We start from the raw sequence: 60,948 nt of genomic DNA on the forward strand, positions 1-60,948 counted from the left end.
CTGGCGCCACAACACATCATACTCCAGAGTAGGGAATAGCTCCGTAACATATCATATCATATCAGAATGTGCACATATCATAACATATCAGATGGCCATATCATATCATATCATCACATATCAAATATATGTACATGGCACAACATACTCCACAACCCATGTACGTGTATACCTGCCCCCTCACATCGAGGCACGGCGAACAATGCAGTGGAATACATGTGATAACATATCCTGGGTCGGGCTCAATGAAGGAAACATTGAGGCATCCACGAGTGGAGTAGTGAGAAACTAATGCAATATAAAATATAACACATTTACGGAGACTCGATAGCATAACTCAGATAACAACACATATAACAGAAATTGAGCGGTAATCATAGTGTATGTCTTTCGGATGTCATGATGATTTATGTCAAAATAAATTTTCTGAAATCGTTTTCATGTTTCAAAATACATTATGGGACTAACGAAATAATTCAAAAAACTATCGTATAGTAGTTAGAAGAGTAGCCAAGAGTTTCCTTTGGATTCTACTCCAAAATAAGTCAAACGGAACAATAAAGAAAAATCCGGGAACATCGGGCCCACCTCGAGTCAAATGAGGTGGCGTACACAATTTACGTACGTTACATTTCATGACGTCACTTGTGAGAGTTTTAAGGTAGTCGGATCCTATTTGTGCAAGTTCTAGATGTTTAGGCAATTTTTCCAACTATTCATAACATATTCAACTCAATTCTACTGAATGAAAAAGGGGCAAATTTAGGCGCGGATTCCTAAGAGTAGAGTCGTCCCCAAGGCTCGTATCCAAGCCTATCACATCTAAGACATGCCAAGAGAAGGAAAGGTAAAGCTTTACATACCTTATTCGCTCCTTGCGCCTCTCCAAACTCAATTCCCGTTTCCTCCAATATCTACAATCGGTCGCAATTACCAAATGTTAACTACAAGACTTTAGGACTTGAATCTTAAATTAACACTTTTCTACAGAAATTTGGGCAGCATCTCCCCTATAAATTCAACATCCCCGAGATTTTAACTCGGCCAAAATAACCAACAACAACACCCACAACATCAACAATCACTACAAAACACATTCTAGCATGAATAGTCTTCTTTCCAACATAGTGCGACAACTCCCAATCTAACTTCGCACTTCCAAACTAATATCAATGTTTTCATATCCATTTACTAATCAAGATCATTCCAATACAATTCGGAAGCATTTCATATCATTCTACAAAATATTTACAAAATACACAAAAATTCCACCAAAACCATAATTCATCCGAAACTTCTAATTTTCGACATAAATTTTCATAACACATTTTCATCTTCCAATTTCATTAACAATAATCATAATTTGCACCTTAAAAATTTCATTTTCATAATTACATAAATCTACATTAAAATCACATAATTTCCTATAATCATTTTCAACAATTTTCCATACCAACTTGAACCATTTCCTTCCATTTCCATTACAAGGCTTCAACAACACAATTAACATAACAAATAAAATTGGTTCATCCTTCTACACACATACATACCCACGACTATATTCCATATTTCCAACCTCAACCAAATTCATTCAACTTTCATTTCCGATATGAAGTCCACCATAACCACAACTAGACTAATACATAAAATTCAACTCATCTTATTTATACAACATTACACACACACGGCCACATGCACACATGCACACCCACTTTGCAAACTTCCATATTTCCATAAATTCTACTCATTTCTACATACTACAACATAAACAAACCTTCATAACATAATAAAAAGGAATTAATTCTTACCTTTTTCTTCAATCTTCTTCACTTGACTAAAGTGTTAAATTGACGAAACAAGCTCCCTATCTTCCAAAATAACTACACCAAGTTGTAGAGGGCCCTTGAATTAGTAGGGATACCACAAGAAAATAATTTTTTTAACAAGATTTTAAGGGGCTAAAATTTGAAGGGCATGGCCGAATGACCTCTTTTGTTTGCTCTTCTTCTTCTTGTTTTCTCTCTTTCTCAATTTGTCTTGAAACTTCTATGTGTTTCATGACAATTAAATGGTCTCTTTTATTTAATTATCACATGGATAATTAAAACTCATGGGCTTGGGCCATGTATGACCAGCCACCCTTCTCTCTTTGGGCCTCATTTTCTCTTTTTTTTTTTGGGCCTAACCCGGTTGGTCCCGAGTTGGGCCTAGCCCACTGACCTTTCGACCTTAAAACGTCTATATCTCCTTGTACCGACGTCACCTGGGAACCCACGACCTATGGTTGGAAAGATAATTCAATTATCTACAACTTCTATTTCTTGGTATTTTTCCAAATTCCAAACTTATAATACCGTTTTTGCCCCTCGAAGTCAGGTCACCCGAAAATGTCTTTTTTAAAATATTCGTTTGGAGGGCTTCCACTTTGATTTGGCCCAAGGGTCCTTCGTGAGTTGTGTTTAACTTTACATGTGTGATTCATATAACTTGTCACATGTTCCAAAAAAAATCTTGACGTGTGGGCCCCACCTCAGCTTACAAATAATTCGACGTTCAAAAATACGGGATACAACACTGTCAACGTGAGTTTAAATTATGTAGCAACAACATGATTGTCAATTTTTTTGAGGAAGCACGTGTCATGCTCATGCTCTGAAAATGCGGGATATAACACAAACCCTACTTATGCCGATAGATTGAATCAAACAAAATCAACCGTTAACTTTTCTCAAACTAGTTTGATACCTATTGAAGTTGTACATGGAATTCCTATATTAAAATTTAGGTTGGATGAACGACAAGCTTTCGCTAGGGTGGAGGGACTTCATCAATCCATGGTGGCTATCCATCGGATCACTGGATTTGCCAACTTTAAGATCGATTTTGCGTAAGTTTCTCGGCGTTAAGGGACATTGTCTCGTCGGGTTGCATGCTTAAAGACAACTTCTTATTCGTACGAATCAATATGATGATTGTGTGGCTGCAATATCAAAAGGCGTGAATTATTTAATGTACAACGGAAAACACCATCAAATTAGGATTTTCCCATGGACTATTGAATTCAACCCTAAGGAGGAGACTTCACGTGCGACAGTATGGATTTCGTTTCCAAACCTATCGACTGTTTTGTTTGCTAAGAGTTATTTGCTTTCCATTGCTTTAGCAGTCGAGAAACCTATTGCTGTGGATAAGGCCATTCAAGTGAGATCAAGACCTAGCATGGCTAGGGTTAGGGTGATCCTCGACTCATTGGACAAACATCCGGATCGTATTCAACTTCAAAGTGAGGACAAAGTTACGGGCTAAATTATTGACGAGTTTCAGGAGGTCATATATGATAATTTGCCTCAATATTGCACCCATTGTAAGCACCAAGTTCATGATGACAAAAAGTGCCGATTGTTAATTGGAAAAATATAGTGGTACAAAAAGAAGATGTTACGACAATAGAGATTAAGGGAGCTTTGGTTGAGAAATTGCAAAGAGATGCGCGTGATTATATAAATACTAGGAAGCAAAAACAAAAAGGATCTAGCATGGGAGATATTTGATAACGTCCAAATCCACTCCTCAAAGAGAAAGTGTACACGGTCGTATGTAATATAATTTACCCAACTATGAGTCGGGGTCGATCCCACAGGGAACAATATGCTAGGCGATTAAGAAAGTAAAGAACTTTCGCCAACTAAGCTAAAGCCAAACGATAGATAATATTTTGGGTTTTTGGAGAATATTATAACTAATGCGGAAATGTAAATTAACCTAAAAAGCAAGTAAAATGATCAATGGCCACAAGTTTGGATACAAAGGAAATTACACTCAAGTAACGATCCAATGTATTTCACGATTTTACAACTAAGATCGGGTTTATGTTAATAGACAATGATGTCTAAAATCTCATTGAAAGTCTTCCAACCAAATCAATGAATTTCACTCTAAGATTTTCCAAGCCTTAGAGTGTGATATTAGGCACAATTAATTTAACCTCAAGTAACTATCCTCTTCCGAGCTCAAGTTATTAGATAGGTTTAATGACCCAAATTCTTGTTAACTAATCTTTTCCAACCTAGATTTCCTCTTCCGAGCTCAATCTAAGTAAATGGGTGAGTCCTAGGGTTAGCTAATCCCTTTGGAAACATTCAAGAACGAGATTAATTAAAGAAACAATAACCCACTTCGTTTGGAATAAAAATCATTCAATACATAAGCATAACAAGAGTTTCATTCCAAACTTTAATCAAGAATATTTTCAGAAACAAGATTCAAGTCATGGAATAGAAAGGTACACACTTAGATAATCAATACAAAACAAGGAATTGAAGAAATGAATTAAAGGTTTAAGAAATGCTCAACCAAATCTTCAAATTTTCAACCCCAAAGTGTGGTGTAGAAACCTAGTCTCCAAACTTGATGAAAAACTGCCAAAGATGTCTATTACAAACCTTATATCATTCCAAAAACGGGAACAAAATCTGGACAACAATACCCTCGTACACAACATGCTAATCGCATATTGTGTCGCAGGTGCAACATGCTAGTCGCATGTTGTGCCAAAACCGTAGCATGTTGTGCCAATTTCTCTGTCACCATGTGCTGCACCAAGTGCTACTCGCGGGTTGTGTCGCAGGTTCAACATGCTAATCGCAGGTTGTGCCAAAACCGTAGCAAGTTGTGCCAATTTCTCTGTCACCAAGTGCTGCACCAAGTGCTACTCGCTGGTTCAACATGCTGCAGCATGTGCTATTAGCAGATGCTGCCAAAAAGTGTAGATTGTTCTATTTTTGCTCTATTTTGGTCCGTTTTGCTCCGTTATGTTCTCCGGGCATCTAATCCTACAAAACAACATAAATACACAAAAAAGTAACAACAAAAGTGCTTAAAGAGTCACAAAAGCTTAAGGAATTAGCATCGAATATCCCGTAATTTCACGACTCATCAACACCCCCAACTTAAAGCCTTTGCTTGTCCTCAAGCAAATCAAAACAAAAATCTCAATGAGGATCCACTTTAAGCACAAAAACATGACTTTGGTTGGTACCAACAATTAGGCTACAAGCATGTGAAGCTTCAACAAAATAACTCCCTCATTTCAAAATACAATTTCACGAATGCAATAGAGATTTAAAACCATCAAGCAACAATACTCAAGCCTCAATAAGTGACTCAAAACCACTAGCTTACTAGATATGCTCAGTTGACTCAACTTTGAATTTTTCAACATCACCAATCTATCGTAATCCATATGCCCTCACAAGAAAGAAAGTCCCAAAATCACTATATTCACAACAACGACGCAAGGGACAAATACACAAAAGTCGCTCGCACTCAACAAAGAAGTTCTAGTGCTAACAAATATCACACCATGAGCTTCCCTTTATTTTCGTTCATCACTAACTCAAAAACATTCTGTTGGAGATCACATAGGGACTTTTTAAGCTTGTAATGTAGGCTTAGGGAAGGGTAGGATAAGTATGTGGGATACAAGTGACTACGCCCTCCTTGAACACTACACGTACCTTTTGTCCACTTTCCTCTTCATTTCAAAACATCACTCCTTCCTTTGCATACTAGTTTTCCCCAATTATTGCAACTTCTTTTTGTGCAACCATTTTCTTGATTTCTAATTTTGTTTTTACAAAGATACATTTTTTTTTGCACAAAAAGTTTGCAACCTTTTTGTATTTTTCAAATTTTCTTCCTTTCTTTTGACTTTTCCACAACACCAACCTTCACCACTCTCAAGCAACACTAACACCCCCAACTTAGGCTTTTGGCCTCAAATTCACAAGTTCATGTTCAAGGAGGGAAAGGTTCAAAAGAGAGACTTTTCATCGAACAGGGTCAAGGCTTGTAATGTGATAATCAAAGAAAAGGTCATAAGCTCAAATGAGTTACTAGTGATATTATTTATGCAATGGTAGGATAAAAAGGCTAAAGAGGGTTTTTCAAAAATCACAAAGATAACCCAAGGTCATCTCTCCAACCAATATAATCAAAATTAACATTGAAAGACTAACCGGGCAAGTTCTAGATGATAAAAGTAAACACAAGAATTATTCAACAAACACTCACACACATGGCATATGAACTAGTCAAGATGGATCAATTTCACTTCCTAAGCAAGAACAACTAGTGCAATATCTCATAATCCCAAGTAAAACTCATCTAGTAGGTAAAGAGTCATAAAATGAGCGAAAACGTTGTTACAAAATCATTCCTTCTATGCATCTTGGTTCTCTTTTCACTTAAAATTCCACTTGGAGAGGTATGCTCAATTAAACGCTTCACATGCAAGAGACTAATTCTATTAGTACCAAACAAGCCAAGAGTTTCCACAATTTTTCCTCAAAGGAGCACCTACACCTAAACTACAAGACTAATGAAAGAAGCTAAGAAAGAAAATAAAATAATAAAAGTGACTAATCCACAAGACGCCAACAAAACAAAATCTTCAAAAGTTTGAGCAAGTTCCATTTGCAACAACGTCTATCCACAGCCACACCAACAGTCACAAAACAAACCCGACAAGGGCACACAAAATACATATATAAGACAAAAGCCCGGCAAGGGCACAATTTATGCATAACCAAAATATAATGTGCTACCATATGCCACCCCCAACTACAAACATTGCAGTGTCCTCACTGGACATAATCAAAACAAAACATAAAATAGTTTGAGGGCAATTAATTTTTTTTTTTTAGCAATTGCGACTTGCAGGCATAACCTGCGACTCGCAGACATGACCTGCGGTTCGCATGTGATGTCACATGAATTTTTCTTTTTTTTTTTTATTATCAGTACTTGCGACTCGCAAGCATGACCTGCAATTCGCAGGTGATGTCACCTGAAACCATCTGTGGCTGCTTTGAAAACTCAACCTGCTCAAAACAACTCCAAAAATTCTAAAACTTTGTGGATTAGTCAAAAATAATCTACTAAGTTATTCTAAAAACGAAAATTTCAAAAAAGATATAATATTTTAAAAACGATGGGTTTCCTCCCACCAAGCACTTAAGTTAATGTCGCGGCACGACAGTTACCAACTTTACCGCTTTTCTTGCCATTTGGAGCTTATGAATTGGGCACCCAACTTGGACTCAAGTTTGTGACCACGAGCGGTGGGGGTGGTAAGTAGATGAACAAGCCAAACGTTAATTTCTTCATTTTGCACTTCTTGGCTTTCAAATGAGGAATGTCATTTTGCCTTCTTACTCTTTCGAATTTCAAGATGTAAGACACTTGTCTTTCTTCTTCACTATCCAACATGGATGTATGTGGCTCAATCCCATATCACCATACAAATCCAATGTTGAAAAATGCTTGGAGTGAGACTAACCTCCCAATTTGCAAATCTTTCCGGATTTTGACATTCTCATTTTCCCCCAAACTAGAGTCAACTTCCGCTATTTTTCTCAAGACAACTGTTGACTCTAATTTCTTTTCTTATTTGGCATCTCTAATGAAAATGGATGCATTTGGAGGATTTTCAATTCTTGATTCATCCTTTTCATGATTGGCCTCCAACATGGGCATTCTCTCCTCATATTGAGCATTTGAGAATTCTTCTTGATTTTGTTCAATTGCCCACGGAAGATTTTTGTATTCATTCATCAAGCCATTTTGGAGACTAGTTTCCAAGTACTCCTCCAAGGCTTTTTGCTTTTCATTTCCTGCTTCAAGTAGGCATTCCATCATGAGCTTGAACTCTCCATTTTGTCCATTCTCAACTTCTTCCACGTCCATTTCCCTATCATTGTCACAACAAAAAGTAGAATCGTCATAGTGGGGTTTCGGGGAAGGGAAGGACACATAAGCACAATTAGCCCAATGGCCATTTTGACCACCACATCTATCACATATGCTCCACTCATGGGTTCGAGATTGTGCGCACAATCCTCTCCCGGGAGACTTTAAACAATTTTGCCAAGAGTGGGGTCCTCCACAATAGGGACAAGGGTCATCAAAGTATGAACAACTTCCATCCGACCCATTTTCATGGAATGATGCCATTTTTTTTATTTTATATATATATATATATATATATATAAGAATCAAATAAAACAATGAAACAACAACACAAATATTCACAAGTTTGGACCAAAGCAAGCAAGCTTAAGATCCCAAACTAACCTAAATACGCCAAATTGTTCCCCGGCAACGGCGCAATTTTTGATAACATCCAAATCCACTCCTCAAAGAGAAAGTGTACACGGTCGTATGCAATATAATTTACCCAACTATGAGTCGGGGTCAATCCCACAGGGAACAATATGCTAGGCGATTAAGAAAGTAAAGAACTTTCACCAACTAAGCTAAAGCCAAACGATAGATAATATTTTGGGTTTTTGTAGAATATTATAACTAATGCGGAAATGTAAACTAACCTAAAAAGCAAGTAAAATGATCAATGTCCACAATTTTGGATACAAAGGAAATTACACTCAAGTAACGATCCAATGTATTTCACGATTTTACAACTAAGATCGGGTTTATGTTAATAGATAATGAAGTCTAAAATCTCATTGAAAGTCTTCCAACCAAATCAATGAATTTCACTCTAAGCTTTTCTAAGCCTTAGAGTGTGAAATTAGGCACAATCAATTTAACCTCAAGTAACTATCCTCTTCCGAGCTCAAGTTATTAGATGGGTTTAATGACCCTAATTTTTATTAACTAATCTTTTCCAACCTATATTTCCTCTTCCGAGCTCAATCTAAGTAAATGGGTGAGTCCTACGGTTAGCTAATCCCTTTGGAAACATTCAAGAACGAGATCAATTAAAGAAACAATAACCCACTTCGTTTGGAATAAAAATCATTCAATACATAAGCATAACAAGAGTTTCATTCCAAACTTTAATCAAGAATATTTTCATAAACAATATTCAAGTCATGGAATAGAAAGGTACACACTTAGATAATCAATACAAAACAAGGTATTTAATAAATGAATTAAAGGTTTAAGAAATGCTCAACCAAATCTTCAAATCTTCAACCCCAAAGTGTGGTGTAGAAACCTAGTCTCCAAACTTGATGAAAAACTGCCAAAGATGTCTATTACAAACCTTATATCATTCCAAAAACGGGAACAAAATCTGGATAACAATACCCTCGTGCACAACATGCTAATCGCATGTTGTGTCGTAGGTGCAACACGTTAGTCGCATGTTGTGCCAAAACCGTAGCATGTTGTGCCAATTTCTCTGTCACCATGTGCTGCACCAAGTACTACTCGCGGGTTGTGTCGCAGGTTGTGCCAAAACCGTAGCAGGTTGTGCCAATTTCTCTGTCACCATGTGCTGCACCAAGTGCTACTCGCGGGTTCAACATGCTGCAGCATGTGCTATTAGCAGATGCTGCCAGAAAGTGTAGATTGTTCTATTTTTGCTCTATTTTGGTCCGTTTTGCTCCGGTATGTTCTCCGGGTATCTAATCCTACAAAACAACATAAATACACAAAAAAAGTAACAACAAAAGTGCTTAAAGAGTCACAAAAGCTTAAGGAATTAGCATCGAATATCCTGTAATTTCACGACTCATCAATAGTCCAAAAGGTCGAGCATTGTCTAGGGTGTCCGAAAACCTCGCTGAATGCTCATAGGTTAGAAAGGAAGCTGCTCCAGATTTGCGTCCTAATCCGAAAAGGAACGAGGGTAGTACATCGGGTAATAGTAAATCTGAGGCAGTACATTCTCTTAATAACAATGAAAATCAGGAGGTTTTGGTTGGAAAGGTGCAAGAGGTGGTAAAACCGGTCAAATCAACGAGTTGCCTAGATTTGGTAATACGGGTGTCACAGTTGGAAATTCAGCAATTTTCGAGGAGGCTATGGATTTTAACAATGATAGAGATGATTTAGAAATGAAGGCTGGATAGTGGTCTCGTGCAAACAATCTGTTAGTCCTCAAATTGTCAAAGAACTTAATGTGACAAAGGAGCAAGGCATTGCAACAAAAGACATTGTGTGTCCTAACACTTTTGAGGCTCTTTCAGGTAGAGATTACTAATCTAGTTCAGGATGTGCTAAATGTCATATTGCATATCCGAAATTAGCAAACATGCCAATGCAGCAATACGTTGTATGTTTGGTTTGTTCAGTCCCCATCTTAAAGCAGTTGATGGTCACATTGGACACTTCGGCATTTGAGATCCCTACTCAGTCTATGGAGATATTTGGTAAGAAATATAATGACTCTGGGAAGAAATTAATGCCCATAGGGAATGGCCAAGATGTGGATAAGATTGTGGTCTCCGCTCCAGAACATTTAAGCAATAACGTTGAAACGAAGAGTGACCAAAAAAGTGGTACAATTGTGAAGCGTTGAGCGGACATAGTTGAGGAGCATGAGCAGTTTTCATCGGCTTTAATGCGCAGTAAGTTGTGTCCAGTCGCCCTGGCATTTGTGCCAAGCCATGCAATGGTTCTTCCGTCTTTAGCCGCGGGTCAGCTTGTGGCTCAAATGAGTGCACCTTTGAATGTAAGTGTTTTGAATATTCAATTGTTACACCTCGTAGTCTTGTACATGAAATCTATTAGGCATTAGTTATTTAAATGTAGACGTGGAGAATTTCCTAGGATATGGGAGATTGTATTCATCTATCTCATGGTTACGAGGGTTTAAGTTCATATAATAAGTTAGGGAAGACTCTGGGACCAAGCAAATCAAGGAAAATAAGTTTGTTGAAAATTGGAAATAGAATTTTGAGTCAACTTTGGAGGGGTATATCTCCATGTATATTAGGAATTTTAAGGTGTTTCAAAATCCTAAAGTGAAGTTCGTCGAGTCTAATTTCCAATGCAATAAACCATGCGTCGATAGGCCATCGGAGTAGAGAATTATGGACGTTACAAATTCAACTAACAAAGTTGCTACTGTGCTGCTACACCACTGCTACAGTATTGCCGACTTTTAGCCACTATAAAAGGGTTAAAAACACCATTTTTCTCCATCATAAACTTCCAAAAATTTCCAGAAAATTAAGCAAGCCAAGAGAGCTCTTATATCACATAAAAGTGAGGATTTTGAGTAAATTTCAAGCTACGGAATATTAATCGAGGTCCGGATAACGTGTAGTCTCGATTATAATTTCATTCTGTTTTGGAGTTGACTTGGAAACAAAGTAATTATTGAAGCTCTTGCTACTCTAGTAAAGATAAGGTATGAATCATTGAATATCTCTCTTTATTAACTTTGATTTAGAAATTTTTACGGGAATTAAAGTTATAGTTTGTTGTGTTGATGTTGTTGGCTTATGGATTGAGGTTTGAGGTTTGAAGAGAGTTTTGGATGAAAATATACATATTTATCTTGTAGAATATAAAGGATGTTGTTGTTGGTATTGTTTTGGTATTGGGAGGAAGTCGATGATACAGGAGAGATGCTGCCCAAATTTTCGTAACACAAATTAGTCTTCCATAATTAGTGCTTATAAGTTGATGGAAATATGATGAAAGTGTGATTAAAGATATATTTCTCGAAATATAGGCTCAGGTGAAAGGCAAGCATCGGTGTAAGGAATTCTTTAAGTGGTGGCTTGACGGATAAGGTATGTAAGGTATTTGTTTCCCTCTTTCTTTGGCACGAATCCAACTAGAATATAAAAACAAGCGTTCCATAACAAATCCACTCTAATCCCATGCTTTGTATTTCAAATCTTTATGTCTAGTTATTTTGTTGATTCTTGAAATATTATTTTACTTATCATCATCGATTACTCCTTTGGACTCTATACGAATTCCATAAGCTATTCGGAAGCTACCGACCTTATATCACTCCGAAAGGCCAAGGTCATATCATTGACTTCTCATACATGGTATATATATAAAAATAAATGTATTGCACTATTTTACTACACGATGTCGTGCTATAGTCGGTCGGGCATGGCGCGTAAATGTGAACACCACTGTCGTGGGCATGTTATGATATTCCCCTGGACGCGGGAGGCCCGGATGCGGGCTAATGATGATAACACCGAGCCTTAATGGTCGGGCATGATTTTACATATATAACACTGAGCCTTATGGTCGAGCATGGATACTATCTGTCACGTGTATATATATATATATATATATATATATATATATATATATAAGCATAACAATGATTTTATCATGCATTGTATTTTGTGCCACTTCCAGATGTTCGGTTTTCTTTTGCCTTTATTAATGTTACATTTTATATTATTCATGTTGTTACCCTCCTGTCTTGCATACTCAGTACTTTTATCCTTACTGATGTCCCATTGCACGGGACGCTACATGTCGTGCTGAAGGCTCTGACAGAGTTATCGACGAGCAACCGCAGTAGGATTTTCAAACTTCAGCGGTGTTAGCAAGTACAACTATTCTGGGCTTGCTATGTTTTGGTACTTTTCTGTTAGTATAATACATGTTCATATGTATACTCTTAGAGGCTCATGGACTTAGTGGAATATGTAAATATTATGTATAGCCTTGTCGGCCTTGTTTTGGGTTTTTGATATTTTTTTGATAGCCTTGTCGGCTTTATGATATACTCTATGTTGTGGCGACGTTGTCGGTCCGCATATGTACATATGTGTTAAATTATCGAATATTTCTATGTTGGACCTTTTCTGCGTGCAGATGTTCTTTGAGTTATGGTATGTGATGTCCAAGTAACTGTTAAGTCAGGTGAATTTCAGCCTACGGGTCGGTGCCTGTCATACTCCTCGTTGGGGGTGTGACAAATTAGTATCAGAGCAGTTCAGTCCTAGGGATGTCCATGAGTCGTGTCCAGTAGAGTTCTGGTTATCGATATGTCGTGCACCATATCTATAGCTAGGAGGATACAGGACATTTAGGAATATACTTTTCTTCATGATCTAGATCGTGCGATAGAGCCACGTTAAGAATACAACTATCTAATCTTTTCGTGTTTAATTTTCAGCAATGTCTCCGAGGAAGAAGAAAGTCAGCAGAATACTGGGCACTACTGGGGAAGGCTTAAGCAGAGTACAGCCAGCTGAGTTAGGGCATAGAGAGGCTCAGAGTGCTACCCCCTTGCATGCTACCTCTAATCCATCACGTGCAGAAAAGCAAGATAGGGCTCCAGTCCCTCCGGCTCCTCCCCCCGTTACTACATAATAGGACATGCGAGATGCAGTCCAGTTATTGACTAGATTGGTGGCTACTCAAACTCAGCGGCAGGCTGTCCTTCCGGATAGGGCTGTTAGTTCTTACGTACGTGACTTTTATACCTTGGACCCTCCGGTGTTCACGGGGACAAACCCGAAGGATGTCCCTCAGAATTTTATAGATCGAGTGGGCAGCGCTTTGAGGGTAATACATGCTTCTGATACAGAATCAGTAGAGCTAGCTTCTTATAGAATGTGGGATGTGGCCACAATATGGTATGATTCTTGGCAGCAATTGAGAGGGCCGAACATATCTCCAGCAATATGGTCGGAATTCACCAGAGCCTTCTGGATCATTATCTGCCCGCTGAGGTTCGCAGAGCTAGAGCTGATGAATTTCTATTGCTTCTCCAGAATAATATGAGCATTCCGGGATGTAGTTTGAAGTTTAACTCCTTGTCTAGATACGCCCCGGCGATGGTAGCTGAAATAGAAGATAGGGTACATCATTTTGTGACGAGACTTAGGCCTCACTTGATTAAAGATTGTATGACGGCCTCATTGCAGAGCGGCATGGATATTGCTCGTATTCAGGCATATGCTCAGAATTTGGAGGACCTTGAACGTCAGCAGCGGATCGAGCAAGACCCGAATAGGGGCCGTAATAAGCGGGCCAGATCCACAGGTTATTCAGATGCTTATCAGGAAGGTTATAGGCCCTGTTCTTTTAAAAGATCAGCTCCTTTAGTAATGAGTACACCTTCCTGATTTCACAGGCAGTGTTATGATCAGCCTATTTATTCAAGACTGGGTCAGAGTTCGAGAGTACCAGCTCCTTCTTATAGGGGAGAGTCTAGCCAGAAAAGGCGTCCCTTGCCCCGTTGTGACCAGTGTGGTAAAGGCCACTCTGGCTAATGCCGCCAAGGTATGAGGGTGTGTTATTAATGTGGACAGCCTGGTCATGTTATAAGAAATTATCCATCCTGTGGTAGAGGAGGCCCGGCTCAGCCGACAGGTTCCTCATCTTATGTTCACCCTCCTGGACAAGGTTCTTCTCCAGCCCCAGCAGGTAGAGGTAGGGGAAGAGGTCAGGTGTCTGCTTCCGGCAGCAGCCAGAATCGTATTTATGCACTTGCAGGACGACATTATCTTGAGTTGTCTCCAGATGTTGTGACAGGTATTTTATCCATTTGTTCTTATGATGTCTATGCATTGATCGATCCGGGTTCCATGCTATCTCATATCACACCTTATATTGCTGATAAGTTCGGTATAAAGCCCAAATCTTTGTCCAAGCCTTTCTTGGTTTCTACTCCGGTCGGGGAATCTGTTATTGCAAGATGAATTTATCATAGGTGTGTGGTTAGGATATGTGGTCGTGAAACAGTTGCTGATCTAGTGGAGTTAGAAATGGTGGACTTTGACGCTATCGTAGGAATGGATTGGCTAGCCTCTTGCTATGGCAATGTAGAGTGTCAGTCCAGAACTGTGAAATTTCAGTTTTCGAGTGAACCAGTTCTTAAATGGATGGGCAATACCCCAACACTAAAAGGTAGATTTATGTCCTACCTTAAGGCGTGAAAAATGATTTCCAAAGGTTATATTTATCATTTGGTTCGAGTTAGGAGCACTGAAGCTGAACTACCAACTTTTTTGCAATCCGTTCCTGTTGTTAATGAATTTCAGGATGTATTCCTCGATGAATTACTAGGCCTCCCTACCGAAAGGGAAATTGAATTTGTGATTGATGTGTATCCGGACACTCAACCCATCTCTGTTCCCCCTTATCGTATGTCCCCCGCTGAGTTACGCGAATTGAAGGTGCAATTGCAGGACTTGTTAGACAAGGGCATCATTAGGCCCAGTACTTCTCCTTGGAGAGCACAGTATTATTTGTGCGCAAGAAGGATGGCTCACTAAGAATGTGTATTGGCTACCGACAGTTGAATAAGGTGACTATCAAGAACAAATATCTATTGCCTAGAATTGATGATTTGTTTGACCAGCTACAGGGTGCTAAATGCTTCTCGAAGATTGACTTAAGGTTAGGGTATCATCAGCTACGTGTAAAAGGGAAAGACATTCTGAAGATAGCTTTCCGAACGAGATATGGGCATTTTGAATTCTTAATTATGTCTTTCGGATTGACAAATTCTCATGCGGCGTTTAAGGCACTAATGAACACCATATTCCGACCCTTATTGGATATTTTTGTTATTGTATTCATTGACGATATCTTGGTATATTCTTGTTCGGAGAGGGAACATGTTGATCACCTCTGAAAGATGTTGCAAACATTGCGAGATCAACAGTTGTATGCCAAATTTTCCAAATGTGAATTTTGGCTAACTTCAGTGGCTTTTCTAGGCCATATTATGTCCGATGAAGGTATTAAAGTTGATGATCGGAAGATTAAATCCATTAAGAACTGGCCCCGACCAACAATCGCTTCAGAAGTCAGACGTTTCTTAGGTCTCGCTGGATATTATCGAAGATTTGTAGAGGGATTTTCTTCTATAGCAGCTCCCCTTATAAAATTAACTCAGAAGGGTGCCAAGTTTCAATGGTCAGAAGCGTGCAAGCGGAGTTTCCAGCAATTGAAAGATAAGTTGACATCTGCCCCTGTCCTCACCCTTCCAGAAGGCACTGAGGGTTACACCGTATACTGTGATGCGTCACGCACTGTCCTGGGATGCGTGTTGATGCAAAATGGTAAGGTGATTACTTATGCCTCCCGACAACTACGGAAACATGAGAAAAATTATCCAACCCATGATCTTGAGCTGGCAGCATTGATTCACGCTCTAAAGATATGGCGACATTATTTATATGGAGTTTATGTCGATATCTATACGGACCGTAAAAGCCATCAATATATATTTAGGCAAAAGGAATTGAATTTGAGGCAACGAAGATGGCTCGAATTGCTAAAGGATTATGATGTTGAGATTTTATATCACCCCGGCAAAGCTAATGTTGTAGCTAATGCCCAAGTCACAAATCAATGGGAAGTCTATTATATATGCCAACATTAAAATTGGAAATGACCAGAGAACTTCATCGCTTAGCAAATTTTGGAGTTCGCTTACTAGATTCAGAAGACACTGGAATTTCCTTACAGAATATATCCCAATCGACTCTTGCCTCAGATGTAAAGACTCAACAGTATGAAGATCCAATTTTAGTTAATATTGAGGAAGGAGTGCAATAAAATCGGGTCTCAGCCTTCGAACTAGATTCAAATGGGTTTCTCAAACATCGAGGTCATTTGTGCGTTCCAAATGTAACTGGGCTTCGGGACAGGATCATGTCAGAATTTCAGTACTCCTGGTATTCAATTCATCCCGGGTCCACCAAGATGTATCATGACATCAAGGGATTTTACTGGTGGAATGATATGAAGAAAGATATTGCTAGCTTTGTAGCTCTGTCACACCCCAATCCTGATAGGGCATGATTGGCATCCGACTCTTTACTTAGAGCCGAGCGAACCCGCTAGTTCTTGTTATATTCACAATCTCACTGGACTCTTAAATCACGAAATGAAATGCATAATGAAAGCTTTTCGAACACATTCTTTTCGTCTTTCTTGAATCAAATAAAATCTGTAATCATATGAATCTGTAAAGTAATGAATAATGATACATCAGCTTAAATAGCCGTTTACAAGACTGACATACTGTATACATGACTCTGTCTGCAAAATCTCTAACATAAATAAATATACCGTAACATAGATACTCTGACTCGGCAACACTCTGGAAAGAAATGTTGCTCGCCAATCCAGCTGGAACATCTTCTAGCAATATCCCCTACTCATCTGTATACACCTGCGTGGCATGAAACGTAGCGTCCACAAGAAGGGACGTCAGTACGAGTAATGTACTGAGTATGTAAGGCATGAGTAACAACATAACATAGATATGAAAAGTAACAAGGAATAAGAGAGATAACCTGTACATCTGAATGCCTCGTAAGGCGGATGTCATGCATGCTTAGCCTTTTAAAAAAACATTTCTATACATATACATAGTACCATGCCCGGCCATTAAGGCTCGGTGTCATATATATAGTATCATGCCCGGCCAGTAAGGCTCGGTGTCATCATCATTAGCCCGCGTCCGGCACAATATCATAACATGCCCACTGTAGTGGTGTGCATATCTACGTGCCTGTCCGGCCGACTATAGCGCGACGCAGTGTGAGAAAATACATACATACATACATACATATATATATATATATATATAAAGCATGTATTAGAGCCAAATAAAACCTATGAGTACATCGGAGTGACGTAAGGTCGGTGACCTCCGATTATGTTATGGAATAATCATCGTCGCTTTGTCTCACCTTGAGGGAACAATTATTATAAGGTGAGACTAACAACAATGAATAAAATTAAGAAAGGTCAAAAGTTAGCTCAATATTCTCGTATCGTCATTGAAATCATAAACTTGGAACCTTTGAACATAAAATCATTCTCATCATTGTCATCATAATAATATAAACCTCATGTACATGGAAATCTCTATGAATGAGAAATTATCTCATAATAACATGAAATCCGTATGCCTTGGAGCTTGGATAAATAAATCTCTCATAATCATCATCATGGTTATAAAAAAAAAATTATTCATCTTTACCATCATAGAAACTTTAAAAGTCATGAATCTCTAACATTCTTGGAAATGAGAATTTTCATGGAATTCAAGCATAGTTTGGTAAGACAAGAATCATGCCTTTAGGGGCTCAATAACATCATAAGGATCGCGAAATTCGTGGACTTCTAGCATTTGCGCAAACAATGATATTATGAGTACGACACAAAGATTTATAACGAAAGGATCATGCCTTTAGAAAGAAGGGGACTAGCCTTAACATACATGGAAGATAATTTCTCGACTTGCAACTTACTTCCTGTCTTGCAATTCACTTAAGATTATTCGTCGCCTCGTAATCTACATATATAACCATTCATACCATTGTTAGGCTCGTCATCATGTTCGTCTCAAAACTTTAATTAAATCCTTCTAAATTCTGTCGAAATTCGGGCAGCATCTCCCCTATTTATATGCCTAGCCTGAAATCATAATATCAACAACCAATCAACAACAACAATACCAACATCATCAATACCATTATCCATGCCAATATATCTCCTAAAACATCCCACACGATGTTTTCTAAATTTCTCAACTAACCAACTTGTGATACGACTATTTAATAACTTTATTTTCATAAAGAAGCTGAAATTAATACTAACAACATCAATAACAACATCCTCAACATCCTACAAGATAAATATAAGTATTTTCACCCAAAATTCACTTCAAACCCAATCCATAAATCAACAACATCGAAACAACAAACTATAACCTTTATTCTTGAAATTATTCCTTAATTCATATTGATAAAGAAAGAGATTCAACAATTCATACCTTATTTTTTTATGAAGGCAGCAAACTCTTCACTATTTCCTTGTTCCCAAGCCACTCCAACACCAAACAAAATTATATTCGCGACTACGCGTTGCCCGGACCTCGATTGATATTCCGTAGCTCAAAATTTTGCTCAAAATCTTCAATTTTATGTGATGTAAGAGACCCTTTTGTGTTATGAAAATTCTGGAACATTTTGGACAATGTTGATGAAGAAAATGGGGTTTTTAACCCTTTTATAGTGGGTTGGGCCGATGGTACTGCATCGGCCCTGTTTCAGCGTCGACAGCTCAGTTTGTAACGTCTATAATTCTCTACTCTAATATCCTATCGACGAGCGGTCTATTGCATTAGAAACTAGACTCGACGAAATTCTTTTTAGGCTTTTGTTTCACCTTAAAATTCCGAATATACTAGGAGATATGCCCCTCTAATGTTGACTAAAAATTTGCCCAACATTTCTCAAATTTTCGTCAAACTTATTTTCTTCAATTTTCTTGACCTCGAAACCTTTCGAAACTCTCCATACATGATATTTACCATTTATTATACATGATGATGGCCATGTTCTTGTATTTCAAAATAGTCTTTCCCGATTACGACTTACGAGATCCTAATTCATCCTTTACTTCAACAATATACTTAATAATGCCTCGTTCCTCATACTCCAAAGTTATTTTACCTAGCCATAACTCGACATACTTAAATTCAAATTTAACAAGTGCTTCTCCGAGGTACGGGGTGTAACATGGGAAGCCGAAGTAGAAATGAAGTCCAAGTATCCCCATTTATTCCCCGTCACAGATGATACTACTCCGAACGAATTCTTGCAAGGTTCTCCATCATAAACTTCGAAAAAATTTCAAAGAATTCAGCAAGCCAATAGAGCTCTTATATCATAGAAAAGTGAGGATTTTGAGTAAATTTCAAGCTACGGAATATTAATCGAGGTCCGGACAACGTGTAGTCTCGATTATAATTTCATTCTGTGTTGGAGTTGGCTTGGAAACAAAGTAAATATTGAAGATCTTGCTATTCTAGTAAAGATAAGGTATGAATCATTGAATCTCTCTCTTTATTAAAGTTGATTTAGGAATGTTTACAGGAATAAAAGTTATAGTTTGTTGTGTTGATATTGTTGGCTTATGGATTGAGGTTTGAAGAGAGTTTTGGATGAAAATATACATATTTATCTTGTAGAATATAGAGGATGTTGTTGTTGGTATTGTTTTGGTATTTGGAGGAAGTCGATGATATAGGGGAGATGCTGCCCAAATTTTCGTAACACAAATTAGTCTTCCATAATTAGTGCTTATAGGTTGATGGAAATATGATAAAAGTATGATTAAAGATACATTTCTTGATATATAGGCTCGGGGGAAGGGCAAGCATCGATGTAAAGAATTCTTTAAGTGGTGGCTTGACGGATAAGGTATGTAAGGTGTTCGTTTCCCTATTTCTTTGGCACGAATCCAACTAGAATATAAACACAAGCGTTCCATAACAAATCCACTCTATTCCCATGCTTTGTATTTCAAATATTAATGTCTTGTTATTTTGTTGATTCTTAAAATATTATTTTACTTATCATCATCGATTACTCCTTTGGACTCGATACGAATTCCATAAGCCATTCGGAGGCTACCGACCTTATGTCACTCCGAAAGGCCAAGGTCAGATCATTGACTTCTCATACATGGTATATACATATAAATAAATGTATTGCACTATTTTACTACACTGTGCCGCGCTATAATCGGTCAGGCATGGCGCGTAAATGCGCACACCACTGTCGTGGGCATGTTATGATATTGCCCTGGACACGGGAGGCCCGGACGCGGGCTAATGATGATAACACCGAGCCTTACGACCGAGCATGGATACTATCTGTTACGTATATGTATATATATATATATATATATATATATATATATATATATATATATATAAGTATACCAATGATTGTATCATGCATTGTACTTTGTGCTACTTCCAGATGTTCGGTTTTCTTTTGCCTTTATTAATGTTACATTTTATCTTAATTATATTGTTACCCTCCTGCCTTACATACTTAGTAATTTTATCCGTACTAACGTCCCATTGCACGGGACGCTGCATGTCGTGCTGAAGGCTCTGACAGAGTTATCGACGAGCAACCGCAATAGGATTTTCGAGCTTCAGCGATGTTAGCAAGTACCACTACTCCGGGCTTTCTATCTTTTGGTACTTTTCTATTAGTATAATATATGTTCATATGTATACTCTTAAAGGCTCATGGACTTAGTGGGATATGTAAATATTGTGTATGGCCTTGTCAGCCTGGTTTTGGGTTTTTGATATTTTTCTGATAGCCTTGTGAGCTTTATGATATACTTTATGTTGTAGCAACCTTGTCGGTCCGCATATGTACATATGTGTTGAATTATTGAATATTTATAAGTTGAGCCTTTTCTACATGCAAATGTTCTTTGAGTTATGGTATGTGATGTCCAAGTAACTGTTAAGTCAGGTGACTTTCGGCCTACGGGTCGAAGCCTGTCATACTCCTCGTTGGGGGTGTGACATCAATTGACCCCTACTAATGTTCTTCATGCTTTAGTGTCACACGATATGAAAAATTTGAATGCTATGGATAATCCTACTGAAAGGAAGCCTATTGGAATTGTGGCCAAGAGGTATGAGCCAGGAGCTTTAGTGGAAGATCATTTGGAAGCTTTTGATGGTGATTTGGGCTCTAACATATTTGATGAAGAAGATGAGAATGAAATATTGGATGAATGCTTTGCTAAGGTGGCTAGGGATGGAGATCTTTCACCTAGGCAACAAAGAAGCGGATTCAAGATAAAGAAGACTCATGGAAGAAAACATAGTTGGAATGGTAAAGTGTCTGAGGAGGTTGTTCTAACGCAACTGCCAATGAGAGTGGCAAAACAGGAGGAGACAAGGTTAAACTACATCAACAATGTCCAATAGATCCAAGAAGATTTGATGAAGTATCAAGAGATTTTGAAGTTATTGGAAGATGAAGACAAGGTGAAGAATTAGATTTTTATCGGGCTACATCTCCTCGAAGAATTCACAATTCCAAAAAAAAAACAAGGGTCTTACTCTGTATTCTTGCTTAAATATTTCATTATTTAAGTATTATCAGTTGTCATATCGTCATAGAGTGTGTTATAAATTTTGTGATGATCATAGAATATTTAGTGCTTTCTTCTTCTTATTTTTTACATGCATGTTAGTTAGTAGAGGTTTTTTACGCCTCAATAGGATTAGTAAGGTAAGGGCCTAGCCCCTTTGCTTGTACTTTTTCTTTGCGTTTCGCTTTTATTATATAAATAAAAAACTTCCCCTAGGCACCTCGGGATTTGCTTTAAAAAAATGAACTTGTCTTATTGTTATTGTTTCGTTCTATAAAGCTATTTTCTGGAACCTCCCTTTTCTATTTTGTAATTTTCCCTTTGAAGCTTCATTGTTGATAGTTAATGAAAGAGCTAGACTCAACTCCATGTTTTCTGATCAATACAATATGGGTTCGTTACATTGATGTCGTTGTTCTTACTTCATGCCTCTATACCCTTCTACCATCGCCTATACTGATATAGGTTTTAGAAATATAAGAAGGAATGTGGTAAGAAGTAGCACAATTAGACAACAAATTTGTTCAACACGATACAGATTTTAGGATAAAATAAAAGAGTAGCTTAAAGTGAAGAACTTATAAAAACGGATTCTGTAGGGCTAATTCTTAATCAAATACAAAAGTTGAATGGACTACTTCTTGTTATGAGGTTGATGATCTTACAAACTACCCAATATTTGGTTAGGCACAGAAGAGGAAAGAAGAGACATCAAAGGGAAACAAGACATCAAAATTGAGAAGATGAGGAAAAAAAAATATGATAAGATCTTTGGCTTATTTGGAGCCAAAGCCTGAAGGTGTGGTTTAGTGATTAATGAAGTACGATGAAATTATGAGAAACTAAAGTTCAAATCCTAGGAAAGCTAAAAAGAAATGTTATGTGACTTCTTTTTTATCGATCTAATATGTCTTGATGGGCAAAATTACCCGATACATATACTTGTGGAGGTAGAAAGTACCATGTAGCAAAAGCAAATCCACGATCTGAATTTTTTTTCTTTCAACCTTTAATTTCTTATTAATAAACTCTCTTGTACTTATATGCACATTAGTGATTGTGCCTGCATTTTAAAACCATAAAAAACAACTTGTACACACAAAATTGTGATTATAAATAAGTAGAATACAATAAATAGAAAAACAAATGCATAAATAACTTTTAAAACAGAACGGTCATACCAGATACAAATAGAGAGAATTACGAATTTCTTTAAGAGTGAAGACCCCCCAAAAAAATACATACATGCATTAGCCTTCCATTTCTGTTCGAGAGCCCAATTTAAAGCCTCGTAATCTCACGACTGTCACAAATCTATCAATAGAAAGAAAAAAAAAAATCCTAATTTGAAAGAGTGAAAAACGGGGAGAAGCCTTGAAGAAAGTTGACAAATTAACCAGAACAATGAGATGGGCTTGAAGGAGTGGAGTGCAGAAGAAAGAGAAAGTTGAGTTCTTTAAACTTTTTTTTCTATTATTAATTAAAAGTGCAGTACACGTGTTTTCTAATATAGAACGGAGAAGGGCCTAATATACCCTCGAACTATTAGAACTGGTGCAAAAATACTCTCCATCCACATTTGAGCCTCCAAATACTCTTGTCATCCACCTTTGAGCCCCCAAATACCCTTGTCATCCACCTATAGGGTCTAATATACCCTTATTTCTAACAGCGCCATGTTGACACCCAATTTTCTCCATCCTTTCGTCCAGTTTACATCGTTAATTTTCTATTTTATTAGATTATTAATTATATTTTTTTTTATCACAACTTGTAGTCAAATTTCTTGATGATCTCTGTTACTACTACTATTACTACTACTACTACTACTACTACTAGAATAAATGAAGGAATATAAACAACACAAAGAAAGGGATTTTGTAGCCGTAAAAATTCGACGAGAATCGAGGAATGTTTGATTTTAAGGAAATTTAGTGATGACGGGGTCTTAGGAATTTTGAGTAAATAACAATGAGTTATGAATATTTTGTTTTGGTGGTAACCTGATGCCTTTGGGGATTTTTAGTTGGAAAGGGATTATGGATTGGGTAGAAACTTTGGAAAATGGGTGAAAATTTTTATTTGGTTTATTTGGGGAATATAGTAATTTCAAATAGATTTTCTCGATTTTCATAATGATAATAAAAGTAGAGGGACAAAATATTTTGGTAAATAGTTTTATCACTTGTAATGGTAAAGTAATCATAGACACAACAAATATAAGTGTGACGCTAATACAAAAAATATGTTTAAATAAATATTTATAGAGAATATGAATAGGATTAACACTTCAATTAAGCCAAAAGGAGAATAAATGCATGAGTGATTTTTTTTTCTAGTAAAACGAAAAGGTAGTAGTAATAACAATAACAATAATAATAATAATAAATAATAATAATAATAAAAACAAAAATAATAATAATAATAATAATAATAATAATAATAATAATAATAGTAATAGAGATCATCAAGAAATTTAACTATAGATTGTGATAAAAAAATATAATTAATATTCTAATAAAATAGAAGCTCAACGATGTAAATTGGACAAAAGGATGGACAAAATTGGGCATCAACATGAGACTGTTAGAAATAAGGGTATATTAGACCCTATAGCTGGATGTCAGGGGTATTTGTGTTATATCCCGTATTTTCGTACGTTAGATTATTCATAAGCTGAGGTGGGGTCCACATGTCGAGATTTTTTTAGGACATATGACAAGTTATATGAATAATATATGCGAAGTTAAACACAACCCAAGAAGGACCCTTGAGCCAAATCAAAGTGAAAGCGCTCCAAAATAATATTTTTAAGATACGTTTTCGGGTGATTTGACTTCGGGAGGTCATAACCCTATCATAATTTTGAATTTGAGACAACTCCCAAAATGAAAGTTGTAGATAATTGAAATAACTTTCCAACCATAGGTCGTGGGTCTGCATGTGACATCGGGATAAGGAAATATGGACATTTTAATGAAGAAATGTCGAGCTAAATAGTGAATTCGGCCCAACCCGATTCCAACTCGGGTCAGGCCCATTACCTATGATATTTAATGAAAATTTTCAGCTTTCTCCTTCATTTTTCAGACCATAATTTTCAAAATTTTAAGAGATATAGAGAGAGAGTAGAGGTAGAGAGAGAAACCAAATTTTGACCACAATCTAAGCCCCGAATCGCAAAGCTCATGAAGAGAAATGTGTTGTACGTCGCGTTGCCTTCAATTTGAGCTAAAAATCAGCCAATAAGGAGAGGGTGGAGGTGGTTGCTGCATACTTAAGGTAAGATTGAGGTCCATTTTTCATTTTTAACTAGTTTATTTAGAGTTTTAACGGATTAGAACGGAGAAAATAGCATTATAAACTTGTTTGTTGTTTTGTTGGGATTTATGGATTAAGGGGCTGTTTTAGGTGGATTAAATGGATGGAATTAGCTGAGTTATGATGTATAATAATTTTTGATATTGTTGTTGATGTTGCTGATAAGTTATTTTTCTTGAATTAGGGAGAATAAAGTGTATAAAGATATTGTATACAAAGCGTATACCGGGCTGTTTTGTGCCGATATTTGGGGCTGTTTTATGTAATATTTGTGGCTGTTTTATGTAACTTTTGTGGCTATTTTGTGACTATATTTTGGAGCTGTTTGGTATAATATTTGTGGCTATTTTGCGATGATATTTTGGGGACTGTTTTATGGTCGTTATGGACTGTTTTGTGGGCTGGAATATTGGGGGATTGGCTGTAGTTGTTGCTGTTATATTATGGATATACGGAAATAAAGAAGTGTATACAAGCATTGGTATCCGAATGTATATTGGGATGTTTTGGGAGTAATTTAAGAATGGATTTAGTTCTAGTTTGATATGAAATTGTTGGTATTGTTGTTGTTGGTATTTTTTATTGATGTTTGGCTAAGTTGGAATTTCGAGGATTGTTAAGTTTACAGGGGAAATACTGCCCGAATTTTGTTAAGTTTCATTCGTACTTGGATTGGTTAGTAAGTGATGTGGATAATCTAACTGTGGCCTATGTTATCTTAATTTTAGACCTGCGAGCTCGAGAAGTAGACGTTTGACATTAGATAGAGTTCAAGGTATGTGAGGCTAGTCCTTCCTTTCTATGGCATGAATCTTATAGCCTGACTTTTTTTCTTATCCGTGAGTTCCCTTAAGTTCCGAAAAATATGAGTCTATGTCCATAATTAGCCACACAAGGTAATGAGTAAAGTATAGATATCCCAATACTCATGTTGTGATGATCCTATGATGTTAATGATGCTATTTATTGCTTACACTCACCTTATACGCTAATTCCTTCAAGGTGAGGCAGGATGTCAATGAATGTTCCATAATGACGTCGGAAGCCACCGACCTTACGTTACTCCGATATATTTATGGTTTTTGATTGGGCTCTTATGCATGCTTTATATATATATATTTATGTATGTATTTTCTCACACCGCGCCGCGCTATAGTCGGCCGGGCAGACACGTAGATGTGCACACCACTATAGTGGGCAGCTTATACCCCGGACGCAGGCTATGATTATCACAACGCTCCTATATGGACGGACAACTTATACATTATCACACCGCTCCTACATGGACGGATAGCTTATACATTATCACACCGTACCTATATGGACGGGCAGCTTATATATGTAAACATACATGACATGATAATGATTATGAGTAAGTCAACATGCATTATTTCAGTTATATTTGATAGCCAGTACAAATTGCTCTTTCTTGATGCCTCCTTATCTTATTGATGCCTTCATATTTCATTGATATATTGTTACTGTTTATGCGTCTCATACTCAGTACAATATTCGTACTGACGTCCGTTTTCTTCGGACGCTGTGTTCATGCCCACAGGTAGACAGGGAGGTGAGCTTGATCCAAATTCTTAGTAGCTATCAGCTGATTGAGAGCATCTCATTGTTCGGAGGTGCTTATGTTTATTCTTTTGGTTACTTTATGTATTTCGCGGACGACGGAGTTTTGTTCCGTCTATATGTATAATATGTCAGTAGAGGCTCGTAGACGCGCAGTGTGGGTTAGATGGTCTCACAAGATTACTATGTTATATTTGTATATGTTATTTTGATGGCCTAAGGGGCACATGTATATAAAATCATTTGTGTTGTCAAATGAAAAATGGTTGTCTTATGATTATGAGATTATGAATGATAAAGAAATGTAAAATGGTTATGGCGAGTGAGGAAACGAGCGGTGCTCGGTGGTTAGCCCCGGGTACTCGTCGTGGCCTTAGTCGGGTCGTGACAGAAGTGGTATCACAGCAGTCCAGTCCTAGGAAGTGTCTACGAGCCGTGTCTAGTAGAGTCTTGTTTATGGTGTGTAGTGCGCCACGCTAATAAACAAGAGGCTACAGGGCATTTAGGAAAAATGACCGTCTTTCGTCTTAAGAGATCGTGCGCTAGAGCCAAGTTAAGGATGCAACTATCTAATCTTTCTGTTTAATTTTCAGCAATGCCTTTGAGAAAGAAGAAGAAAGTCAGCACAATACTACGCGCTGCGGGTGAAGGCACCAGCCAAGAGCCCCCGGTTGAGGTAGGACATAGTGAGTCTCAGAGTGCCACTCCCACGCATGCTACCTCTATTCCTCCAGTAGCAGGAGAGCATGAAGAGGTCTCCACTCCAGCTCCAGTGCATCCAGTCCCTCCACCGGTTGCTTCGAGTCAATAAGTGACCGAGGCCATCCATTTACTGACACAGTTGGTTGCCGCCCAGGCACCACGGTAGAATGTGAGTTCAAGTGATTAGTCAGCTAGTACCAGAGCTCGTGATTTTATGAGTCTGAAGCCTCCGGAGTTTTTCGGGTCAAAGCTGGATGAAGACCCGCAAGGTTTTATTGATGAGATGCTGAAAACATTGAGGGTTTTTCATGCCTCCGAGACTGAGTCAGTGGAGGTTGCATCATATAGACTCCGAGATGTGACGGTATTGTGGTATAATAATTAGATAGCGACGAGAAGAGAGAATGCGCCTCCTCCCGTTTGGCAAGAGTTTGTGGATGCTTTTATCCACCATTATTTGCCACCCCAGGTCCGCCGAGCTAGAGCGGACAGGTTTTTGAATTTGAAGCAAGGAAGTATGAGTGCTCGGGAGTATAGTATGCAATTTAATTCTTTGGCCAGGTACGCCCCGACTATGGTGGCCGACATGGGGGATTGGGTGCATAGGTTTGTGAGTGGCTTGGGACCACATTTATTCAGAGATCGCTTGACAGCCTCATTGCAAGATGGGATGGACATTTCCCGTATACAGGCCCATGCTCAGAATCTTGAGGGACAACAACAGCCGCAAAAAAGTGAGCGTGATATTGATAGAAGGCAAGGTAAGAGGGCTAGATCTATGAGAGCAAGCCGTGAGTATAGAGGGGGACCGAAGCAGACCTACTCTTGACATTCAAGCCAGTCAGTGACTAGTGCGCCCCCCAGATTTCCAGATAGGAGGTTCGATCGTTCTTTCCGGTCAGGACAGGGTCAAAGTTCGAGGTCCCCAGACTCCCAATTCAGGGAAGATTACAGTCAGAGAAGACCCCCGGTACCGCAGTGCAGCCAGTTCGGTATATTACATTCCGGACGATGTCATCAGCGTTCAGATGCTTGCTATGCCTGCGGTCAAGTTGGCCATATAATGAGAGATTGCCCTCCGATGAGAGGCAGAGTCGGGACTCAGCCCACAGGTTTAGCAGTTGGTTCTTCATCAGCACACCCGACATCACAGACTCCCCAGATGACAGCAGGCCGAGGTAGAGGCAGAGGGGCAGCATCTACTTCAGGTGCCACCCAGCCCCGAGTATATGCTTTAGCTGGACGACAGGATCTTGAGTCCTCCCCAGATGTCGTTATAGGTACCTTTTCCATATTGTCTCGTGATGTATATACTTTGATTGATCCCGCATCTATATTCTCTTATAGTACACCATATGTTGCCGGTTGTATTGGGGTGAGACCCGATCCAATTAAACCTTTTGAGGTATTCACTTCGATTGGTGATTCCGTGATAGCGAAACAAGTATATAAAAATTGTGTCATTGTGATATGTGATCGCCAGACCAAAGCTGACTTAATTGACCTGGAAATGATAGATTTTGGCGTAATTATGGGCATGGATTTGTTGGCCTCTTGCTATGCTAATGTTGATTGCCGAGCAAAAGTAGTTCGATTTCAATTTCCGGGAGAGCCCATACTTCAATGGAAGGGTAACACGGTATCCCCAAAATGTAGGTTTATTTCCTACCTTAAGGCAAGAAAGATGATAGCTAAAGTCTATATTTATCATCTAGTTCGGGTTCATGACACTAAAGCCACGTCGCTAACTTTCCAATCTGTTCCGGTAGTGAATGAATTCCCATATGTATTTCAAGATGAACTTCGAGGTCTTCCTCCAGAAAGGGAAATTTATTTCGCTATTGATGTATTGCCGGACACAGAGACTATTTCTATTCCCCCTTATCGAATGGCTCCGACAGAATTGAAAGAGCTAAAGGCACAGTTGAAGGATTTACTTGACAAGGGGTTTATAAGGCCCAATTCGTCGCCGTGGGGAGCACCAGTCTTGTTCATGAGAAAGAAGGATGGTTCCCTCCGAATGTGCATTGATTATAGGCAATTGAATAAGGTGAAGTAAAGAATATGTATCCTCTTCCCAGAGTTGATGACTTGTTTGATCAGCTGCAGGGTGCTAAATGGTTTTCTAGAATAGATTTGCGATCAGGCTATCATCAAGTTAGAGTTAGAGAAGCGGATATTCCTAAAACTGCTTTCAGGACAAGATATGGCCATTATGAATTCCAAGTAATGTCGTTTGGGTTGATTAAGCCCCAGTGGTATTCATGAATTTAATGAATAATATATTCAGGCCATTTTTGGATCTCTTCGTGATAGTATTTATCGATGTTATTTAGTGTATGCTCGCACAGAATCAGAACATGCAGATCATTTGCGAATTGTCCTTGGAATTCTTCGAGCTCGAGAATTATATGCAAAGTTATCAAAGTGCAAGTTTTGGCTGAATTCTGTGACATTTTTAGGTCATGTTATTTCAGATGATGGCATACGGGTTGATACTCAGAAAATTAAAGCTGTAAGGAATTGGCCGAGGCCTACAACACCCACAGAAGTGCGTAGTTTTCTGGGATTGGCAGGCTATTATAGAAGGTTCGTAGACGGATTTTCCTCCATCGTATCCCCATTGACAAAGCTAACCCAGAAATCAATCAAATTTCAGTGGAATGATGATTGCGAGCGTAGTTTTCAAGAGTTGAAAGACAAATTGACCTCAGCTCCAGTTTTAACACTTCCAGAAGGGCCAGATGGTTATGTTATATATTGTGATGCTTCTGGTGTGGGGTTAGGATGCGTATTAATGCAGCATGGTAGGGTTATTGCATACGTTTCGAGACAATTGCGGAAACATGAAAAGAACTACCCAACCCATGATCTTGAATTGGCTGCAGTTATTCATGCGTTGAAAATGTGGAGACACTATTTGTATGGTGTACACGTCGATATTTATACGGATCACAAGAGCCTTCAGTATATTTTTAAGAAAAGGGAGTTGAACTTACGGCAGAGGCGGTGGTTAGAATTATTGAAGGACTATGATGTAAATATTTTATATCACCCCGGAAAAGCAAATGTGGTAGCCGATGCGCTTAGCCGTCGATCAATGGGCAATTTAAGTGAAGTTCCTTTAGAAAAGAAAGAGATAGTTCGTGAGCTTAGCCAATTAGCTAATCTTGAGTGCATGTAATTGATTCGAGCAACGCAGGAATTAGTGTTAATGATCCTACAGTCTCGCCTTTGAATATTGAAATAGAAGAGCACCAGTATGAAGATCCGCGAATATGTCATTACAAGGATGTATCTCGTGAGAAACAAAAGTCTCCATTTGAAGTTTCCATGACCGGAATTCTTAGATATCGAGGCAGGTTATGTGTTCCCGATGTTGCAGAATTGCGCCGTCAAATTTTAGAAGAAGCTCACTATTCTCGGTATTCTATTCACCCAGGTGAAACAAAGATGTATCACGATCTTAGAATGATATATTGGTGGGATGGCATGAAGAAAGACATAGCAGAGTTTGTGGCTCGATGTCCAAACTTCTAACAAGTAAAGATTGAGCATCAGAAGCCAGGAGGCTTATTGCAAGTAATAGAAATCCCTACGTGGAAATGGGAAGTGGTCAACATGGATTTCGTTGTAGGGTTACCCCGTTCGCGAGGCAAACATGACTCTATATGGGTGATTGTGGATAGATTAACAAAAGCAACTCATTTTCTTCCACTGAGGACCACATATTCGGCTGAAGATTATGCCAGGTTATATCTCAAAGAGATTGTGCGACGCCATGGCATTCCAATATCTATTATTACAGATAGAGGGGCACAGTTTACAGCTAAATTCTGGAAGTCTTTTCAAGAGGGCTTAGGTACCCAAGTGAAGTTTAGCACGACATTTCATCCGCAGACCGACGGACAGGCCAAGCGAACTATTCAAACTTTGAAGGATATGTTAAGGGCATGCATATTAGATTTTGGTGGTAGTTGGGAAGACCACTTACCCTTGATTGAGTTTGCCTATAATAACAACTATCTCTCCAGTATTCAAATGGCTCCATACGAAGCTCTATATGGGAGGAAATGCAGATCCCCAATATGATGGTTTCAAATAGAAGAAGTACAGCTAATAGGCCCTGAATTGATTCAGCAAGCGGTAGAAAAGTTAAGGTGATCCGAGATCGATTGTTGACAGCCCAAAGTCGCCAAAAGTCTTATGCAGACAATCGCTGACGGGACTTGGAATTTCAGGTTGATGATTGGGTATTTTTAAAAGTGTCGCCCATGAAAGGGGTGATGAGATTTGGTAAGAAAGGGAATTTGAGTCCCCGATACATTGGACCCTATAGAATTATCCGCAAGGTGGGTCATGTAGCCTATGAATTGAACTTGCCTTCAAAGCTTGAATCAGTCCATCCAGTCTTTCATGTCTCAATGCTCCGTAAATGTGTTGGAGATCCTACCAGGATTGTTCCAATGGATGATGTGCAAGTGATAGAAAAGCTAGCATATGAAGAAGTGCCTATTGCCATCTTAGACAGGCAATTATGAAGACTTCAAATAAGGAAGTAGCTTCAGTCAAAGTGTTGTGGCGAAATAACAACCGGGAAGAAATAACTTGGGAAGCAGAAGAGAAAATGAAATCCACATATCCGCACTTATTTCAACCCCCAGAAGAGGTTCATGATGAAACACCAAGGTTATAAGGTATGTACACTTTCTTGTTTATGCATATTGGTCGTGTGTGGCCAAATTCTGTTGCTATTATATTATGGCCCTATGAGGCACAGTTACTATGGGTTGTTGTGACAGGATGGTAGTTCCATATTACAGGGGAAACTCTGGCGAAATTTTTGTAAAATTCCCGGATAGTTTAACATTCGAGGACGAATGTTCCAAGGGGGGGGGGGGGGGGGAAGGATGTTATATCCCATATTTTCATACGTTGGATTATTCATAAGCTAAGGTGGGGTCCACATGTAGAGATTTTTTAGGACATATGACAAGTTATATGAATAATATATGCGAAGTTAAACACAACCCAAGAAGGACCCTTGAGCCAAATCAAAGTGAAAGCGCTCCAAAATAATATTTTTAAGATATGTTTTCGGGTGATTTGACTTCGGGAGGTCATAACCCTATCATAATTTTGGAATTTGAGAAAACTCCCAGAATGAAAGTTGTAGATAATTGAAATAGATTTCCAACCATAGGTCGTGGGTCTGCATGTGACATCGGGATAAGGAAATATGGACATTTTAAGGAAGAAATGTCGAGCTGAATAGTGAATTCGGCCCAACCCGATTCCAACTCGGGTCAGGCCCATTACCTATGATATTTAATGAAAATTTTCAGCTTTCTCCTTCATTTTTCAGACCATAATTTCCAAAATTTTAAGAGATAGAGAGAGAGAGTAGAGGTAGAGAGAGAAACCAAATTTTGACCACAAACTAAGCCCCGAATCGCGAAGCTCATGAAGAGAAATGTGTTGTACGTCGCGTTGCCTTCAATTTGAGCTAAAACTCAGCCAAGAAGGAGAGGGTGGAGGTGGTTGCTGCATACTTAAGGTAAGATTGAGGTTCATTTTTCATTGTTAACAAGTTTATTTAGAGTTTTAACGGATTAGAACGAAAAAAATAGCATTATAAACTCGTTTGTTGTTTTGTTGGGATTTATGGATTAAGGGGCTGTTTTAGGCGGATTAAATGGATGGAATTAGCTGAGTTATGATGTATAATAATTTTTGATACTGTTGTTGATGTTGTTGTTCTTGAATTTGGAAGAATAAAGTGTATAAAGATATTGTATACAAAGCGTATACCGGGTTGTTTTGTGTCGATATTTGGGGCTGTTTTATGTACTTTTCGTGGCTGTTTTGTGACAATATTTTGGGGCTGTTTTATGTAATTTTCGTGGATGTTTTGTGACAATATTTTGGGCCTTTTTTATGTTATTTTCGTGGTTGTTTTGTGACAATATTTTGGGGCTGTTTTACGTAATTTTCGTGGTTATTTTGTGACTATATTTTGGAGCTGTTTGGTATAATATTTGTGGCTGTTTTGTGATGATATTTTGGGGACTGTTTTATGGTCGTTATGGACTGTTTTGTGGGCTGGAATATCGGGGGATTGGCTGTAGTTGTTGCTGTTATATTATGGATATACGGAAATAAAGAAGTGTATACAAGCATTAGCATCCGAATGTATATTGGGCGGTTTTGGGAGTAATTTAAGAATGGATTTAATTCAAGTTTGATATGAAATTGTTGGTATTGTTGTTGTAGGTATTTTTATTGATGTTTGGCTCGTAAACGCGCAGTGTGGGTTAGATGGTCTCACAAGATTACTATGTTATATTTGTATATGTTATTTTTATGGCCTAAGGGGCACATGTATATAAAATCATTTGTGTTGTCAAATGAAAAATGGTTGCCTTATGATTATGAGATTATGAATGATAAAGAAATGTAAAATGGTTATGACGAGTGAGGAAACGAGCGGTGTTCGGTGGTTAGCCCCGGGTACCCGTCGCGGCCCTAGTCGGGTCGTGACAATTTGGGGGCTCAAAGGTGAATGACCGGGGTATTTGGGGGCTCAAAGATGGATGAAGGGTATTTTTGCACCAATTCCAATAATTGGAGGATATTTTAGACCCTTCTCGGAATATAGAATATACGTGTCTAATGGAAAGGCATGAGGATTAATATCAAATTTAGGATTACCCTTGGAAAAAAATTAAAATTTTCATAATGCACCTGCTCGTGCACCTGTTGGTACACCCAACTCTCATTTCTGTAATATAGTATTTGCAGGGAAAAACATACATAAATTTAGAGACACAACTGGGCTGTTATTACTACCAATTATCAACAGATTATAGAGATTTTCAGCAAAATACTGCTGCTTCATTTTATTCTAGAAAAGACTGCCCATGGCGTTCGTTTTCTCCCTCAGGATATTTTTCTGTATCTTTCCCGTCGAAGATTTAGGAATATCTTCGAATATAACTGTCCGAGGTGCCATGTAATGAGGCAAATTATCCCGACAAAACTTGATAATTTCTTGATCGCCAACACTAAATCCATCCTTCAACTTCACAAACGCGCAAGGCGTCTGCCCCCAGTGATTATCTGGTCTTGCAACTACTGCTGCTTCAAGAACTGCTGGATGACTATACAAAACACATTCAACCTCGACCGTGCTTATGTTTTCTCCCCCGGAAATTACAATGTCTTTCAACCGGTCCTTAACTTCTATATAACCATCAGGATGTTTCACAGCAAGATCACCGCTGTGAAACCATCCCCCTCTAAAAACTTCCTCTGTCGCTTTTGTGTCTTTTAAATATCCACTCATTACAGTATTCCCTCTAAACATAATTTCTCCAATCGTCTTACCATCAGCCGGCACTTTTTCCATGGTGGTAGAATCTCTTACGTCGACTTCTTTTAAACAAAGATGTTGTACTCCTTGTCTTGCTTTCAGTACAAATTTTTCGTCGGGAGGCAAAGAATCCCACTCGGGCTTCCACAAATTATGAGTACCTGGACCATATGTCTCTGTAAGCCCGTACAAGTGATTTACACCGAACCCTAGCTCCTCCATTTTGGAAATGACTTGAGGAGGTGGTGGTGAACCACCCGTCATTATCTTAACCTTGTGAGGAAGCGGCTTCAGATCACACGAGGGTGAATTCACGATTTTGTTCAAGACGGTTGGTGCTCCACCCATATGTGTGACTTTGTAGAGAGAAATGTTTTCGAATATGTCTTTCGGAGAGACGTTTCTAAGACAAATGCTTGTGCCGCCTACTGCTGCAAGACCCCAAACCATGCACCAACCGTTGCAGTGAAAATTCGGAACCGTCCAAAGATAAACGGGGAATAAACTCATCTCATGAACCAAAAAAGAGGCGATAGTATTGAGATACGAGCCTCTATGACTGTAAACAACTCCTTTTGGTCGCGATGTTGTTCCAGAAGTATAGTTAATACTAATAGGGTCAAATTCTGTTCTCGGCCACCTTATAGAAAACCCGCTATCCCCACTTTTGAGGAGACTTTCATATTCGAGATCGTATGTGTCAGAGTCGGATTCACGGATTAAGACAAGAAGAGGTTGTTTTTGTTTCTTGTCAGCAAGAAGAGCTAATGCACCTCGAGCAATTTCGAGAAATTGTTGATCCACAAATATGACCTTTGCTTCAGAATGCATCAAAAGTATCGATAACATAGCTGAATCGTGGCGTGTATTTAATGTACAAAGAACGGCTCCAGCCATTGGTACTGCAAAATGTAGCTCTTGCATTGCCGGTACATTTGGGGCTAGTGTTGCAACCTACAGAAAAAGGTTCAAGTCTATAAAAATGAGGAAGTAAATAATGTAGGTTCTTGATATCAGTACATTGGTAACTTAATAACTTAAGAAAGTTGATTGGAAAGTGAAAAAGCAAATGATAAAAAAAGGGGATCCATAATTTTGGGTTTTGGCTATTTCAGAAGGCATAAACTAGAACAAATTTGAGACACACACTAAATCTATGAGGTAGATTATCGAGCCTAAGTATCAAGAGTTTAACTTCATGCACTGACAGTAAAGAAATATTCTAACGCAATCAGATACTTATGAGATAATTAATTTGAAAGGAAACTTTCCTGCTATTACAGGTTGAACAACAATGGATGTCTAAAAATCCTTTACATTGTCGGTGTTCATAACTTAAATCCTAGTATCAATAGTGAACAACCAACTAGTTTTGCAAAGTACTCCCTCCGTTCACTTTTAATTGTCCACTATACTAAAAATAATTTTTTACTTTTATTTGTCCGCTTTAGCATATCAAGAAAAGATAAAAAAAAAATATTTTACTAACATTAATTACTCATTTCTAAATCATTCTTGAAGTTCAATGAAACTATACACCAATTAACTGGATATTATAGTAAAATACACACTTCATTTATTAATTCTTAAGGGGCGTGCAAAGTCAAAAGTGGACAAGTAAAAGTGAATGTAGGGAGTACTTGATTAGTTATAGATCTTGCTAATTCTATGTTATACCGTGTGGATTTTCGCATCGTCGTAAGAAAACTAACGTGAGTTCAGAGAGGCCATGATACCCCTATAAGGTCAAAGAAATCTTTTAATAAGTGATAGACTAGTATTTAAAGGTTTCGTGATCAACCGAATCGAAGAAAATAGGTTCGTTGAAAATTTGAAAAAACTTAGCAACATTTTTTATGGAAATTTTGTTCCAACTTGTCAGAGACATATCACCTAGAATATGATGAGTTACGGAATCCATGACATATGTAAATTGAAGGTCAACGAGTCTTCTTTCCAATGCAACTTACAGATCGCATTTCTGTGAAGTACGGAGGACAATACGGCCCATAAAAAAAAGTATGTCCCGTACTTTTTGGGCGTATTTTGCAAAAAAAATCCAGAACTTAAAATTTTTGCCCCCCAATTCCCGAGATTTCCAGAAATTGAGGCGGTGGAATTTGTTTTTCCCCAACTTTTATATGCCCATTTCCATGACTTGGCCTCATTTTTCACCCAAAATCAAACCCTAATTTCTCTCTAAGCTTCCCCTTAACACCCATAAATACACCAAATCAAATCAAGAGAAGATCAACCTTGAAAAGCTAGTTTAAGTTATGGGAGTTGGGGTGTTCTTGCTTTCACTTGGAGTTGTGGGGATTAAGTATTAGAGCAAGTTGTGTGAGTTGAAATTCTTCAAAAACAATGTATGTTCTTCATCTCATCTTTTGTGTTAAGTGGATGTGAAGGTTTATCAAGTCTTAAAAGTGGAAAGAGTTATGGGAAAAAGTTCAAATATGAATATTGATGATATTTTGAGTGTAAATTAACTTGAGCTATAATTGTTAGCATGTTGTGGGTATAATCTTGTTATGAGGGGAAGTAATGATGTTGAGAAAGTGTTGTATACAAGAGTACAAGAGGATGAATTGAATTTATTTTTATGGATTGCTTATCAAAAGAAATTTTGGGATGGAATTGAGTATAATTTGAATATAATCTTTTGATTATGGAACTTTTGCTATCGATATTTTGGAGTTGTTTATCATATGGAGGAAGTGGTTGGAACAAAGAAAATGCTGCTCAATTTTCGTTAGCTCTTAGTCATTTTAGTTTAGACTCAAGTATGCTTCCAATTATCTAATTTTAGTACAAAATCTATTGAATGTAGAATCGTGATCTTGGAGGGGGAAACGTTTAGTCGATAAAGTTAACGATACATAAAGGTATGTAAGGCTAGCCCCTCTCTTTCAAAGGCATGGCTCCTATACTATGATTCCTTTATATTTCCATGATTTCCTCATATCCCAAAGTTGAAGGCTAGAGATTTCTAAGAGCTTCCTATGAGAAAGGGGTGAGATATGTTCTATGATAATGACGATGATTGTTGTTATAGCCCGTATCTTGTACGTTTGGAAATTCCCAAGGTCGTCGTGGAAAGTTAAGGGCGAGACCATTTTCAAAAATTATTTTAATGGACGAGTTGTTATAAACATATTTATGACTATTATTAGTATGGAAATATTGAGAAAGGTTAAGGGTAAGAAGTGGAATTCGCAAAATGGGTCGTGGAAATAATGTGGAAGGCTAGGGGCAAAATGATAATATTAAGGAAAGTCGAAGGGCAAGACGGGAATGTCACAAAAATTTCATGAAGGTTCTTGAAAGGCCATGTTGGCCGTGTGATATGTGTGGAATATGTGCACATTTTTAATTAATGGGGACTAAAGTGTACACAAGAAGACACTTAGTCTTCTTTCTTTAATTTCAAGAAAAAGGTGGAAAAGTCTAGAAAATGGAGAGAGGGGCATGTGCCCCTCACATGCTAGGAGACTTATATATATGGATTCATCCTCTAATTCAAGACAAAAACAAGAACAAAAAAAAAGATGAAGAGAGGGGAGAGTAGAGAGAGTTTCGGCCATGGCCCTAAAAAAAATAGGCCATGGAAATTTTGTTCCAAAAATTTGTTTCTTCATGTATTCCTACTAATTTGAAGGCCCTCTTTAACATGGTATAGTTGTTGGACCAAGAATCTTCCTCTTTGTTGCAAGGTGACAACCTTGGCTAAGTTGAGGAATTGAAGAGAAAAGGTAAGAATGCAATCTTATTATATGTATTATGGATGGTTGTGCATGTTGTGATATGTAGAAATGAATGGAACTCATGAAATATGCATGTATGTGGTATAGCCGAATGGGGTATGTGTGTGGAAAACAATGGATTGAATTCATGTAGTAGTTTGATTGTTGTTGTGTGTAGAGTGGAGAAATGGATGAAATATATGGAAGTATGTATGTTTGAATGTGGCCGTGTAGGTGCTTGCATTGTGTAGAAGTGATGAACCAACTTTACTTAGTGTTTCAATGATTATTGTAATAGATTCTATGATGAAAAACGAGAATCTAATAGCTTGAAATGAAGTTGTAATTGTTGGTGGATTATGGAAGAAGTTATGTGAATTGAATACAATGTTCTTGCATGTATGGAAGATAAGGTTGTTAGTATGGTGTTGTTAGTGTGTAAATTGTTGAGTTGTTGTGATTAAATTTGGAAGAAGGAAATTAAGTTGTTATTGTTCTTGTTGAAATTTGGAAGATGTTGGATGGGTAGTATGTTGATTGAATCGTTTTGAAAGTTATTGAATATAATTGAATTGAATTGATTATTGAAGTGTTGCTAGAATAATTGCTAGTATTGTTATTGGTTTGGCCGAGTTGAATTCTCGGGTTTGTTGTTGTTGATTTGGGGCCGAGCCGTATTCTCGGGGTTGGTATATTTACAGGGAAGATGCTGCCGAAATTTTGGCAGAAAATAAATAAGTTTATTTGAGAAGTTGAGACAAGTGAATGATAATGGGTTTAATGATTATATGAATTCTTTTGTATGTAGATTAACGAGTTTGGACAAATAAGCATAACTAGTTGGTCGTGGCACAGGTATGTAAGGCTTACCCATTCTTTCTTTTGGCATGTCCTAGAGCCAAGTAAGGTATGATATTGATATGTACATTGGGGTTATTCTATTCTGTGATTCCGAGTCTGTTTGTGATCCGTATGTCCTCCCCAGGTTAAGTATCTAATAATTCTGATAGGCGAATTCTGATTTAAGTATTCTGATATACGTATTCTGATATAAGCATTCTGGTCTAAGCATTCTGACACAAATATTCTGGTGTAAGTATTTGGCATAAGCATTCTGATATGAGAAATTCTGATACAAGTATTTTGGAATATGTATTCTGATTTGAGTATTCTGATATAAGTACCCCGATACGAGTAATCTGATATGAGTATTCCAACTTTGATATAAATATTCTGACATAAGTGTTCTGATAGAAGTACTCTGATATAAGTATTCTGATAAAAGGATTCTGACATAAGTATTCTGTTATGGGTAATCTGTTGTGAATATCCTAATAGTACGTCCGATTATGCCATCGAGTCTTGGTTTATGTGCATTTAGTTTCTCACTACTCTGCTCGTGCATATGTCATGACTTCCTTCGCCGAGTCCCGGGCCGGTTTATATCATGCGGCGCGGTTCCCGAGTTCCTCGCTCGAGGGCCGGGCACCGTATATGAATTCCGGAGTTAGATGTGTTTATGGAGTTAGATGTGTTATGGTTCGCTGAACCACATATGATCTGCTATTATGATATGATATTATGATTTGTGTGTGTCGGGGATTTCGGAGCAAAACTTCTGGAGTTAGATGTGAGTGGCGCCGAAGGCAGGGCGGCGTCGCGTTTTTCCCAGGGTCCCGCAAGGGACTAGATACCGTTCTTGGCATGCATGGTCTGTGTCCCAGTAAGTTGTTTTTGTTATTTTGCATATCGTACATACGTTCTGTATATCTGAGTCTGGTTATGATTCCGTCTGTTATACTTCTGTACCGTTGATTCTGATTATGATTCTGTTTACTGTATTTCTTGCCTTACATACTCAGTACATATTCCGTACTGACCCCTCTTCTTCGGGGGCTGCGTTTCATGCCACGCAGGTACACACAGATGATCAGAAGACTCTGCTAGGAGGTGTTTCAGCGGAATTGGCGAGCTCCACCTCTCTCCGGAGTGTCGCCGAGTTTGAGTATACATAAGTTGTGCTTTCTAATTTGTGTTAGAGACTTTGCAGACAGAGTCATGGGTACAGAGAGTCAGTTCGTAAGCAGCTTCATATGTCCACAGATTTTGTTTGGTCTGGTCCGAGATCTGTGTCTTAGGCGGCCCTGTTTGCTATGGTGGCCCAAGTGGCCTATATGTTCGTATATGTATGTATGTCCAGGTGATGTACATTCCGCCTGCCTATGGATTTGATGTGATATGTTTGATACACGTAGCCGCCTAAGATGATGTCTGTTTTCCGTTTCTGTTAGAAGTCCTATTGTATGCTTCATGGGATTTGTTCTGGAAATTTGAAAGGAATATGTACGAAATCAGAGTCTGAGGGTTCGCTCGGCTCCGTATGTGGGGTCAGGTGCCCATCACACCCTAATAAGGTTAGGGTGTGACAATTGTGATGATTTTATCCATCGGTATTCTAAATTTATGAAATGATGCTATAAGTTTTCTTGATATTACTCATTGTTGATAGTCTCAACTCATAATACTAGTTCCTTCAAGGTGAGACATGACGATCATGATTATTCCATAGCATAATCGGGGGTTACCGTTCTTACATCACTCCGATAGAATTGTAGCTTTTAATTGGACTCTCATGCATGCTTATTTTTATGTATGATTACACCATGCCTAGTTGGCCGGGTAGACACCACTTCTGTGGGCGGCTTATGGATGATGGTAGTTACACCGTGCCTAGTTGGCTGGGTAGTCACCACTAGTGGGCGGCGTAAGATGATTACCCCGGACGAGAGCTAGTGATGATATTATGTTATGTATGTATGAAAAATGTTTTCTTAAAAGGCTAAGCATGTATGGTATTCGCCTTAAGAGGCAGTTTGATATACAAGTTATCTCTTTCTCTGATGTTTCCTTATCGCTTTACTACATTATGGTTCATGCCTTACATACTCAGTACATTGTTCGTACTGACATCCTTCTTTTTATGGACGATGCGTTCATGCCCACAGGTAGACAGGTTGACGAACTAGATACCTAGGAGCTCTACCAGCAGTCTTATAGGAGCACTCCACTTCTCCAGAGTTGCCGCTTGTTGGTATTTTTTTGTGTGTGTGCATATTTGGGGCATGACGGGGTCCTCTCCCATCCTTATGACTCTAGTATTCTAGTAGAGGCTCATAGATACATGTGTGTGGGTGGTAAATGTCTTATAATCTTATTAGTGCATATTCTGTGCATCATTTTGTAGCCTTGTGGGCTTATCTATATATATATATATATATATATATATATGTTTGGGAAGTAAATGAAGGTTGTCTCGTAATGGGTTTTATGATGAGAACAGTGTATGTTCAGATTGAATGTAATGACAAGTGAGTTAGGTGGTGCTCGGTATGGTAGCTCTGGGTACCTGTCATGGCCTCTAGCTGGGTCGTGACAAAAGTGGTATCAGAGCAATTCGTCCTAGGGTGTGTCTACAAGCCGTGTCCGGTAGAGTCTTGTTTATGGGTGTGAAGCGCGCCACACTTATAAACAGAAGGTTGTAGGGCATTTAGGAGCTATTGACCTTCCTTCTTATCTTAGATCGTGCGATAAAGTCAAGTCAAGAATGCAACTTTCTAGTCTTTTCCTGTCTAATTTCAGTGATGCCTCCAAGAAAGAAGAAGAAAGTCAACACAATATTAGGCGCTGCTAGAGAAGGTACCAGCCGAGAACCCCCGACTGAGCTAGAACATAGCGAGGCTCAGAGTGTCACTCCCTCACATACTACCTCTACTTCTCCAGTAACAGAAGAGCATAGAAGGGCTCCAGCCCCTTCCCCTATTGCTCCAGATCGGGACTTGCGAGATGCAGTCTAGTTGTTGACTCAGTTAGTAGTCGCCCAAACCCAGCGACAGAGTGCGGGTCCTGGTGACAGAGCGACTAGCGCCAAAGCCCGTGATTTTATGAGTTTGAACCCGCCAGAATTTTTTGGGTCAAAGCCGGATGAGGACCCGCAGGGCTTTATAGATGAGTTGTTGAGGACGTTAAGAATAATACACGCTTCTGATACTGAGTCAGTGGAGTTGACGTCCTATAGGTTGCGGGATGTGGCAGTTCTATGGTATAACAATTGTATGCTTTCGAGAGGGGAAAATGCACCTCCCCCGGTATAGAAAGAGTTAGTAGATGCCTTCATTTGCCATTATTTTCCACCGAAGTTCGACGGGCCCAAGCCGACAGGTTCTTAAATCTCAGACAGGGAAATATGAGTTCCCAAGAGTATAGCCTTCGGTTCAATTCATTGGATAGGTATGCTCCGACTATGGTAGTCGATATGAGGGACCGAGTGCATCAATTTGTGAGTGACTTGGGGCCACACTTGATTAAAGACTGCTTGGCAGCTTCACTTCATGAAGGGATGGACATCTCCCGTATTCAGGCCCATGCCCAATATTTTAAAAGAAAAACAGCAACCGCATAGGGGTGAGCGCGATATTGATAGAGGGCATAGTAAGAGAGCCAGATCTGCCGGTGTCAGTGGTGAGTACAAAGGGGGTCAGAGGCAACAACATTCCAAATATTCAGGCCAGTCCACGGCTAGTGCACCTCCTCGATTTGCGAGCGGGAGATTTGACCGCCCCGTTTATTCTGGATCGAGTCAGAGCTCGAGAGCTTTTGGTTCTTAGTTTGGAGGCGATCCTAGTCAAAGGAGACCACTGGTACCATGATGCAGGCAGTACGATAAATTACATACGGGCCAATGTCGGCGAGGCTCAGATGCTTGTTATGCTTGTGGTCAGACTGGGCATACGATGCGTGATTGTCCATTATTGGATGATAAAGGTAGGGTCCAGCCCACAAGATCAGCAGTTAGTTCCTCATCATCTGTACGTCCTTTGGGGCAAGGATCACATGCACCATTAGGTCGTGGCAGGGGCAGAGAAAGAGCATCCAGTTCAAGTGGCCCTCAGCTTCATATTTATGCATTGATCAGGCGACAGGATCTTAAGTCCTCCCATAACGTGGTCACAGGTATATTATCAGTATTCTCTTATAATGTCTATGAATTGATTGATCCGGGTTCTAGTTTGTTGTATATTACTCCTTATATTGCTGATTGTATTGGGGTGAAACCCGAGCCAATCAAACCTTTTAAAGTGTCTACTCCTGTTGGTGACCCGGTAATAGCTAGACAAGTTTATAGAAACTGTGTGGTTGTGGTTTGTGATCGTCTTACTATAACTCATTTGATCGAGCTGAAGATGTTAGATTTTAATGTTATTATGGGCATGGATTGGCTGGCCTCCTGTTATGCCAATGTTGACTGCAGAACAAAAATGGTTCGATTCCAATTCCCGGGAGAACCAGTGTTAGAATAGAAAGGTAATACATCATCCTCGAGAGGTAGGTTTATTTCCTCTCTCAAAGCAAGAAAGATGATTGCTAAGTGCTATATCTATCATTTAGTCCGGGTTCATGACACTGAAGCAAAACTGCCAACTCTTCAATCGGTTCCGGTAGTGAATGAATTTTCGAATGTATTTCCAGATAGGCTTCCAAGTCTTCCACCAGAACGGGAGATCGATTTTACCATCAATGTGCTGCCAGATACCAAACCCATATCTATTCCTCCTTATAGGATGGCTCCTGCAGAATTGAAAGAGCTAAAGGCACAAAATTCTGGGTTTAGCAGGTTATTACAGAAGATTTGTAGAAGGATTTTCTTCTATTTCTGCACCATTGACGAAGCTGACTTAGAAATCGGTAAAATTCTAATGGACCGACGCTTGTGGGCGTAGTTTTCAAGAGTTGAAGAATAGATTGACTTCGGCCCCGGTTCTAACACTTCCAGAAGGATCAGAAGGCTATGTTTCCTACTGTGATGCCTTCGATATTGGATTAAGTTGTGTGTTGAAGCAGCATGGTAAGGTGATTGATTATGCTTCAAGGCAATTGCGCAAACATGAGATAAACTACCCGACTCATGATTTAGAATTGGCTGCAGTGGTCCATGCATTCAAGATGTGGAGGCATTATTTATATAGAGTCCATGTTGATATCTATACAGACCATAAGAGTCTCCAGTATATTTTCAAGCAGAAGGAATTGAATCTGTGGTAAAGGCGATAGTTGGAGCTATTAAAAGATTAAGATATTAGTATTTTATATCATCCTAGAAAAACAAATGTGGTAGCTGATGCTCTTAGCCACAAATCCATGGGTAACTTATGTGATGTTCATCCAGAGAAGAAAGAGTTAGCTCGTGAACTTCAACAGCTAGCCAATCTGGGAGTTCGCTTGATGGATTCGGGCAATACAAGAGTCACTATTCAAAATTCGGCTGCCTCATCTTTGGTAGTTGAGGTAAAAAAGTGCCAACATGAAGACCCCAAGTTAAGTCATTATAAAGATACAATTCCTCATAAAGAAAAGTCGCCATTTGAGATTTCTGCAGATGGAGTTCTCAGGTATCGAAGCAGGCTATATGTTCCGGATGTTGCAGGATTATGCCGTCAGATTTTGGAAGAAGCCCACCATTCCCGTTATTCTATTCATCCAGGAGAGACAAATATGTACCATGATCTCAAGTCCATATATTGGTAGGACGGAATGAAGAAAGATATAGCAGAGTTTGTAGCTCAGTGTCCTAATTGCCAGCAGGTGAAAATTGAGCATCAAAAGCCCGGAGGATTGTTGCAAGTTATGGAGATTCCAAATTGGAAATGGGAAGTGGTTAATATGAATTTTGTTGTAGGCTTTCCTCGTTCTCGGCGTAAGCATGACTCTATATGGGTAGTTGTTGACAGACTTACAAAGTCAGCTCATTTTCTACCAGTCAAGACTATGTACTCAGCAGAAGATTATGCAAAGCTGTATCTCAGAGAGATAATATGACTTCATGGTGTCCCAATATCCATTATCACTGATAGGGGAGCACAATTTACAGCTAATTTCTGGAAGTCCTTCCAGGAAGGTTTGGGAACTCAGGTGAGACTTAGCATAACATTTCATCCACAGACTGATGGGCAAGCTGAGCGCACCATTCAGACACTCGAAGATATGTTGCGAGCATGTGTGTTAGACTTCAGAGGTAATTGGGATGATCATTTTCCACTCATTGAATTTGCATATAACAATAGTTATCACTCTAGCATTCAAATGGCTCCATATAAGGCTTTATGTTACATCTCAGAAATTTTTTTGCTCATGCACAATAAATTGACTGACGAAGGGCATGGTGCATACGATGTTTTGATAAGTAATAAATAATATTTAATGATTCTAAATGAGATTTCAAAGACATTTGAGGTAGGAGACGAAAGTTTTTAAGGAAAGCAAGGTGTATGTTGTGTGTCGGGCAAGAATTACGAGTATCGAATTAATGATGGCTTAATGACATTTTGGAGAAGAGTTATAATGTCCCTTATATTGGTAATGAAGTGTTTAAGTAAGTTTCGAGAAGGATCCATAATCCAAATATTGGCATAAGCCATCCCCAAAGGGCGATTTAAGGAAACATTTTCGGATGATCTGATTTGGAGGGGCCAAAACGCTATTATAAGTTTGGAATTTGGAGAAACACCAAGAATGAAAGTTGTAGATAATTGAAATAGCCTTCCAACCATAGGTCGTGGTCCCTCACAGCATATCGGGATCAAAAGTTATGGCCATTCTACGACGGACAGTTTGGCGCACCTTACAGCGCAACATGCGGACCGCAAACACGACATGCGGCCACGCAGTCTCACCGCAAAGTGTGCCAGTGAGAGTTGGTCGGCTGGCATGCTTTGCGACACAACGTGCGGCTCCGCAAGTGTGACATGCGGCTACACAGTTCCACCGCAAAGTGTGCCAATGAAAGATGGTCGGATGGCATGCTTTGCGACACAACATGCGGCTCGCGGAGCATGCTTTGCGTCTCGCAAGGCGTGCCGCATGTTGTGTCGGTCCAGAATTTTCTGGACCCCTTTAAATAGACCAAGCTCGTCCAAAATCATATTTTTTCACCATTTTTGACATAGAAGCCTCTAGAACCCTCTCTAACATTCATCGACAAGAAGATTCAAGGAAATCCATGATCCATAACACCAAATCCATGAAACCAAGTGTATGAAACCTAGCCAAGGTTCATCTAATTCAAGAAAACCCAAGGGAAGTGAAGTAGGGTTTTTGGTGCTAGAAGGGGAACTCCGCTCAAGACTTGTTCAATCACTATCTAAGGTAAGTTTCATGACTTTCTCATGATGATTAAAGCGTTGATAAGTTAAAATGCTTGGATTGAAGAAGAGTGTAGGAAATGGGTCATGAAAGGTGAATAGTGACATTGTTGGGTGAAGGTTTGAATTGACTCATGAATGTTAGTGTGTTACGAGTATGAATACGTTATAAATGACATGTAAACCATGAAATAGGTGTGATGTATGAGAAATTGTGATGATGAGCTAAAAACACATAAATGTGGAGAGATTGGAGAAAAATGGTAGAATGTGGTAAATGTAAATAAATGATGATTGTTGATACGATGTTGTGAGTGTTGTTATGAATGTTTGGTAGTTGAAATGAATCATGGGAAAAGTAGTAGAAACAAAGGAAACGCTGCCCAATTTTTCCTAGAAATAGTAGCGCGTTCTTCTCGTCGATTGACTAACGATGGTGCGAATTCTCTCTTGAAGGTAGAGACGTGACATCAAAGGAAATCAAGCGAACGATAGCATAGTTAACGACAAAGGTATGTTAAGGCTCGCCCCTTTCTTTCAAAGGCATGATTCCTCTCTTGATAACCCGTAAATGTGTTCCAAAATGTCTGTATATTTCCAAAACAAAGGTTTATGATTTTGTAAGATTTTATGATTATAATGACGGACATGTTTTTGTAATGACAACGATGATGTCAAAGTTGAGAATATTTTCCTACTTGATTATGATGATGATGATTCCGGGTTTAAAGGTTCCAAGTTTATGATTTCAATAACGATATAAGAATGTTGAGCTACTTATTGATTTCTCGATCTTATTCATGGATGATGACTATTTTTAAAAGATTCCAAAGTATGTGAATGACACCCTATGAGATTTATGACTTTATTCGATGTTCTCCTAATGCTATTCTTCATTGATAGTCTCACCTTATAATAGTTGTTCCTTCAAGGTGAGACAAGGTTATGACAATTATTCCATAATATAATCGGAGGTTACCGACCTTACGTCACTCCGATAGAAACATAACTTTCCTTGGGAACTCATGCATGCTACGTATATTATATATGTATATGTACATAGGGGACATAGGGAAAGGTGAGGCGCTATAGATGCATAGCCACCTGATCAGCTATTATCTTATGATATCATCCCGGATGCGGGATACATGGGTGATGAATCGGGCCGTACGTTCCGCGGCAATATATTAATATATGATGATATATGGATCGGGCCGTTCGTTCCGTGGCAATATATATTATATACGATGATATATGGATCGGGCTGCACGTTCCGCAGCAATATATGCTATAATGATCGATATGAAGTAAGTCAGCATGTGCTATTTCTTTCATAAGTGACAGTCACATACAGTTGCTCCTTATTGATGCTTCCTTTATCTCATTGACGTATTTTCATTGTTATACCTTACATACTCAGTACAATATTCGTACTGATGTCCGTTTTCTTTAGACGTTGTGTTCATGCCCACAGGTAGACAGGGAGACGGCGCAGACCTATAGGAGCTATCAGCAGATATTCAGGAGCACTCCATTATTCCGGAGGTGCTAATCGGTGTTATACTTTATATATATATATATGTGTGTGTATATGTATTTTGGGTATGACGGGGTCTCGTCCCGTCCTTATGTCTAGCACTCCAGTAGAGGCTCGTAGATACGCAGTGTGGGTTAGATGGTCTCACGAGATTGCTACTATGTATATGTATTGTTTTGATAGCCTAAAGGCTTATGTCTATAAAAGTATTTATGTTTTCAAATGGAAAATGATTTTCTTACGATTTGAGTATAAGTTTGATAAAAGAGCATTAAATGAGTAGGATAAGTCATAGAACGAGCGGTGCTCGGTGGTTAGCCCCGGGTACCCGTCGCGGCCCCTAGTCGGGTCGTGACAAAAGTTGTATCAGAGCAGTTCATCCTAGGAAGTGTCTACGAGTCGTGTCTAGTAGAGTCTTGTTTATGGTGTGTTGCGCGCCACACTAATAAACAGGAGGCTACAGGGCATTTACGAAAAATGACCATCTTTCATCATAAGAGATCGTGCGATAGAGCTGTATTAGAAGATTATCCCCTCCCTAACAGTGCGTTATAATTTCAGCAAAGCTAATGAAGGGAAAAGCTACGGCAGCCCAGAAGGGCAAGATGGTGGTTGAAGAAGGGCTCGAGCGAGAGCCGTCTATAGATATGGCGGAGGGCGAACCCCAGAATAAGGCCCCACCTTAGTTTTCCCATACATCACCCACTTTAGAGGATCAAAGGGGAGCCTCAAATTTAGCTCCAGCATCCCCCGTTCCTCCCCCAGATGCCTCTGGCCAAGAGATGAGACATGCTATTCTTTTACTGACCCAATTGGTTACCGCTCAAGCTCAGCGGCAGGATGTGGGCCACGGTAACAGGGGTTGGAGAAAGGGAGATAATTCTTCAGGGTTTGATCATGAGTTTAGGGGTGATCCGAGGCAACGATTCTCTAGGCACTCAGTTCGTTTGACAAGTGGTGCTCCTCCGCAGTTTCCTAGACCCAGATTTGATGGACCTACTTATTCTAGGTCACCCCAGAGTCTCAGAGTTTCCAGTTCCCGAATTCGGAGTGGTTCTAGTCAGACGAGATTCTCGGTACCACGATGTACTCAGTGTCGCAGGTTACATCGGGGGCCCTGCCGATTTGGCTCAGATGTTTGTTATGCCTGTGCTCAGCCAAGCCATTTAAAGCACGACTGCCCATCGCTACGTGGTAAAGATAAGGTTCGGACTACGAGAGTGGTAGCTGGCTCTTCGTCATCGGTATGCCCCCCAAGGCCAGGGCCACAGATGATAGTAGGTGGTGGTAGAGACCAAAGAGGAATGCCAGTCTAAGTGGATCCCAACATCATATTCATGCGTCAGCTGAGCGACAGGATCTTGAGTCTTCCCTTGATATTGTTCCAGGTATATTGTCAGTATCCTTTTACGATATGTATGCATCGATTGATTTGGGCCCTATGCCGTCATACATTACTTTTGATGTTATTGACTGTGTTGGAGTAAAAGTCTGGGCAAATCGAGCAATTTGAGGTGTCTATATTTGTTAGTAACCTAGTGATAGCAGGATTGTGAGATACGAGTAAGTTGATTGACAGCGAGTGAATATAAATAACATGTGTATGTATATGGATATGGACATTGAAATCCTAGACTGAGTGTGCAGGCACAACGTATGAGACAAACACTATTAGTTATACCCTTAAATGGTAAGTGATCTTGTGTTGTTCGTTTACGTATTATGTGTGTTCCGATATATGTCCCATTGAGACATTAGACGTGTTTTCTGGGCTGTGTGCAGGTTCGGGATTGTTATGTTTACAAGAGAAACTCTGCCAAAATTTTCCTAGAATCTAAAGGAGATAAGATATAAGCTCGTGACATGTTCTAGCGAGAAGAGATATTGCGCAACAACGTAATGGCAGGACGAGATAAAGTCAGGAGTATCATTAACAACTACACGAGGTGAGTTAAATCCTATTGGATTGATAGTAACAATAGTTATAAGGTAGCACTAAAGCATGACATAGGAGAAAAAGGGTAACTCCAATAGAGTGTGATACTGAAGTATTGATTGGAGGGATAATCAGAAAGAGTAACAGTCTAAGTATGCTCATTTCGCAAGGTTTAATCTATTTTATGAGCAAGATTTGCAAATGAGACCAAGAAGCGTCACTCTACAGAGTTGATTATGATCAGGATATAATGAGGACATAGCGAGAATTGGGATACAAAGTAAGTAAAGTATAGCAAGGAAACGACTAAAGATGGGACATGTTCTATATGAATAAAAGGTGAATGCAAGTATGAAACCAACAGGTGATCAATGGGGCAGTAGATGAGAAAGCTTATAAGACCTCATTAAAGGAAAGTCCAGCGTAGAGGTTCTTCAATGACAAGAAATAATGGCAAGCAATGACAAAAAGGGAAGTCAACTTGAAAAAGAAACTAGAGAAAAGTGATATGGCAAAGTCGTAGTAGTTTGTGATTGGTATAATCAAGAGTAAAAGAGCATGAGGCATAAGGGGTATTAGTTACGTATGAGACTTAGACCCTCGAGAACAAAGATGACGTTGCAAGTGAACTTTGAGCACCGAAAAAGAGGGCAAGTGATATTATATGGATAGTGTGGATAACTAGACCTACTACTGTTGTGAGCATCCCTATGGGACGAAAGTTGTTAATTGGAGCGGATATAGATATTTTCTTATAACTACCAAAGGAGCCAAGTAAAATACATTCTTGTTCGGATTGCTATGCCAATTGTATCACTCGATTACAAGCTGCAAGGTGAGTATGTTAAGACCTCCCATACGAATTATCATAGTTATAAATTATGGGAAACAGCGCAAATGAGATATAGTATAGTAAGGGATATGTGAATTAAGGATTTGAAGGTGAGGCAACAGAATTAAGAATGGTACAAGTAAAACCCTTAAAGGGGGGAAGTGGGTAAAAAGGATACAAGTGTAGAAAGTGGAATGATGGACCCTAAGATGTGAAAGATATAGACTCTAGAACTAAGAGTGAGAGTTGTACAGAATTAAATCTAACGACTGGTAAATAAACGAATACGGATTAAGCAGGCATTTGAGGTTGTACTAGAAATCATCCGCGAAGACGTTGAACCACGTGACATTGGGAGCAAATAACTCAAGGGGCATTGTAAAGGATGGCGATGTGATACTAGAATGGAGACAAATGCACTAATGATAGAGTCGTTGTAATGACATTGCGATTTATAAGCGACAATTGAGAAAAGGGACTTATGGTTTTCTATAGTAGGATGTAAGATATAAAGATCAAATAAAATAAAATGAATTAAGGAAGGAAGAGAGCACGACGCGATAAGTTGCTACAGATAGACAAAAGATTTTGGAGTGCGAATGATCACCGAGCCTAGTCGTAGTCGGGTACGCAAAACACCGGACCTTCGTAGTCGGGCATGCTATGCAAATGATGTGAATATGAATATGACCATGGGTACGATATGTAAATGAGGACGATTATGAATACAGGCGCAGATATGGACACACGTACATGTATAGATGTGTATGTACACAAATCATGCAAGAACAATTATGTAACTTGCAAGTAATTATACGTCGCCCATGAAACCAAGTGGATACTTAGAAAGAGGTAAACAGGAATAGTGTGGTCATGATATCCCCCGGGTAAGTTTAGGGGAAATATATGGTAAATTGAGTTGAAATGTGGAGTTGGGATTAGTGTTAGGGATAAATAGGATAATTACTTCGAATATGATATAAGTGCATGCTATACGCTTACAACAGTATCCCTGGGATGTGACAACCTACGAATGCAATAGGATCACTGAATAAAAGGGAAGCTTAGCCCCGATGCATTAGGCCTTATGAGATTGTATACAAAATAGGCAAGGTGGCTTATGAGTTAGATTTACCATCCATGCCTCGATGCTTCGTAAACATGATGGAAATCCTACTGGGATCATGCCAGTAAATGATGTTCAAGTAACAGAAAATTTAATCTATGAAGAAGTGCCTATTGCCATTCTAAACAGGCAAGTACGATGGCTTCGAAATAAGGAAGCAGCCTCAGTCAAAATCTTGTGGCGAGACAACCACCGGAAGAAATGACCTGGGAAGCAGAAGAGAAAATGAAATCCATGTACCCGCTTTTATTTTAATCCCCGGGAGAGATTCAACATGAGATATCAATATTTTGAGGTATGCGATGCTTTATCTGTATGATGTTGCGGTCGTGTGTGGCCCTTATTGTTGTCATTGTTATGGCACTGTGAGGCATTATGTATTATGGGTTGTTGCGACAGGATGGTAGTGCCATATTACAGGGGAAACGCTGGCGAATTTTCGTAGAATTCCCGAGTGTTTAACATTCGGGGACGAATGTTCCAAAAGGGGGGAAGAATGTTACACCTCGAAAAACATTTCGCTCATGCACAGTAAATTGACTGACGAAGGGCATGGTGCATACGATGTTTTGAAAAGTAATAAATAATATTTAATGATTCTAAATGAGATTTCAAAGACATTTGAGGTACGAGACGAAAGTTGTTAAGGAAAGCAAGGTGTATGTTGTGTGTCGGGCAAGAATTACGAGTATCGAATTAATGATGGCTTAATGACATTTTGGAGAAGAGTTATAATGTCCCTTATATTGGTAATGAAGTGTTTAAGTAAGTTTCGAGAAGGATCCATAATCCAAATATGGGCATAAGCCACCCCCAAAGGGCGATTTAAGGAAACATTTTCGGATGATCTGATTTGGAGGGGACAAAACGCCATTATAAGTTTGGAATTCGGAGAAACACCAAGAATGAAAGTTGTAGATAATTTAAATAGCTTTCCAATCATAGGTCGTGGGCCCTCACAGCATATCGGGATCAAAAGTTACGGCCATTCTACGACGGACCGTTTGGCGCACCTTGCAGCGCAACATGCGGACCGTAAACACGACATGCGGCCACGCAGTCTCACCGCAAAGTGTGCCAGTGAGAGTTGCTCGGCTGGCATGCTTTGCGACACAACGTGCGGCTCCGCAAGTGTGACATGCGGCTACGCAGTTCCACCGCAAAGTGTGCCAGTGAAAGATGGTCGGCTGGCATGCTTTGCGACACAACATGCAGCTCGCGGAGCATGCTTTGCGTCTCGCAAGGCGTGCCGCATGTTGTGTCGGTCCAGAATTTTCTGGACCCCTTTAAATAGACCAAGCTCGTCCAAAATCATATTTTTTCACCATTTTTGACATAGAAGCCTCTAGAACCCTCTCTAACATTCATCGACAAGAAAATTCAAGGAAATCCATGATCCATAACACCAAATCCATGAACCCAAGTGTATGAAACCTAGCCAAAGTTCATCTAATTCAAGAAAACCCAAGCGAAGTGAAGTAGGGTTTTTGGTGCTAGAAGGGGAACTCCGCTCAAGACATGTTCAATCACTATCTAAGGTAAGTTTCATGACTTTCTCATGATGATTAAAGCGTTGATAAGTTAAAATGCTTGGATTGAAGAAGAGTGTAGGAAATGGGTCATGAAAGGTGAATAGTGACATTGTTAGGTGAAGGTTTGAATTGAATCATGAATGTTAGTGTGTTACGAGTATGAATACGTTATAAATAACATGTAAACGATGAAATAGGTGTGATGTATGAGAAATTGTGATGATGAGCTAAAAACCCATAAATGTGGAGAGATTGGAGAAAAATGGTAGAATGTGGTAAATGTAAAATAAATGACGATTGCTGATACGATGTTGTGAGTGTTGTTATGAATGTTTGGTAGTTGAAATGAATCATGGGAAAAGTAGTAGAAACAAAGGAAACACTGCCCAATTTTCCCTAGAAATAGTAGCGCGTTCTTCTCGTCGATTGACTAACGATGGTGAGAATTCTCTCTTGAAGGTAGAGACGTGACATCAAAGGAAATCAAGCGAACGATAGCATAGTTAACGACAAAGGTATGTTAAGGCTCGCTCCTTTCTTTCAAAGGCATGATTCCTCTCTTGATAACCCGTAAATGTGTTCCAAAATGTCCGTATATTTCCAAAATAAAGATTTATGATTTTGTAAGCTTTTATGATTATAATGACGGACATGTTTTTGTAATGACAACGATGATGTCAAAGATGAGAATATTTTCCTACTTGATTATGATGATGATGATTCCGGGTTTAAAGGTTCCAAGTTTATGATTTCAATAACGATATAAGAATGTTGAGCTACTTATTGATTTCTCGATCTTATTCATGGATGATGACTATTTTTAAAAGATTCCAAATTATGTGAATTGACACCCTATGATATTTATGAATTTATTCGATGTTCTCCTAATGCTATTCTTCATTGATAGTCTCACCTTATAATAGTTGTTCCTTCAAGGTGAGACAAGGTTATGACAATTATTCCATAATATAATCGGAGGTTACCGACCTTACGTCACTCTGATAGAAACATAACTTTCCTTGGGCACTCATGCATGCTACGTATATTATATATGTATATGTACATAGGGGACATGGGGAAAGGTGAGGCGCTATAGACGCATAGCCACCTGATCAGCTATTATCTTATGATATCATCCCGGACGCGGGATACATGGGTGATGAATCGAGCCATACGTTCCGCGACAATATATTAATATATGATGATATATGAATCGGGTCGTTCATTCCGCGGCAATATATATTATATATGATGATATATGGATCGGGCTGCACGTTACGCAGCAATATATGCTATAATGATGGATATGAAGTAAGTCACCATGTGCTATTTCTTTCATAAGTGACAGTCACATACAGTTGCTCCTTATTAATGCTTCCTTTATCTCATTGACGTATTTTCATTGTTATGCCTTACATACTCAGTACAATATTCGTACTGACGTCCGTTTTCTTTGGACGTTGTGTTCATGCCCACAGGTAGCCAGGGAGACGGCGCAGACCTATAGGAGCTATCAGCAGATTTTCAGGAGCACTCCATTATTCCGGAGGTGCTAATCAGTGTTATACTTTATATATATATATATATATATATATATGTATATGTATTTTGGGTATGACGGGGTCTTGTCCCGTCCTTATGTCTAGCACTCCAGTAGAGGCTCGTAGATACGCAGTGTGGGTTAGATGGTCTCACGAGATTGCTACTATGTATATGTATTGTTTTGATAGCCTAAAGGCTTATGTCTATAAAAGTATTTATGTTTTCAAATGGAAAATGATTTTCTTACGATTTGAGTATAAGTTTGATAAAAGAGCATTAAATGAGTAGGATAAGTCATAGGACGAGCGGTGCTCGGTGGTTAGCCCCGGGTACCCGTCGCGGGCCCTAGTTGGGTCGTGACACTTTATATGGGAGAAAGTGTAGATCGCCAATTGGATGGTTCGAGGTAGGGGAGACAAAGTTAATAGGCCCAGAATTGATCCAGCAAGCAATAGAAAAGATCAAGCTTATTCGAGACCGGTTGTTGACATCCCAGAATCGTCAGAAATCTTATGTGGACAATCGTCGACGAGACTTGGAATTCCAAGTTAACGATTGGGTATTCTTGAAAGTGTCGCCGATGAAGGGTGTAATGAGATTTGGCAAGAAGGGGAAGCTTAGTCCCCGGTATATTGGGTCTTACAAGATTGTGTGCAAGGTGGGCCAAGTGGCTTATGAGTTAGATCCGCCTTCAAACCCGGAGTCAGTCCATCCAGTTTTTCATGTGTCAATGCTTCATAAATGCATTGGAGATCCCTCCAAAATTGTGTCTGTAGATGATGTCCAAGTTACTGAGAAATTGTCCTATGAAGAGGTACCTATTGCCATTCTAGATAGGCAAGTTCGGAGACTCAGAACCAAAGACATAGCCTCAGTTAAAGTTCTATGGAGAAACAATAGTATTGAAGAGATGACTTGGGAAGCAGAAGAAGATATGAAATCCAGATATCCACATATATTTCCACCCCCAGAAGAAATTCAAGATGAGACGACATTGTCCCCAGGTATATAATGCTTCTTTTGATGACTCCTTGGTCGTGTGTGACCAATATTGTTATTGTTGTTGTAGCCCTGTGAGGCATTCTATAATTTGGGTTGATGTGACGGGTTGGTAGTGGTATAGTTACAAGGGAAACTCTGGCGAAATTTTTATAGAATTCCTAAGATTTTAACATTCGAGGACGAATGTTTCTAAGAGGGGGAGGATGTTACACCTCGTGAATTTTCGCGTCATCGTAAGCAAACTAACGTGAGTTCAGAGAGGCGATGATACCCCTATAAGGTTAAGGAAGTCTTGTAATAAGTGTTAGCCAAGTATTTAAAGGTTTCGGGATCAAGCGAATCGAAGAAAATAGGTTCGTTGAAAATTTGGAAAAACTTGGCGAACTTTTGACGGAAATTTTGGTCCAACTTGTTAGGGGCATATCTCCTAGAAAATGAGGAGTTACGGAATCCATAACCTATGTAAATTGAAGTTCAGCGAGTCTTCTTTCCAATTCAACTGACAGATCGCATTTCTGTAAAGTATGGAGGACAACACGGCCCGTACAAAAGAGTATATCCCGTACTTTTTGGGTGTATTTTGCAAAACATTTCCAGAACTTAAACTTTTTACCCCCCAAAGTACGTGATGAACAGTAACACGTACTATTCCCGAGATTTCCAGAAATTAGGGCGGTGGATTTTTTTTCCCAACTTTTATATACCCATTTCCACGACTTGGGCCTCATTTTTCACTCAAAATCAAAACCTTATTTCTCTTTTAGCTCCCCCTTAACACCCATAAACACACCAAATCATTCCAAATCAAATCAAGAGAAGATCAACCTTGAAAACCTAGTTTAAGTTATTGGAGTTGGGGTGTTCTTGCTTTCACTTGGAGTTGTGGGGATTAAGTATTAGAGCAAGTTGTGTGAGTTGAAATTCTTCAAAAACAAGCTATGTTCTTCATCTCATCTCTTGTGCTAAGTGAATGTGAAGGTTTAGCAAGTCTTAAAAGTGGAAAGAGTTATGGGACAAAGTTCAAATCTGAATATTGATGATATTTTGAGTGTAAATTAACTTAAGCTATAATTGTTAGCATATTATGAGTATAATCTTATTATGAGGGGAAGTAATGATATTTGAGAAAGTGTTGTATACAAGAGTACAAGGGGATGTATTGAATTTGTTTTTATGGATTGTTTATGAAAAGAAATTTTGGGGTGGAATTGAGTATAATTTGAATATAATCTTTTGATTATGGAATTGTTGCTATCGATATTTGGGAGTTGTTTATCATATGGAGGAAGTGGTTGGAACAAAGAAAATGCTGCCCAATTTTCGTTAGCTCTTAGTCATTTTAGTTTAGACTCAAGTATGCTTCCAATTATCTAATTTTAGTACAAAATCTCTTGAATGTAGAATCGTGAGCTTGGTGGGGGAAATGTTTAGTCGATAAAGTTAAAGATACATAAAGGTATGTAAGGCTAGCCCCTTACTTTCAAAGGCATGGCTCCTATACTATGATTCCTTTATATTTCCATGATTTCCTCATATCCCAACGTTGAAGGCTAAAGATTTCGAAGAGCTTCCTATGAGAAAGGGATGAAATATGTTCTATGATAATGACTATGATTATGATAATTTTATCCATCGAGATTCTAAATTTATGAAATGATGCTATAATAAGACTAATGATCCTATTACATGATTTTCTTGATATTACTCATTGTTGATAGTCTCACCTCATAATACTAGTTCCTTCAAGGTGAGACATGACGATCATGATTAATCAATAACATAATCGGGGGTTACCGACCTTACGTCCCTTCGATAGAATTGTAGCTTTTAATTGGACTCTCAGGCATGCTTATTTTTATGTATGATTACACTGTGTCTAGTTGGCCGGGCAGATACCACTTCGGTGGGCGGCTTATGGATGATGATAATTACACCGTGCCTAGTTGGCCGGGCAGTCACCACTATTGGGCGGCGTAAGATGATCACCCCCGACGCGGGAGGCCCGGACGCGGGCTAGTGATGATATTATGTTATGTATGTATGAAAAATGTTTTCTTAAAAGGCTAAGCATGCATGGTATTCGCCTTAAGAGGCAGTTTGATATACAGGTTATCTCTTTCTCTCATGTTTCCTTATTGCTTTACTACATTATGTTTCATGCCTTACATACTCAATGCATTGTTCGTATTGACATCCTTCCTTTTATGGACGTTGCGTTCATAGGTAGACAGGGAGACGAACCGGATACCTAGGAGCTCTATCAGCAGTCTTATAGGAGCACTCTACTTCTCCGGAGTTGCTGCTTGTTGATATATTTTTTTGTGTGAATATTTGGGGCATGGCGGGGTCCTGTCCCATCCTTATGACTCTAGTATTCTAGTAGAGGCTTGTAGATACATGTGCGTGGGCTGTAGATGTCTTATAATCTTATTAGTGCATATTGTGTGCATCATTTTGTAGCCTTGTGGGCCTATGTATATATATTTGGGAAGTAAATGAAGGTTGTCTCGTAATGGGTTTTATGATGAGAACGGTGTATGTTCAGATTGAATGTGATGACAAGTGAGTTAGGTAATGCTCGGTAGGATAGCTCCGGGTACCCATCATGGCCCTCTAGCTGAGTCGTGACATTTTCTGTCTTAATAATCTATGTGCAACAATAAAAAGACAAGCCCCCACCACAAATTATCAGTTCCTCCTATAATGGAAGAAAAGTATATAACAACAGACTGAGGAGGGAAAAAAACAATATAGAAATTGACATAACGCTTAGCCACGGAATTGCTTCTCACAATTCATAGCCACGTCCCTCTTTCCGTATTCCTTTCTAGTCCGTTTATCGCAAACTTTCTATATTTAAAATAATTTTTAACATTAAATTTCTCATTTCACCCTTAATAGCGTATTTTTGTAGCAACAAAAATGTCACATCAAGTTTAAGACCACTAATTTCAAAAGTACTCCCTCCGTTCATTTTTACTTGTCCACTTCTGACTTTGCACGCCCCTTAAGAATTAATAAATGAAGTATGTATTTTACTATAATATCCATATTAATTGGTGTATTAGTCTCATTGAACTTGAAAAATGATTAGAAAATGAGTAATTAATTGTAAGGACAAAACAAGAAGAAAAACATTGTCTTTCGTTCATATGCTAAAGTGAACAAAGTAAAAGTAAAAAATTATTTTTAATATAGTGGACAAGTAAAAATGAATGGAAGGAGTATTTCTTTCTTTCTTTCTTAAATTTTGTGCCGCGTCATACTATTAGCAAAATAATTAGTGAACTTCTCAAATGACACAAAGTGGGGTCCACAACTCAAAAAAAAAGTCATGAAACAAGTACTCCCTCCAATAAAAAAGAGTATCTACTTAGTCTTTTTTTTTTTTTGCTAAAAAAATAGTGTCCACTTATCAAATCAAGAAAAAATTAACCTTATTTCAGATCGGCCCCTATTAAGTGCTATGTAATCAAATCCCAATAACTATTTAATTAGGGGTAGTTTAGTCAAATTACATATTTTTTTCTAGGAGTTAATGTTTTCTTAAGGGTGTGCAAATGGCTAAGTGAACACTCTTTTTTATACGGACGGAGTAGCTGATAAATTAAAATTAAAACTAGCACAATTTGCGGAATTAGAAAGTCTTTGCACAATTTGCTTTTGATCTTGATAAAGATACCCAGAATCAATTGAAAAGGGGTTATAGATTACGTCAATTTCTTAAACAATTCCAACTCCTCTCACGGTAGAAGAGCAAATAATGACTATGTATACCGGAACAAACGCCCTTGCTTATATAGCAATAGAATGACATGTCTAAGTTTAAGACCACAAACTTCTTAAAATTTCTTGCCGGGTAGAATTATGTCACATTAATAAAAACAAAGTGAGTAAAAATGAAAATTTCTCCACAAAAGGAGCTGGCACAAAAATGCTTACCACATCACCATGAGAAATCCCCAAGTGAACCAAAGCAGAAGCAAGCTTTACACACCTATCATGAGTCTCTTCCCAATTATACTTCAATTTTTCCCCGTAAATAACACTAGTTCTATCTCTAAAAACATTAGCTGCTCTTTCCAAGAAACTTAAGGGTGTCAATGGAAAAAAATTTGCATCACATTTAACAAGACCTTCCATAGATCTCCAAGACTCAGAAATATTGCAAAATTGGTGAGGCCTTTGAGTATTTTTTTGGTTTATTTTACTGAAATGAAAGAACCTACCAACCAGTCTTGAATTCTTGAAGAATTGATTCATGGTGACAGTGAAAGAGAAGATTGAAAAAAACTTAAGACTTAGAAGTGTACTTTGGTTGATGTGGATAACTTCGTCTTTTATAGATGGTGATAAATACATACACGTTTTAAATGTATTCCATAATCTTTTTGAGTTGGGCAAAGGGTCAAATTTACTCTCCAAGTATAATTTACAATTTAAATTTGTCCTCCGATAAAATTTGGGATCAAATTTGTTTTTTCCATTAAGATACTTGATAAATTTGCCCTTCTATAAATGAAATTGTGACTTGAACTCCACAACACAAAAAAAAAATAAAAAAATAGCCACGTAGGCTCCCAACCCCTAAAAAGTAGTATAAAACAGACCCATTCATGACAATACCAAACATAACTTCATCCATCTTACAAATTCTCTCTGTTACCAGCTTATTAAGCAACCACATGGCATCCTTAATCTTAGTTTGTTCAAAAAGTCCCCTTATAAGAGTACTGAAGGTAACAATATTAAACTCAACACCATTCTTCAAGAAAATACTCAGCTCTGAAAATCCATGTTCAGCACAACCCAACAAACAAAAAGAATTAATCACAATAGTCAAGATATAATC

At 38.7% G+C, this 60,948-nt stretch overlaps 1 protein-coding gene across 1 annotated transcript; it reads right to left on the bottom strand.

Annotated features, from left to right (window-relative positions):
• Positions 1-33,968: 33,968 nt before the first annotated feature.
• Positions 33,969-60,425, bottom strand: LOC132618700 (isovalerate--CoA ligase AAE2-like). Its single transcript, XM_060333709.1, has 2 exons — positions 60,039-60,425; positions 33,969-35,605 (listed from the first exon to the last, which is right to left on the bottom strand). Exons 1-2 carry the CDS (start codon positions 60,357-60,359, stop codon positions 34,184-34,186), a joined length of 1,743 nt encoding a protein of 580 aa, XP_060189692.1. The 5' UTR covers positions 60,360-60,425; the 3' UTR covers positions 33,969-34,183.
• Between the last annotated feature and the right edge of the window lie 523 nt (positions 60,426-60,948).

The sequence above is a fragment of the Lycium barbarum genome, chromosome 11 (assembly GCF_019175385.1).
Source record: "Lycium barbarum isolate Lr01 chromosome 11, ASM1917538v2, whole genome shotgun sequence".
Lineage (NCBI taxonomy): Eukaryota > Viridiplantae > Streptophyta > Magnoliopsida > Solanales > Solanaceae > Lycium > Lycium barbarum.

Coding starts and splice junctions, on each gene's coding strand:
- LOC132618700 (XM_060333709.1), bottom strand. CDS start 60,359: ATGAATCAATTCTTCAAGAATTCAAGACTGGTTGGTAGGTTCTTTCAT. Junction 35,606..60,038: donor GGATTTCTCATGGTGATGTG/GTAAGCATTTTT, acceptor CTTTTTCTGTAG/GTTGCAACACTAGCCCCAAA.